The following is a 72,089-nucleotide window of genomic DNA, read 5'->3' on the forward strand; positions in this document are numbered from 1 at the left end:
CCCACCTCTGTCTTTTGATGTACCATCATCCACAGTACTCGGTGATAATGTGGGACGCCTCCGAGTCAGCTTAGTGACCTTATTAAGCAGATTGGTTCAGAGATAGGAGAATCTATCAGAGCGAGTTTACTGCAGCCTGGGGTTTCAAGTCTTTCTCCTGCCCGTCCCCCTCACCAACCCCAGCAGTTTCCCCTGCCTGAGCAGTGTGGGTCAACCTTTATTGATGCGTCCAAGCTGAATCTGGTTGTGAAGTCAGATGTTAGTGCTCCACCTCTTTTTAGGGGTGATGGCTCAGATAAGTACTCTGTCCTGGAGTGGGAGGAGTTAATGGAAGTCTACCTAGAGAAGAGGGGTTACACTGGGTCTGGGAATGAGATGAGGATTCCTAGTCAATGAACTTGTCATAAATCAACATAGGATAGGCCCTCTTCCCCCCCCCCCCCCCCACAAGACTCATATATATATATATATATATATATATATATATAGGAAATGTAAGCAAGGGTTGAGCTTCTTCAGTTTGTGTCACAAAGTGGATAAGTTTCTGTGTCCCTTTCAGAGTGAGTGACACATTTACTTTATATAGTGTACCAAGAGTTGTTCCCTCGCTTACGGCCATACCAGCCTGAATACGCCCGATCTCGTCCGATCTCGGAAGCTAAGCAGGGTTGGGCCTGGTTAGTACTTGGATGGGAGACCGCCTGGGAATACCAGGTGCTGTAAGCTTTTTGTCCCAGTAGAGCGTGCTCTTGTGTCATGGAGCAACTGCCTTTTATTTATCACCCTAATAATATCATGGATTGTTATTGGACTAAATGCAGTTTGTGTGCTGCCCTGCCCTGCCCTGATCAAATCAAATAATGGACAGTGCGTTTCCCTCAAAATATAGGCAGTACATGCAATCTTAGTTTTTAGTCTAGGAGACAGTCAATGTCTGTAGTCCATTAGGGCACTATAAAATCCCTTCAATGTTTTGCCTGATTCCGTTAATTCCCAAGTTCCCTTTTCTCCGTTTAGATTTCCCCGTTGACCGTTTGTCCCTGTTTTGGCAGGTTTTCGCTCTCAAAAGTACACCTTTTTAATAGCAAAACAGCACAATTGGATGTTCTATGTCCACAACAATGTTTAAACCCTATCAGGTGACCATTTGTGAGGTCTGGGAAAAATGTAAGACATTTAGATTTTGGGGTGTAGTTACCCTTAAATGCAAGCGTGCACCAGGAAGAGACCTTTGTTTGGTTAAGCGGTGTTGCTGTAGAACAAATGGCCACTGGAGTGATGCAAATGATCACGGTATAATTCTGCCAGGCAGGCATAGGCTACTTTGTAGTTAACATTTACTTGCGAAGGTTTTGGGGAAAGCCATTCCTTCCCTACCAGAAGAAGGTTATCATTAGCATCATCGCTAACGGCTACACAAAGTGTAGACATACGCGCGCACCGCACACATGCACACAGACAGGGGCATTCCTGTGCCGTTTCAGAAAGTTCATGGAAATACGAATCACTGATGCATTTTGTTCATGTCTTATGATTGACTTGGGCAAATGAATGTGTTTTCTAACAAGTTGAATAGATTTAGTTGATTTCTTACTAAGTTCAATAAATGTTTGAATATTGTTGAATTTCGGTTTAATGTCTGGATTCCGTGATTCGGTCCGCAACGCTTATTTTATAGGGCCCTAGTCAATGAACTTGTCATAAATCAACATAGGATAACGATATTATAACCGCGATTGATAATAGACAGTACTGTGCAGCCGTCTTCATCGACCTGGCCAAGGCTTTCGACTCTGTCAACCACCGCATTCTTATTGGCAGACTAAATAGCCTTGGTTTCTCAAATGACTGCCTCGCCTGGTTCACCAACTACTTCTCAGATAGAGTTCAGTGTGTCAAATCGGAGGGCCTGTTGTCTGGACCTATGGCAGTCTCTATGGGGGTGCCACAGGGTTCAATTCTTGGGCCGACACTTTTCTCCGTGTATATCAATGATGTCGCTCTTGCTGCTGGTGACTCTCAGATCCACCTCTACGCAGACGACACCATTTTGTATACATCTGGCCCTTCATTGGACACTGTGTTAACAAACCTCCAAACGAGCTTCAATGCCATACAACACTCCTTCAGTAGCCTCCAACTGCTCTTAAACACTAGTAAAACTAAATGTATGCTTTTCAATCGAACGCTGCTGGCACCCGCCCTCCCGACTAGAATCACCACTCTCGACGGGTCTGACCTAGAGTATGTGGACAACTACAAATACCTAGGTGTCTGGTTAGACTGTAAACTCTCCTTCCAGACTCACATAAAGAATCTCCAATCCAAAGTTAAATCTAGAATCGGCTTCCTATTTCGCAAACAAAGCCTCCTTCACTCATGCTGCCAAACATGCCCTCGTAAAACTGACTATCCTACCGATCCTTGACTTCGGCGATGTCATTTACAAAATAGCCTCCAACACTCTACTCAGCAAACTGGATGTAGTCTATCACAGTGCCATCCGTTTTGTCTCCAAAGCCCCATACACTACCCACCACTGTGACCTGTACGCTCTTGTTGGCTGGTCCTCACTACATGTTCGTCGTCAAACCCACTGGCTCCAGGCCATCTATAAATCACTGCTAGGCAAATCCCCGCCTTATCTTAGCTCATTGGTCACCATAGCAGCACCCACCCGTAGTCTGCGCTCCAGCAGGTATATCTCACTGGTCATTCCCAAAGCCAACACCTCCTTTGGCCGCCATTCCTTCCAGTTCTCTGCTGCCAATGACTGGAACGAATTGCAAAAATCTCTGAAGCTGGAGACTCTTATCTCCCTCACTAACTTTAAGCATCAGTTGTCAGAGCACCTTACCGATCACTGCACCTGTACACAGCCCATCTGAAATTAGGCCACCCAACTACCTCATCCCTATATTGTTATTTATTTTGCTCTTTTGCACCCCGGTATCTCTATTTGCACATAATCTCTTGCACATCTAGCATTCCAGTGTTAATACTATTGTAATTATTTTGCACTATAGCCTATTTATTGCCTTACCTCCATAACTTGCTACATTTGCACACACTGTATATATATTTTCTGTTGTATTTTTGACTTTATGTTTTTTTACCCCAAATGTAACTCTGTGTTATTTTTATCGCACTGCTTTGCTTTATCTTGGCCAGGTCGCAGTTGTAAATGAGAACTTGTTCTCAACTGGCTTACCTGGTTAAATAAAGGTGAACAATTATTTTTTTTTAAAATAAGTTTGCAAATGTGATGATGCATGGAATGCTTGATATTTTTCATGGAGAAAATTAGCTTCCCCAAACTTGAGAGCAAGACTGGCCTAAACGCGCTAATGTTTTCCTTTGCTAATGTCCGTCCCGCCCCCCTGTCAGCTGTCAGTTTTGTCGATGACCACGTACATAAGACACGCCAATCACCGACACCTGAAGTTCCATGACCATCACAGCCCTAGTTGTATGCTTGAGTTTGTTCAGAGGAGGCTTTGAATAAAATCCGATCTGAGTGTGAAATGCCTTACTGAGGGTAAATGGAAGCTCCTCTTGTGCCCGGCTCAGCCTTATACAGTTTAAGGTACTTTACCGTATCCATTTCAGTAAGGCCAGATTGTCCAAATTCTACCCAAATATTGATGGTACATGTGACAGGTGTAAAAGCTCCTTGGCGGACTTGACCCACATGTTCTGGTCCTGTCCCCGTCTGGCAGATTATTTGTCCACTATTTAAAACCCTTTCTGAAGCATTTGATATAAAGTTGCAGCCTAGTGCAGAAATTGCTATTTTTGGAGTACCAAACAACAATCCTTCTCTGACCAATAGACAGCTAGATGCCATTGCCTTTGCCTCCATGTTAGCCCGCAGAAGGATTTTATTGGATTGGAAATCTATCAATCCTCCCTTAGCCTCTCTTTGGCTCAAAGATCTGAAGCTGTTCCTAAAATGAGAAAAAATGAAGTTACCATTCGAGGGTCAACCAACTCATTTTATTCCTCCTGGGACCCGATGATATCCTATTTTGAACGTACTCTTGGCCCCACCTTGAGATTACTGCTATATAGGCCTATAAAATCACTTAATCACCTGAAATTGTTAGGCTATTACATTTTTGCTTGAAGTAACGTTGTTGTATACTTTTGTTTTGTTTTCTGACATGTAACTCAATTACTTTCCCTTTCTTTTTAAATGTGTTTGGAGGCATTCTGGGGGGAGGGGGAGGTCAAAGGGGGACTAAAAGGGGAGAAATGTACCATGTCTTTACATGTTATCTTTCATTCATTGTGAATACAAAATATATAATTTTAAAGGGAAGGCTTTGAAGCCAGATTTAGCGGATTTTGCTGTTTAGTTTTCCTCAACCTGTGTTTTGTTTCTCTCTCCTCTCCCTGTTAGATGGTGAGGCTGCTTCTCTCCAGAGGAGCCAACATTAATGCCTTTGACAAGAAGGATCGCCGAGCAATCCACTGGGCTGCTTACATGGGTGATGAGTTTACCACATCATTTACATTCTGACTAATGTCCTTTATACCAATGAATGAATGAATGAATGGACTGTGTGTTAGTCTCACAGCTCAGCTGTATGAGCCACGTCTAGTGTGTTATTATGTCAGAATCATGTACTAAGTAGGTTGATTAGATGTTTTCAGTTGTACTAACATGATGTAGGTGTTGCTTATGGTGCTGTGTACCACTGTAAACTAATCTATCTCTCCCTCTCTCTGCCTATCTCTCTGTGTTTGTATCTCTGTTTCTCTCTTAACCCCCTTACTATCTCCCTCCCCTTCTCTCTCTCTCGCTCTCTCTCTCTCTCTCTCTCTCTCTCTCTCTCTCTCTCTATTTATCCCTCCCCCTCTCTCTCTACCATAGGGCACATTGAGGTGGTGAAACTGCTGGCCTCTCATGGATCAGAGGTGTCCTGTAAAGACAAGAAGGCCTACACCCCTCTCCACTCTGCAGCCTCCAGTGGAATGATCAGTGTGGTCAAGTACCTCCTGGACCTTGGAGTGGATGTGAGTCAACACGCATTCAAATGTGTAGTCACTGTTCAATTACAACTCAATGAAAATACAGAGCTCTAGTGGGTTGGCGAATGATTTCCTTTCAAGTAATGAAGAGATGGAGGTTGGAGCCAGTGTTTTGGGCCAGGGGGTTTTCAGAACCAAGTGACCTGATCAGGAATGTATTGTTTTGTCCCCCCCCCCCCCCCCTCTCTCTCTCCACTCTTTTCCCTCCCTTGCTCCCTCCAGATAAATGAGCCCAATGGTTACGGTAACACCCCCCTCCACGTGGCATGCTACAACGGGCAGGACGTGGTGGTGAATGAGCTGATCGAGTGCGGCGCCAACGTGAACCAGGTGAACGAGAAGGGTTTCGCCCCACTCCACTTCACGGCCGCCTTGCGCCATGGGGCGCTCTGCCTGGAGCTGCTGGTGGGCAACGGGGCCCTCGTCAACATCAAGGTGAGGAGACCGGATGACCAACACTGTGTCTGAACTAAATAACACCCTATTCCCTATGTAGTGCACTACTTTTGACCAGGGGCCCATAGAGCAAGGAGCCGTGGTGACACTGGCTGTGTCCCAAATGGCACCCTGTTCCCTTTATAAGTACACTACTTTGGTTCAAAAAGTAGTTCACTATGAAGAGAATAGGGTGCCATTTGGGACTTACACACTGACGCAGCACATGGCTTAGTATTTGGCCCTGGTCTACATTCAAATACCAATGGAATAGGCCTAACAATGCAAACTAAATGCCATCAAGCGCTCCTCCAATACGTGTTTGATTTTGCCTGTGGTCAGCAGCACAGACTGCCGTGTGAACCATCTTTGTCTTTCTATCTGCAGAGTAAAGATGGAAAGACCCCCCTCCACATGACGGCCATCCACGGACGCTTCTCCAGATCTCAAGCCATCATCCAGAATGGTGAGTCGCTGTGAATGCTCTCAACTGAATATATATGAACCAGTAGGCTCTTCAGCATTGTCTTTTGTCTTCAAACCATGATTCACTGGCACAGAGCAATGTTACTTGCAATGTGGTTGAACATGAAGCTTCATGAGGCCTCTAGGGTCAAGTGGTTGACGTGTGTGTGTGTCTGTGTGTGTGTATGTGTGTGTGTGTGTCTGTGTGTGTGTGTGTGTGTGTGTTCTGTAGGTGCTGAGATCGACTGTGAAGATAAGAATGGAAACACACCCCTGCACATCTCTGCTCGCTACGGCCACGAGTTACTCATCAATACACTCATCACGAACGGAGATGACACAGCCAAGTGAGAACACACACACACACAGTTTCCAGCAAAAATGCAACATGCATCTGCAATTCTGTCATTGACCGAATTCCCGCTTGGAGACTATGCTCAACACATTGTGGTGTGTGGGGGGTTGATAGACAGGGCATTGCAGCATGCTGATGTGTTGATCTGCTGTGGGGTTTAATGAGGACTGTGATGTGGTGCTGTTTCCAATCTTAGCTGAATCAACTGTAAGTCACTCTGGATAAGAGTGTCTGCTTAAAGTCTAAAATGTAAAAATGTGTTGTAGGCGAGGCGTCCATGGGATGTTCCCCCTCCACCTGTCTGCTCTCAGTGGGTTCTCTGACTGCTGTCGGAAGCTCCTCTCATCAGGCTTTGATATAGACACCCCTGACGACTTTGGAAGGACCTGTTTACATGCTGCAGCAGCTGTTGGGTGAGTGGACTGGTCCAGGCTTTACACCAAGGAATATTTAGTTCATGAACTGGAAAGCCACCAGAAAGAACAAACACATATTCACACTCTTACATTTCACATTGTTTAGCAGTATAAAAAAATCGTATAGATCATTAGTGCGGTATCATTTCTGTATATTGTGGTTCCATGCCATGGTGGTATTGACTTGCGCTCTGGTCTAAATTGTCTTTATATCTTCTTGAAAGAGAAGAGAAACCTGCAAACTGCTCTTGCTAGTATCACTTTTTATTATTGCTTTTATTAGCATTATAAAAACAGTGATACTAGCAAGAGCAGTGTACGGGTTTCTCTTTTCTTTAAGGTTCTCATTGTTACCATCCACCTGATAGCTCAGATGTGAAAGGGCCTTTCTGAACTTGATATCTTGTTACCATCCACCTGATAGCTCAGATGTACGAGAGCCTTTCTGAACTTGATATCTTGTTACCATCCACCTGATAGCTCAGATGTACGAGAGCCTTTCTGAACTTGATATCTTGTTACCATTCACCTGATAGCTCAGATGTACGAGGGCCTTTCTGAACTTGATATCTTGTTACCAGGAACCTGGACTGTCTGAATCTGCTGCTCAACACAGGGGCAGACTTCAACAGAAAGGACAGCTTCGGAAGGTCTGTCTGTGGCATCAAATAACTTTCATATGTGATCTTTATGATAATGGGGAATATAGTATAGGGGCATATAGGAATTATTATGGGAAATATTGGGCGGCAAGTAGCCTAGCGGTTAAGAGCGTTGGGTCAGTAACCGAAAGGTTGCTGGTTCAAATCCCCTAGCTGACTAGGTGAAAAATGTGTCTATGTGCACTGCAGCAAGGCACTTAACCCTAATTGCTCCTGTAAGTCGCACTGGATAAGAGTGTCTGCTAAATGACGTAAATGTAAAATGTAAATGTTTTACAGCTCCAATAAGCTGTTTCTGTTGTTGATGTTGAATGGTTTCTGTGCGTTCTTCTAGGAGTCCTCTGCATTATGCGGCAGCCAATTGTAACTACCAGTGTCTGTTTGCCTTGGTGGGGTCTGGGGCCAGTGTGAACGATCTGGATAAAAGGGGTTGCACCCCGCTCCACTACGCTGCTGCCTCCGACACAGACGGAAAGTACGTCTCACACCTCTCTTACTGTTGTGTGTGTTGTGGTGCCATGACCTTTCACATTTCACTGTAGTCTGGAGAGTATGTTGTGGTGCCATGACCTTTCACATTTCACTGTAGTCTGGAGAGTATGTTGTGGTGCCATGACCTTTCACATTTCACTGTAGTCTGGAGAGTATGTTGTGGTGCCATGACCTTTCACATTTCACTGTAGTCTGGAGAGTATGTTGTGGTGCCATGACCTTTCACATTTCACTGTAGTCTGGAGAGTATGTTGTGGTGCCATGACCTTTCACATTTCACTGTAGTCTGGAGAGTATGTTGTGGTGCCATGACCTTTCACATTTCACTGTAGTCTGGAGAGTATGTTGTGGTGCCATGACCTTTCACATTTCACTGTAGTCTGGAGAGTATGTTGTGGTGCCATGACCTTTCACATTTCACTGTAGTCTGGAGAGTATGTTGTGGTGCCATGACCTTTCACATTTCACTGTAGTCTGGAGAGTATGTTGTGGTGCCATGACCTTTCACATTTCACTGTAGTCTGGAGAGTATGTTGTGGTGCCATGACCTTTCACATTTCACTGTAGTCTGGAGAGTATGTTGTGGTGCCATGACCTTTCACATTTCACTGTAGTCTGGAGAGTATGTTGTGGTGCCATGACCTTTCACATTTCACTGTAGTCTGGAGAGTATGTTGTGGTGCCATGACCTTTCACATTTCACTGTAGTCTGGAGAGTATGTTGTGGTGCCATGACCTTTCACATTTCACTGTAGTCTGGAGAGTATGTTGTGGTGCCATGACCTTTCACATTTCACTGTAGTCTGGAGAGTATGTTGTGGTGCCATGACCTTTCACATTTCACTGTAGTCTGGAGAGTATGTTGTGGTGCCATGACCTTTCACATTTCACTGTAGTCTGGAGAGTATGTTGTGGTGCCATGACCTTTCACATTTCACTGTAGTCTGGAGAGTATGTTGTGGTGCCATGACCTTTCACATTTCACTGTAGTCTGGAGAGTATGTTGTGGTGCCATGACCTTTCACATTTCACTGTAGTCTGGAGAGTATGTTGTGGTGCCATGACCTTTCACATTTCACTGTAGTCTGGAGAGTATGTTGTGGTGCCATGACCTTTCACATTTCACTGTAGTCTGGAGAGTATGTTGTGGTGCCATGACCTTTCACATTTCACTGTAGTCTGGAGAGTATGTTGTGGTGCCATGACCTTTCACATTTCACTGTAGTCTGGAGAGTATGTTGTGGTGCCATGACCTTTCACATTTCACTGTAGTCTGGAGAGTATGTTGTGGTGCCATGACCTTTCACATTTCACTGTAGTCTGGAGAGTATGTTGTGGTGCCATGACCTTTCACAGTTCACTGTAGTCTGGAGAGTATGTTGTGGTGCCATGACCTTTCACATTTCACTGTAGTCTGGAGAGTATGTTGTGGTGCCATGACCTTTCACATTTCACTGTAGTCTGGAGAGTATGTTGTGGTGCCATGACCTTTCACATTTCACTGTAGTCTGGAGAGTATGTTGTGGTGCCATGACCTTTCACATTTCACTGTAGTCTGGAGAGTATGTTGTGGTGCCATGACCTTTCACATTTCACTGTAGTCTGGAGAGTATGTTGTGGTGCCATGACCTTTCACATTTCACTGTAGTCTGGAGAGTATGTTGTGGTGCCATGACCTTTCACATTTCACTGTAGTCTGGAGAGTATGTTGTGGTGCCATGACCTTTCACATTTCACTGTAGTCTGGAGAGTATGTTGTGGTGCCATGACCTTTCACATTTCACTGTAGTCTGGAGAGTATGTTGTGGTGCCATGACCTTTCACAGTTCACTGTAGTCTGGAGAGTATGTTGTGGTGCCATGACCTTTCACATTTCACTGTAGTCTGGAGAGTATGTTGTGGTGCCATGACCTTTCACATTTCACTGTAGTCTGGAGAGTATGTTGTGGTGCCATGACCTTTCACATTTCACTGTAGTCTGGAGAGTATGTTGTGGTGCCATGACCTTTCACATTTCACTGTAGTCTGGAGAGTATGTTGTGGTGCCATGACCTTTCACATTTCACTGTAGTCTGGAGAGTATGTTGTGGTGCCATGACCTTTCACATTTCACTGTAGTCTAGAGTATGTTGTGGTGCCATGACCTTTCACATTTCACTGTAGTCTGGAGAGTATGTTGTGGTGCCATGACTTTTCACATTTCACTGTAGTCTGGAGAGTATGTTGTGGTGCCATGACCTTTCACATTTCACTGTAGTCTGGAGAGTATGTTGTGGTGCCATGACCTTTCACATTTCACTGTAGTCTAGAGTATGTTGTTGGTCGTGTTTGAATACATACTAGTGTTAAATCTGCAGTGTGAAAGCTTGGCCACGTCTCCTTTGGGAAAGTGTCTCTGCTTGCTTATCTGTCTGTCTTGATGTTGGTATAATGATTAGTGAACTCTTGACCTCTGACCTCTAGGTGTCTGGAATATTTGCTGCGAAACGACGCTAACCCAGGGATCAGGGACAATCAGGGCTACAACGCAGTCCATTACGCGTCTGCGTACGGACACCGCCTCTGTCTGGAGCTGGTGAGTCAGAACCACAGGGGACTAGACGCCCTGCATTCACAGACCATTTTGTCTGCGTCACAAATGGATGTAGGGCCCATAGGGCTCTGGTCAAACGTAATGCACTATATAGGGAATAGGGTGCCATTTGGGACAGACGTTGATATTCAGTAGGTTTTAAGGTGTGGTTGCATGTTTGTCGTGGCCGCATCGTCACTCTTGATGTTCTTTTTCCAGATTGCAAGTGAAACACCTTTAGATGTGGTAAGTACCAGTTGGTTACTTTTCCTCACACTAGCTTGTTTAAGATACGAATGCAACACCCCAGTATGTCTGCAGGGGCTGGTCACTGAGATTTACAACATGAAACATGCTACTAGACTAACCTTCAAAGTAAACATGTTACAAGTCTAAACTGGCCCGTCCTTGTCTTTCCCCAGCTAATGGAAACCTCAGGGACAGACATCCTGAACGACTCTGATGTCAGAGCTCCCATCAGCCCCCTACACTTAGCTGTGAGTAAAGCCTACCTGCTCCTGTAGGGGTCTCGCCACATGACAAATGGCACCCTCTTCCCTATTTAGTGCACTACTTTTGACCAGAACCTTATGGGCCCAGATCAAAAGTACTGCACTACATGGGAAATAGGGTGCTATCTGGGATGCAGGCATTGTGTTGTTTTTCCACGAAAAGTTGATTGTCCAGACACTCACACACCATGTTCCTATCTGTTCCTGATTAGTGTAAAATACATGCATATTTTGACACGGTGATGATGAGGATGATTTCCTTATTTTGCCATTTGAGTTAATCAACCTCCAACAGAGGAGAAGTAGAGTGTTTCTAAATCTCACGCTTGGCAGGGACCTTCGATGTTGATGCTGGGCGGGAGAAAAAATGGGCACCCGATTTGAGAGACACTGGTCTACTTTAGAGGTCTAGGACTGTTTCTGTTCAGGCATACCACTGGTCTACTATAGGACATTGATTATATTAAGAGGGTATTTCTGTTCAGGCATACCACTGGTCTACTATAGGACATTGATTATATTAGGAGTGTATATCTGTTCAGGCATACCACTGGTCTACTATAGGACATTGATTATATTAAGAGTGTATTTCTGTTCAGGCATACCACTGGTCTACTATAGGACATTGATTATATTAGGAGTGTATATCTGTTCAGGCATACCACTGGTCTACTATAGGACATTGATTATATTAGGAGTGTATTTCTGTTCAGGCGTACCACTGGTCTACTATAGGACATTGATTATATTAGGAGTGTATATCTGTTCTGGCATACCACTGGTCTACTATAGGACATTGATTATATTAGGAGTGTATATCTGTTCAGGCATACCACTGGACTTTGCTTCAGACTGTGTGTTTGTTTCCATTCAGGCGTACCACGGCCACCACCATGCTATGGAGGTCCTGGTTCAGTCTCTGCTGGATCTAGACGTGAGGAACAGCCAGGGGCGCACCCCTCTGGACCTGGCTGCCTTTAAAGGCTATGTGGAGTGTGTTGACGTCCTCATCAACCAGGGAGCCTCCATCCTGGTTAAAGACTTCACCCTGAAGAGGACCCCCATCCACGCTGCAGGTACGCATAGGATATCACGTAAGACCTAGAGATTCTGTAATTCAAAAGTTTTCCTTACCAAGATGGACATTTGTTTGGTCATGTTGCTAGGACGCCAATGTCCACTCTAGGGATATTATATAGCATAGTGTGAAAATGCCCACTACACACTGATCTAAGGTCATTTTTTGTCATTATTGCTGAGGATCTGGGGAGGGTAAGCTGATCCTAGATCAGTGCACAGGGGGACTTCTATCCAGAGCCAGGTACACAGCTAGCAGGTGACAGGCTTCGAGGGCCTCAGCCCCAAAATGTTTTATTATCTGCTGTGTTAACATCATGAGGATGTCATCTACCAATACCACTGTTCTAGAAATCTGTCTGTTCATGTGAAGGTAATAGTCGTCCAGCAATCAGCTCATATCCTCTCTGTTTAGCCTCCTCTAGCTACCAACGGTCAATCATCTCACATTCTTATATCCTCTCTGTTTATCCTCCTCTAGCTACCAACGGTCATTCATCTCACATTCTTATATCCTCTCTGTTTATCCTCCTCTAGCTACCAACGGTCATTCGGAGTGTTTGCGTTTGCTGATTGGAAATGCTGACCTCCAGAGTGCAGTGGACGTTCAAGACGGGAATGGACAGTAAGTCAATTGGGTTTTGGATACAATTCCTGAAATAAAGAGATTTTGACACTAGTTCTACGTCCCAAATGGCACCCTATGCCCTACTTGGTGCACTACTTTAAACCAGAACCCTATGGGCTCGGGTCAAAAGTAGTGTACCATATAGGGAATAGGTTGCCATTTGGGACTCAGCCTGGTTATTACCAGTTTGTAATATGACCTTGTTGTCTTGTGTATCAGAACCCCTCTGATGCTGTCGGTGCTGAGCGGACACACAGACTGTGTGTACTCACTACTCAACAAGGGAGCCAGCGTAGAAGCCAAAGACAAGTGGGGCAGAACAGCGCTACACAGAGGGGTGAGGAGGAGAGCTGGCTGTATACGCTCACACACAGAAAGAGACGGGGAGGCTCAAATATACATATTATCTTCAGAAAAGTAGTTGTCCATGGGTAGTGGTGTATTCATCCCTGTAGGGGGACCTGCCTCCAGACATCATTTGTAATAATTGATGATTCATTATTATATCATTGATTATTAGTTATTCAAATCCATTCTTGTCTCCCTGCCCTTCCTCCCAGGCGTTGACGGGTCATGAGGAGTGTGTGGAGGCCCTGCTGCAGCACAGCGCCAGCTTCCTGGTTCGGGACTGTAAGGGGCGGACCCCTGTCCACCTGGCGGCGGAATCCGGACACATCGGGGTGCTGGGGGGACTCCTACACGCCGCCCAGTCAGTGGAGACCCTCCCCGTCATCACAGACAACCAGGGCTACACGCCACTACACTGGGCCTGCTACAACGGTACGTACTGGACTAACGGAACACTAGATATTTTCTGATTTTCTCTCTTCAGCACCGTAAACATGTCCCTGAATTAGGCAGGCCATACAACTAGGGGTGTAACTATTCGATTTGTATCACGATTCGTGGTTGTCGATACGATTCAAGGACGATATTGGTTCATTTAGAACGATACGATCCGAAACGATTCAGTGACTTGAAATCGATTCAGTAACCTTTTAGCCAAAAATTCAACCAGTGTGACTGAAATAAATACCTGGATACTGGACAGTGCAGGTGAAGTTTCCTAGATTCCTGTTTCTTGTAAGGACCGCAATGGTGGCTTGATAATTTCTCGCTCGTCGGCTTCTCCTCTGTCGTCCGCCATGCTATGTTTTGTTGTCTTTGCGCCTTTGCGCTGCTGCTGGCGTGGGGCGATGACGTCACGGATAGGCAGACTGAATCGAGTAATGTTTAAAGCCTTTATCATTAAAAGTGCTAAGAAAAAACATCCATATAAAGTCTGACGTGCTTAAATCCAATGGGTTATTTCCTAGAATCGATACAATCGATTTATTACATTTTAAAACGATGTTAGAGTGATATATGTTGTCCAAAAGGCCAACTCACCGAGCACAGATCGATGTAGTTGGATCATAGGAATATAAATCGATACATCGATGTAGTAGATGGATCGTTACACCCCTACATACAACGGTACGTACTGACTAACTGGACTGTAGCTCTGTTCTCTCCTCCATGAAGTGTACACTCATTCACTCCCTCTTGTGGCTTGAAAAGCATTCGATTGGTGTGGACGGAGCCATGTGGGGGAATGAACAAGACTACAACAGAATTAGGGGTTATGACTCTCAGTGGAGGACCTTACACTGAAACAGGACTTTGTCATAGCATATGTCACCGAGGGCAACTCGTTCAGCCCCCTCCACTGTGCTGTGATCAATGACAACGAGGGGGCTGCAGAGATGCTGATTGACACTCTGGGGCCGGCCATTGTCAACGCCACTGACACCAAGAACCGGTAACTACAGCACATGACAAAGTCCTTTTCTTCTGGAGAATAATGTTGTCTTGGGAATAAAATGACCTCTGGGGTTGGATGAGGGATTGTAGATTACTTTTAATACATCTATTAGTGATTTTATATTTCTATGGTATAAACAGGGTTAATTGAACAAACTTGTTTATAACAGTCCTACATGATATCGGTGAAATAAGTTTCCTCTCTCTCCAGGACCCCCCTGCATGCGGCGGCTTTCACGGACCACGTGGAGTGTCTTCAGCTGCTGCTAGGCCACAACGCCCAGGTCAACTCCCCCGATGCCTCCGGGAAGACCTCCCTCATGATGGCTGCTGAGAACGGACAAACCAACGCTGTCGGTACGCAGCCCCCTCTCCTCCGCTTTGCCTCGCCCAGCCGGCTTAAGTTCAACATGTCTGTTTTACATTTTAATAAGTCGCTTCATTTCCTAATTGAGTTTCTTTATGTTTCTCTGTCTGTGTCAGAGCTGTTGGTGAGCAGTGCCAAAGCAGAGCTCACCCTGCAGGATGCAGTCAAGAACACTGCTCTTCATCTGGCCTGCAGTAAGGTGAGCATCCCCACATGAAGATGACGTTCATCTGAACAGTTGGCTCTCTCTGGTTGAAATTTTGGTCTGACATGTTTGACTCTGGTTTTTAAAGGGGCATGAAACCAGTGCTTTGTTGATATTGGAGAAGATTACAGACAGGAACCTCATCAACTCGACTAACGCAGCCTTACAGACGTACGTATGGTTCAGCTGTATTAATTGGGCCAGAAGAATTAGAAGAAGTGCACTATATAGGGAATAGTCTGGCATTTGGGAGGTATCCTCATTTGCTGCTGGCTAATCTGACGGTACATTCTCCTCAGGCCGTTACACGTTGCAGCCAGAAATGGTCTGACGGTGGTGGTTCAGGAGCTACTAGTGAAGGGTGCTAGCGTGCTAGCAGTCGATGACAATGGTAAGATCCATAACGCTAACACCGTTTTCTTCTGTACTTCTCTTCTCAATGTGTCCACAAATGTTTCTCTCTAGTCCACTGCTTGGTTATTGTCTTAACTTTGTATCTCCTAGCCTGCTGTTATTTCATGTTTTTCACCAAAAGTGTTATAGTAAACGGTGATGCTCCTGAAGTGACCCTCTGCTGTTCTGTTTGAACCCCTCAGGTTACACGCCTGCCTTGGCCTGCGCCCCCAACAAAGACGTGGCGGACTGCCTGGCGCTGATCCTGGCCACCATGATGCCCGTGTCCCCCTGCAACCCGGCGCCCAGCCTGTCCTTCAGTGCCATTAACCACTACACCACCAGCCCCTCCAAGAGTGTGACCTTCGACAGCCTGCCCGTGCTGCGCAGCGAGCACAGCTCCTACTGCAGCTTCAACAACATCGGCCACCGCGACCACGATGGAGGCTTCTACAAGGATGAGGAACTCAACGACTCAGACTCAGAGACATACTGAGGGGGGTGGTGGTCGCTGCCCAGGAGGGGAGCCAAGGGTAGGCGGATGGACAGTGAAGTGGGGCAGAGGCCACAAACAAATCCACACATACACACCGTGTCTTAAATCACCACAGCCAGCTTTGGGAGGGCACGAGCCGAGACAGTCCGCACAGGAGCCTTAAGAGTCCTGCAGATGGAGAGAGAGAAATGGAGGGAGGGAGGGAGAGGGGGAGGCACAACAGGCTGGCTGGCCACACTCATCCTCTCGTACCACCAGGTGTCCTTCCAGCAGATACTGGACTTCAGAGGAACTGCTGCTGCTATACCCCACCTTTACCTTTACCCACAAAGGTCCTAAACGGTAGAAACTGTCCAGCCAACAGACAGACGGACACCTTATGACGGCAATAACCTGTAGTCCAAGGGGATAGTAGCACTTCACTGAGTGAAAAACAGACATGGACCAAAAGATGTGGAAGAAGCCTTTTCAAAACCTGTTTTGACAGTAGAAATGGGATTGAGCGTTTTGGCCTGAGAAAAAACATAAGGAGTGATGTTTCATTTAAGTTTTATGAGAGTGATGGTCATGTTTATCCGCACACTAAGACAGTCAGAACGCACCTAGCCTCTTGTCTGTAATCCATGTGGGAGGAGGGGAAATCATTTATTTTTTATGAACAAACATTTTAATAAAATCATTCATGTCTTAAGCTCCTGACCCTCTGTGGGAACCAAAAAATCGTAGTATTTGCTCTCATGAGTAATTTCAAAGAATTTCCATCCCCAATGGCACCCTATTCCCTTTATAGTACACTACTTTTGACCAGGGCCATAGGGTTCTGGTCAAAAGTAGTGTACTCTATAAAGAATAGGGTGCCATTTAGATTTTGCATTTGTATGTGAGCGACAGGACTTTTTACATTTGCGTTATTAAACCTACCTGTCCTTTGCCCTCTAGAAAATATTTTAGAAAGTAAATTATTAATTCATATATTCTTTCTTGTGATATTTATGTCATCATTTTGTGCCTTCTTTAGTTACTGAGGGGAGGTTAGGAGAGTAGGGGCAGCTGTATGAGCGAAAACAATGATGCACACTAAGTAATACAATTTTACATTTTACATTTTTAGTTATTTAGCAGACGCTCTTATCCAGCGTTTGTGAAAAGCACTGATACTATTCCGAGGCATACGAGGGGGAAAACATGCCTCCCTTGGAGAGGAGAAACACTGTAAACCAATGGTTTTGTCTCTTTTTTAAAATAATTTAAACTGGAAATATGTACAATACATATGCTATGTTCGTCAAATCAGGATCAGGAGGTTCACAGGTTTTTTCGTGTCCTTTTTTTCTTTAAAAGGATGAAACTAGCATGTACATATGAAATAGTGACTGAATCGAAACTCCCATGAATTCTTTCAGTATCTGAAGATTGCTGTATATTTTATGAGTAATAAAATAAAGAAATTAGTTATGTTATTTAATAATGAACTATGGGTTATCTGTTTTATGTGACAACCGCAGTATCAATTTCTAGGTGACAGTGGTGCTAATCCCAAAAGAAAGGCTACATACAACAAGGAACAAGAAGTCTATTGGCAAAGTGATGAATATTGCATGTACCTTGGCCTAACGGTGTGGGTTATGTATTTTATTTTTCATGGCGTCCTCAACATTACAGTTTTAAGGGCAACAATAGCCTACATTTGTTTACAACTCGCAGGATTTCCATACATGAGCTTTCAACAACACAGAGTGTTGCATCAGCACGAGATCGAAAGTGCGTCAAATCTGTACAGGTCATTGTTACGTCATCACTGATAAACGTTGAAACTGATGAAAAACCGCTGGAGCAGTTCAGTCTAAACCTCCCTAGTGCTGGAGGATTGCGTTTGTTTTCGCTCTGGATGCGCGTTCATTTTGGCAAGGAAATGTGCTGATTTTGCAAGGAGATGGAGAATAAAGAGTTCAAGGTAGGCATGTTATTTATTTTTAAATCTTCAATTATATTAATTACTGTGGATTAAATATTGTTTAACAAATGAAATAATGTGCTATTCATGCTGTAATATCAAACTAGAAAGTCTATGGCCGGGGAGTCATGAGAGTTGGCTAAAGGTACAGTAGGGTCAAATGGGGGTCAAAGGTTATGACAGCACCTTCATGAATTCGTCCAAAATGGCACCCTATTCCCTATGTAGGCTAGTGTACTACTTTTGACCAGGAGCCATAGAAGGGTTGGCTGACGTCACGAAAATGATGCTCGCGCATCGATGGCCGGAAGTCGTGTATCTTGTTATGATTCTGAACCTCAGCTAACAACAAGCTGCCATGTGGGGAATCGTAGCTCTGTGGCATGTTTCAGCTTGTTGTATGGTGTTATTGATACCATGTCTTGTTTTGAGGTGTTTTGACTGATATCATGTCTATGCAATGACTCAAATTCGCTACCTAGCTAACCAACAACAACTGTAACAATGTATTTGAGACGAGTTCATTGTTCAAATGTATTTATGTTTGCATTAAACATTTAGAGACTAAATATAGTTTACATGTTGTCAACAGTCTAAGTCAAACCCTGTCTATTTTGCCCCATAGTTGCATGCCAGTTTTGTTGCTTAACAACCAACCCCTCTATAGAGTCCCACAGTGGAGGTGTGATAATACCCATAAAACCTAGCGGTCAAACAGGGACATGGTTCCAATCGTTTTTCCACCATTCATTTTTCCCATAGCCGATTTTAGAAACACATAAAATAAGGGCTGTATTTCGTGTAGGCTTACCCTGGCGTGACGTTTTTGTAACTATGTAAATCTCTCTCGGACAAGTTGACTTTTATCAGTATATTTACATTTTACATTTATATCATTTAGCAGACGCTCTTATCCAGAGCGACTTACAATGGTGCATTCAACAATTGGTGCATTCAACTTATGATAGCCAGTGGGACAACCACTTATTTTTCTTCTTTTTTTTTTTATGGGGGGGAGGGGGGGGTAGAAGGATTACTTTATACTATTCCAGGTATTCCTTAAAGAGGTAGGGTTTCAAGTGTCTCCGGAAGATGGTCAGTGACTCCGCTGTCCTGGCGTCGTGGGGGAGCTTGTTCCACCATTGGGGTGCCAGAGCCTGAAGGTAAGGAGGTGCCGTTCCCCTCACAGCTCCGTAGGCAAGCACCATGGTCTTGTAGTAGATGCGAGCCTCAACTGAGCGGGGTGACATGAGAGAACTTGGGAAGGTCGAATACCAGACCGGCTGCGGCGTTCTGGATAAGTTGTAGGGGTTTAATGGCACAGGCAGGGAGCCCAGCCAACAACGAGTTGCAGTAATCAAGACGGGAGATGACATGTGCCTGGATTAGGAACTGTGCCGCTTTCTGTGTAAGGTAGGGTCGTACTCTGCAAATGTTGTAGAGCATGAACCTGCAGGATCGGGTCACCGTTTTGATGTTAGCAGAGAATGACAGGGTGTTGTCCAGGGTCACGCCAAGGCTCTTTGCACTCTGGGAGGAGGACACAATGGAGTTGTCAACCGTGATGGCGAGATCATGGAACGGGCAGTCCTTCCCAGGGATGAAGAGCAGCTCCGTCTTGCAGAGGTTCAGCTTGAGGTGGTGATCCGACATCCACACTGATATGTCTGCCAGACATGCAGAGATGCGATTCGCCACCTGGTTATCAGAAGGGGGAAAGGAGAAAATTAATTGTGTGTTGTCTGCGTAGCAATGATAGGAGAGACCATGTGAGGATATGACAGAGCCAAGTGACTTGGTGTATAGAGAGAATAGGAGAGGGCCTAGAACTGAGCCCTGGGGGACACCAGTGGTGAGAGCACATGGTGCGGAGACAGATTCTCGCCACGCTACCTGGTAGGAGCGACCTGTCAGGTAGGACGCAATCCAAGAGTGAGCAGCGCCGGAGATGCCCAACTCGGAGAGGGTGGAGAGGAGGATCTGATGGTTTACAGTATCAAAGGCAGCGGATAGGTCTAGAAGGATAAGAGCAGAGGAGAGAGAGTTAGCTTTAGCAGTGCGGAGAGCCTCCATGACACAGAGAAGAGCAGTCTCAGTTGAATGACCAGTCTTGAAACCTGACTGGTTTGGATCAAGAAGGTCATTCTGAGAGTGATAGCAGGAGAGCTGGCTAGAGACGGCACGCTCAAGAGATTTGGAGAGAAAAGAAAGAAGGGATACTTACTTGTCTGTAGTTGTTGACATCGGAGGGATCGAGTGTAGGTTTTTTGAGGAGGGGTGCAACTCTCGCTCTCTTGAAGACAGAAGGGACATGGCCAGCGGTCAAGGATGAGTTGATGAGCGAGGTGAGGTGAGGTGAGGTAAGGGAGAAGGTCTCCGGAAATGGTCTGGAGAAGAGAGGAGGGGATAGGGTCAAGCGGGCAGGTTGTTGGGCGGCCGGCCGTCACAAGTCGCAAGATTTCATCTGGAGAGAGAGGGGAGAAAAAAGTCAAAGCATAGGGTAGGGCAGTGTGAGCAGGACCAGTGGTGTCATTTCACTTAATAAATGAGGATCGGATGTCGTCAACCTTCTTTTCAAAATGGTTGACGAAGTCATCCACAGAGAGGGAGGAGGGTGGGGGAGGAGGATTCAGCAGGGAGGAGAAGGTGGCAAAGAGCTTCCTAGGGTTAGAGGCATAGGCTTGAAATTTAGAGTGGTAGAAAGTGGCTTTAGCAGCGGAAACAGAGGAAGAGAATGTAGAGAGGAGGGAGTGAAAAGATGACAGGTCCGCAGGGAGTCTAGTTTTCCTCCATTTCCGCTCGGCTGCCCGGAGCCCTCTTCTGTGAGCTCGCAATGAGTCGTCAAGCCACGGAGCAGGAGGGGAGGACCGAGCCGGCCGGGAGGATAGGGGACATAGAGAGTCAAAAGATGCAGAAAGGGAGGAGAGGAGGGTTGAGGAGGCAGAATCAGGAGATCGGAGGGAGAAGGATTTAGCAGAGGGAAGAGATGATAGGATGGAAGAGGAGAGAGTAGCGGGAGAGAGAGAGCGAAGGTTGTGATGGCACATTACCATCTGAGTAGGGGCAGAGTGAGTAGTGTTGGAGGAGAGCGAGAGAGAAAAGGATACAAAGTAGTGGTCGGAGACTTGGAGGGGAGTTGCAGTGAGATTAGTAGAAGAACAGCATCTAGTAAAGATGAGGTCAAGCGTATTGCCTGCCTTGTGAGTAGGGGGGGACGGTGAGAGGGTGAGGTCAAAAGAGGAAAGGAGTGGAAAGAAGGAGGCAGAGAGAAATGAGGCAGAGACGTAGGGAGGTTAAAGTCACCCAGAACTGTGAGGGGTGAGCCATCCTCAGGAAAGGAACTTATCAAGGCGTCAAGCTCATTGATGAACTCTCCAAGGGAACCTGGAGGGCGATAAATGACAAGGATGTTAAGCTTGAATGGGCTAGTGATGTGACAGCATGGAATTCAAATGAGGAGATAGACAGATGGGTCAGGGGAAAAAGAGAGAATGTCCACTTTGGAGAGATGAGGATTCCTGTGCCACCGCCGCGCCGACCAGATGCTCTCGGGGTATGCGAGAACACATGGTTAGACGAGGAAAGAGCAGTAGGAGTAGCAGTGTTTTCTGTGGTAATCCATGTTTCCGTCAGCGCCAAGAAGTCGAGGGACTGGAGGGTAGCATAGGCTGAGATTAACTCTGCCTTGTTGGCTGCAGAACGGCAGTTCCAGAGGCTGCCAGACCACTAGGTTTTATGGGTATTATGACTCATACTGTGGGACTCTATAGGGCTCCAGCCAAAAGAAGTGCACTATATTGGAACTAGGGTGCTATTTCGGACACAAGCATAGATATGATGCATTATTATGTGACCATAGAAATAGAATCACTAGAAAGGATAGAGCCTCTGACCTTGGCAATTTGACTGGTAAACTGAACTGCACACCTGATATGATGTTCTGGTGATTCTATTTCTCTGAATATGATGCATTATGATGTGACAATGAGAGTTGGGTTAATGGTGCTCTCAAGGCAACTGGGAACTCGAAAAAAATAACTAGGTCAAATCATGACGTCCGTGATCTTCAGGTCGGAAAGTCGGAGCTCTAGAAAGATGCCAGAGTTTCCGACTTGGAATTCCTTTTTACATTTTGTGGTGGTTATTTTATCCCCTTTTTCTCCCCAATTTTTCGTGATATCCAATTGGTAGTTACGATCTTGTTACGATCTTGTCTCATCGCTGCAACTCCCCAGCGGGCTCGGGAGAGGTGAAGGTTGAGTCAGGCGTCCTCCAAAACATGACCCGCCAAGCCGCGCTGCTTCCGACTTGGAATTCCGAGTTGGATGACTGTTCAAAACGATTTTTCCCAGTCGGAGCTTGTTTTTTTTTCCTATTTCCCAGTTGTCTTGAACGCACTGAAGTCGGAAGTCAGAGATTTCCCAGTTGTTTTGAACACGGCAAAAGGCGACACAGTAGGTGACATCTAAACATGACTTTGTGCTGTCTTTCAGAGGTCAGAGGTCAATGGGAATGACCTCACCCTCATAGACCTGGATGACCCCATCAATGAAGCTGATGTTATGAAGGAAGTCAGGTAAGTGATTTACACTAATGACACATTTGTGACTGGTTACAGGATCACATAGGCCTACAGATACAGATTCAGTAGTAGGTCAAAGGTCACCGCCTATGGAGAGGTAGGCCCAGAGCCATGTATTTAGAGAGTTGGGACATTGAGATATAAACTCAGCAAAAAAAGAAACGTCCTCTCACTGTCAACTGCATTTATTTTCAGCAAACTTAACGTGTAAATAACGCATCTCCCGAGTGGCGCAGTGTTCTAAGGCACTGCATCGCAGTGCTAGCTGTGCCACTAGAGATCCTGGTTCGAATCCAGGCTCTATCGTAGCCGGCCCCGACCGGGAGACCCATGGGGCGGCGCACAATTGGCACAGCGTCGTCCAGGGTAGGGGAGGGAATGGCCGGCAGGGATGTAGCTCAGTTGGTAGAGCATGGCGTTTGCAACGCCAGGGTTGTGGGTTCGATTCCCACGGGGGGGCAGTATGAAAAAAAAATATATATATAAAAAAAGAATTAAAATAAAATAAACAAATAAAAGAATGTATGCACTCACTAACTGTACGTCTTTCTGTAGCTCAACTGGTAGAGCACGGCGCTTTGTAACGCCAAGGTAGTGGGTTCGATCCCCGGGACCACCCATACACAAAAATGTATGCACGCATGACTGTAAGTCGCTTTGGATAAAAGCGTCTGCTAAATGGCATATTATATTATTATTATTATAAGAGCGTCTGCTAAATGACTAAAATGTAAAAATGTAATGTAAATATTTGTATGAACATAACAAGATTCAACAACTGAGACATAAACTGAACAAGTTCCACAGACGTGTGACTAACAGAACAAAGGGGGGGAACAAAATCTAAAGTAACAGTATCTGGTGTGGCCACCAGCTGCATTAAGTACTGCAGTGCATCTCCTCCTCATGGACTGCACCAGATTTGCCAGTTCTTGCTGTGAGATGTTACCCCCTCGTCCACCAAGGCACCTGCAAGTTCCCAGACATTTCTGGGGGGAATGGCTAAATCCTAGCCCTCACCCTCCGATCCAACAGATCCAGGCTCTTCATGGCAGAACACTGACATTCCTGTCTTGCAGGAAATCACGCACAGAACGAGCAGTATGGCTGGTGGCATTGTCATGCTGGAGGGTCATGTCAGGATGAGCCTGCAGGAAGGGTACCACATGAGGGAGGAGGATGTCTTCCCTGTAACGCACAGCGTTGAGATTTCCTGCAATGACAACAAGCGTAGTCCGATGATGCTGTGACACACCGCCCAAGACCATGACGGACCATCCACCTCCAAATCGATCCCGCTCCAGAGTACAGGCCTTGGTGTATCGCTCATTCCTTCGACGATAAACACGAATCCGACCATCACCCCTGGTGAGACAAAACCGCGACTCGTCAGTGAAGAGCACTTTTTTGCCAGTCCTGTCTGGTCCAGCGACGGTGTGTTTGTGCCCATAGGCGACGTTGTTGCCGGTGATGTCTGGTGAGGACTTGCCTTACAACAGGCCTACAAGCCCTCAGTCCAGCCTCTCTCAGCCTATTACGGACAGTCTGAGCACTGATGGAGGGATTGTGCGTTCCTGGTGTAACTCGGGCAGTTGTTGTTGCCATCCTGTACCTGTCCCGCAGGATGTTCCGATCCTGTGCAGATGTTGTTACACGTGGTCTGCCACTGCGAGGATGATCAGCTGTCCGTCCTGTCTCCCTGTAGCTCTGTCTTAGGCGTCTCACAGTACGGACATTGCAATTTATTGCCCTGGCCACATCTGCAGTCCTCATGCCTCCTTGCAGCATGCCTAAGGCACGTTCACGCAGATGAGCAGGGACCCTGGGCATTTTTCTTTTGGTGTTTTTCAGAGTCAGTAGAAAGGCCTCTTTAGGGTCCTACGTTTTCATAACTACCGTCTGTAAGCTGTTAGTGTCTTAATGACCGTTGCACAGGTGCATGTTCATTAATTGTTTATGGTTCATTGAACAACATTTTACATTTTAGTCATTTAGCAGACACTCTTATCCAGAGCGACTTACAGTTAGTGAGTGCATACATTTTCATACTGGCCCCCCGTGGGAAACAAACCCACAACCCTGGCGTTGCAAGCGCCATGCTCTACCAACTGAGCTACAGGGGACTAGCATGGGAAACAGTGTTTAAACCCTTTACAATGAAGATCTGTGAAGATATTTGGATTTTTACGAATTATCTTTGAAAGATCCTGAAAAAGGGACGTTTTCTTTTTTTGCTGAGTTTATGTATACATTACATGACACAGTAGATATCCATATGACAGCTGGCTCCCCATGGGCAATGTTGACATTTTAAACAATGCTATGTAACTGAACATCTATAATTAGAATTTACTTATAATGAAAGGATAAATGAAAGGCTCCAAGGCGCTAACATGGAGTCCTTTTAAAAGTTGGCAGAATTCTCTAAATATTTGGCTCTGGATAGGCCGAGTCATCTCAAGAGTATTGGAGCCATAGAATTTGAGTGATTCTATTCTAATTCTAGAATGATTCATTCTAATTCTGTGATTCTAATTCTATAATTACACATCATCACACTCACATTATAGCAGTGACCTAAGAGAGATTCCTTTTCTCTATCTAGATCCCATAAAGATCACAGAGAGGCTGAGAGACTGACCAAGTTGGACGAGGCTGTTCTAGACACAGATACCCCAACTCAGTCACAGGAGGTTGAAGAAGAGAGTGAGTTGGACGAGGCTGTTGCCATCCCATCTCAGTCGCAGGAGGTTGAAGGAGAGAGTGAGTTGGACGAGGCTGTTGCCATCCCATCTGAGTCGCAGGACGATGAAGGAGATAGTGAGTTGGACGAGGCTGTTGCCATCCCATCTCAGTCGCAGGAGGTTGAAGGAGAGAGTGAGTTGGACGAGGCTGTTGCCATCCCATCTCAGTCGCAGGAGGTTAAAGGAGAGAGTGAGTTGGACGAGGCTGTTGCCATCCCATCTCAGTCGCAGGAGGTTGAAGGAGAGAGTGAGTTGGACGAGGCTGTTGCCATCCCATCTCAGTCGCAGGAGGTTGAAGGAGAGAGTGAGTTGGACAAGGCTGTTGCCATCCCATCTCGGTCGCAGGAGGTTGAAGGAGAGAGTGAGTTGGACGAGGCTGTTGCCATCCCATCTCGGTCGCAGCAGGTTGAAGGAGAGAGTGAGTTGGACGAGGCTGTTGCCATCCCATCTCGGTCGCAGGAGGTTGAAGTAGAGAGTGAGTTGGACGAAGCTGTTGCCATCCCATCTCAGTCGCAGGAGGTTGAAGGAGAGAGTGATTTGGACGAGGCTGTTGCCATCCCATCTCAGTCGCAGGAGGTTGAAGGAGAGAGTGAGTTGGACGAGGCTGTTGCCATCCCATCTCAGTCGCAGGAGGTTGAAGGAGAGAGTGAGTTGGACGAGGCTGTTGCCATCCCATCTCAGTCGCAGGAGGTTGAAGGACAGAGTGATTTGGACGAGGCTGTTGCCATCCCATCTCAGTCACAGGAGGTTGAAGGAGAGAGTGAGTTGGACGAGGCTGTTGCCATCCCATCTCAGTCAAAGGAGGTTGAAGGAGAGAGTGAGTTGGACGAGGCTGTTGCCATCCCATCTCAGTCGCAGGAGGTTGAAGGAGAGAGTGAGTTGGACGAGGCTGTTGCCATCCCATCTCAGTCACAGGAGGTTGAAGGAGAGAGTGAGTTGGACGAGGCTGTTGCCATCCCATCTCAGTCACAGGAGGTTGAAGGAGAGAGTGAGTTGGACGAGGCTGTTGCCATCCCATCTCAGTCGCAGGAGGTTGAAGGACAGAGTGAGTTGGACGAGGCTGTTGCCATCCCATCTCAGTCGCAGGAGGTTGAAGGAGAGAGTGATTTGGACGAGGCTGTTGCCATCCCATCTCAGTCACAGGAGGTTGAAGGAGAGAGTGAGTTGGACGAGGCTGTTGCCATCCCATCTCAGTCACAGGAGGTTGAAGGAGAGAGTGAGTTGGACGAGGCTGTTGCCATCCCATCTCAGTCGCAGGAGGTTGAAGGAGAGAGTGAGTTGGACGAGGCTGTTGCCATCCCATCTCAGTCACAGGAGGTTGAAGGAGAGAGTGAGTTGGACGAGGCTGTTGCCATCCCATCTCAGTCACAGGAGGTTGAAGGAGAGAGTGAGTTGGACGAGGCTGTTGCCATCCCATCTCAGTCGCAGGAGGTTGAAGGACAGAGTGAGTTGGACGAGGCTGTTGCCATCCCATCTCAGTCGCAGGAGGTTGAAGGAGAGAGTGATTTGGACGAGGCTGTTGCCATCCCATCTCAGTCACAGGAGGTTGAAGGAGAGAGTGAGTTGGACGAGGCTGTTGCCATCCCATCTCAGTCACAGGAGGTATGATGTATTTTTCTATTACATGGATGACATTTCATTGAGATATTTTGTGTTTTAATGACGCAAAATTGAATTCCAGCCTAACTCTGCTTTCTGTTGTCGCCATCAGGCTGCAGTGGTGACCTTCACTACCGTGACCCGTAAGGATGAAACTTCCCAGACCAGCCTCACCCTCAGCAGGGGAAAGAGAAGCTACCCAGACCTACACACCTTTGTGCAGGACATGAAGGACGAGTAAGTTGCTATTTGGCTTCCCCATGCATCCCCTAGATATGTTCCCTATCTCAATTGCATACTCCTCGTGTCCTCTCTTCTCAAAACCCATTGGATGAGAAAGCCAGAGGTCCCGCCCTTCTGACCTTCTCATCCAATGGGTTTTGAGAAGGAGGTGAGGAGATTGAGAGTCTCCCATAGTCTCGGGCCAATACAAAGGACTCAACGGACCAAATAACCAATCAGGGATGTCTGGGTGTGGCCTAGTTCCATAGAGGTCCATCCTTAACGTAGTCTAAGATAATAGAGGTAATGTCCATCCATAACGTAATCTAAGATAATAGAGGTAATGTCCATCCATAACGTAATCTAAAATAATAGAGGTAATGTCCATCCATAACTTAATCTAAAATAATAGAGGTAATGTCCATCCATAACGTAATCTAAAATAATAGAGGTAATGTCCATCCATAACGTAATCTAAAATAATAGAGGTCATGTCCATCCATAACGTAGTCTAAGATAATAGAGGTAATGTCATGTAGTTCATTGTGTACTTGCATTTATTTACTTTTCAGCCATTGGAATCTGCTGAGTGAGAATATGCGTGCCGGGGTGAGTTATAGTCACCTCTAAAGTAGTTAATGTTGGTAAAATGGACCAAACATTCATTTGTGGAAATCCTGCAGGACCTTTAATCCTGAACCACTGCTTTAATTGACTAGCTTGAGTAAATGGTTCTACGTTTTATATCAGTGCAGCCCCTTTAACAAACTAACTCTGGATGGTCTTTTAACATTGCAGATGAGCAGACATGAGTTTAGTGCCAAGTGCATGGATATTGTAGCATGGGTGATGGAGTCTACATCCACTGTGGTTGTTCCCGCCCTTGACCTCACCATGCAGATAGAGCTCTCTGATTCGCCAAGCTCTTCTGGATCAGGAAGTAATGAGGCAGGAGAGGTGACCTCTCTTGGCCGCAGCGTCAGATTCAGCTGTAGTGGAGGACCCAGCAGGTGCACCAGCGCCAGAACCGCCTGCAGCACACGCACTCCCACGCCTTTCCCCTCCTCTCACAGGTACCTAGCCCTATCCCCTCCTCTCACAGGTACCTACCCCTATCCCCTCCTCTCACAGGTACCTACCCCTCTCCCCTCCTCTCACAGCTACCTAGCCCTATCCCCTCCTCTCACAGGTACCTAGCCCTATCCATGCCTCTCACAGGTACCTAGCCCTATCCCCTCCTCTCACAGGTACCTAGCCCTATCCATGCCTCTCACAGGTACCTAGCCCTATCCCCTCCTCTCACAGGTACCTAGCCCTATCCCCTCCTCTCACAGGTACCTAGCCCTATCCCCTCCTCTCACAGATACCTAGCTCTATCCCCTCCTCTTTTTGCAGGTCTTTCCTGTTATAGGTACAAATATCCATTCCAGATCCACTTAGTGAGAAATACTACTTAGATACTACACAACCACTCTAAAAAGTTTACTCTAAATGTTAATGTTTGGACTGAGTGTGGTTTGAGATGGTTCACAATGCTTCCTTTGAATAACAATAACAAGGTTGAGTTTGTGTCCCAAATTCTTGGATCATATTTTTTTATTTTGTTACCATGTATTATTCATTTCTATTGTGCATTCTGCAGGTGTTTGACCTCTTTGCTGAGTGAGGACAATGAGCGATATGTCTCCTCACCTGAGGGTGGCGATAGAGAGATGAGACACAGACCACACTCAGCACCACTGAGATCTGTGTTTGGCATCTCTGAGGACTCTGTCTTCGACATGGTCCAGAGCGGCCAGTCGCAGGGTGACATCGTACCGCCGCCCAAACGGAGTAGACAGGAGAAATACAGACCTAGCAAAATGTCAACGGACGGCAAGTTTATGATGGGTATTGTCGAGTTGGTTATAAACCTTCTCAACTCCAGATGGGCTGAGCTAATGCGAAGTGTCAGTCAGGGAACTCTAGTTCTGCTGACTGGAAGTATCTCAGCAAGTCAACAGTTTGCCCAAGAGATGCTAAGCATGGCGACTTCTAAGATGTATTCCCATGCCATAGAGCATATTGCGCTCGGCCACAAGTCTCCCCTTGAGTTAGAGAGGGAGCTTGAGGCCATCTTGGGTCCTCTGGCTGGACAGGTCATAGTCATCATCATAGATAGCATCATCAAGGCTAAAACCAACGGAGGAAATGAGGGGAGAGCGACCAGCCCCTTGACCTATTTTCTAACTGCCATTTCGGCAGAAATACAAAGCCTAGTGGTTCACAGATCGGCTAGCAGACCATCCACCAGACTGTCCAACAACAACCACTGCTGAACATTTCCAAGTCGAAGGTCTTAAGATCAGTTCTGCTCAAAATGGCAGAGCTCTTTGGCCAAGGTCCATGTGAAACATGTCTAGTTCCACTAGTCCAGAGTCAGTCCAACAACTCCATTTGCGACTGGACTGTGAATGCAGGCACCATTCATCCAAGTACATTTCTGTCCGACAACAGAATGATAGAAGTGTCATCCGATGTTGTGGATCTTGTACTTGAGGTTTTTTGGATAACAGGATTTTTGGATAACAGGAACCCGTCAAGGCCACAGAGTGCCTGCTCCCACAACTCAGCTAGTGGAGCAATAGATATGAGAGCTCTTGCTGGGGACTTGGTCAGACAGGTGTCTGTCAAACTCAGCCCGTTTGTCTCTGAGAGTCAACTCTCCACCATGTCCATGACAGATCTGTCATCATCTTTTTCTGACTCCACCTTGAAGCAGTTGTGTTCTCGCTCTGTTGTTGCTCTGGTAACTGCCTGTCAAGCAATCAAAACAGAGCTCGAGAACCAGAGACCTACCAACCTGGCAGCCAGAGACCTACTATCGTCTCTGGTAGAGACCATTGAGGACATGGATATCTCTGACATCCTCCGGGGCCCGTCGGCCATTTTGGAGGTGGCTGCTGTGATAAAGCACCCAGAGATGTCCACCTCAACAATATACAGATCTCTGCTTCTCGACTCATCTCTCGCCTCCTCTAAGATGGTCACTGAGAGCATTATCTTCAACAACCCATGCCCATCAGAGGAGAATGTGAGTATTCAGAAGGAGCTCCCTGCTGATAAAGTTGACATCCTCCATGGTCAACCAGTGGAGGAGTATATTGTCAAAGCTGAGCAATGCATCACTCAGGTCATTCAGGATGCAGCTGTGACATATACTGCTGCGCTGGATAAAACCGACACTTGTGGGAAACTGTCGGAAATCCTATCTGTCCATGTTTCCTCAGAGAATATTGAGGAGGCATCCTCTGATCTCTTTGGTGGAATTATTTCCGACCTGCTTGAGGTATATGAGGTCAATAAGGCCTCCAAGCGTACGAAATCAGGTCGCAAAATGTTCTGGGTGGAAGTGAGTTCAGGTTCCCAGAAGATTTATACCAAAACCCTGGACAAACTAAGGAAGCTGTTCACCTCCCACCATCTCACTGAGGGAAAAAATACTCCTGTGCAAATCGAGCTTTCTGCAACTGGACTACTTGTAACTGAGGCCACTGTGCAGGAATCTCCTGTAACTGAGGCCACTTTGGCAGTGTCTCCTGTACAGAAGACAGACAGTAAGACCCCTTCTAAGTCCTCAGCCTCAGCCTACCAGCTCACCCTCGACACCTGCACTAAAGGGGTAATCAAACAGGTGATCTCGGTGCTGAGGGTGGACACTTCAAAGGAAAACTGCTCCGCTTCCGTTGGGGAGAGCACGTCAAATTCATCCTTCGACTTCAACCAGAAGTTGGACTCGATAATTTCGAAATTGGAGGACCTCACCATTTCGAGGGATGTGACGTCAGCCGAGATTGCCACACTCACGCGATCTCTTAGTGCAGCCAGCAGAACCTCTAACATTTCTATCCAGAGCTTTCACAGTGCTGAGTTCCGAGCTAAGGCCAAACACATTGTGAATGAGACCATTCTCAGAGCTGCTAGCAAAGCCAGCCATTCTTTGCTACAGAGCATGCCTAGCACCACCTTCTCACACCATGCGGTTTCTACAGCCGAAGATATAGTAAATATTATCATGCAAGACCTTGAAAGTGTATCCCAGTACACTGTGGACGACGCAGACTCCTTCCCACTAGGAGAGAAAAAGCTGGAGTTCCAGCTCAAACCCAGAGTTGTCTTTGACAACTTATTGGATGCTGCTCAAACCATGTACCACAGAGTAAAGGATAGACTGAACATCTTTTTCTCTTTTCCACCAGTGTCAGTCACCACAGCCAAATATGTGCTGGACTCCACCCCTGTGGAGACACTCAGACGTTCTAAGTCCGCTGACACTGCTCTTGTTGAGGACAGGAGCCGCCCTCCGTCTGTGAGAAGTGAGAAGCCTTTGTCAAAAGTCTGTTTGGCTAAAAGGTCTAAAACCCTTCTGTCTTCGAGTGGCTCTTCAACAGACCACCATGTAATTGACACATGCAGTGAGGATGTCACTCTGCCCACCAGGAGTATGTCAGTTGTGAGCAACAACAGTTTGAAGAGAGCCTCTCCTCTCCACGGCAGTGGATTGAGTGAAAGTTGCAAACCTCTTGTGGCTCTAAAAGACGTAACAGTGGCAGTCAGCCAAGAAGGCTTTAGCAAAACTGCAAAGAAGACGCTCAGCTTGATCCTAAATGTGATCAAGTGTAGAGTGGCCAACTCTGAGAGTTCATCTGTTGGGCAGATTGCAAGTGAGGAGTGTCTGATAGCCACTAACATGTTAGACTCTGTACTGGAGAGCCTTGACCAGTTGCCTGACATGAGCGCTGCCGATGAGATCACAAGGACAGAATCCCATACCTCTATCGCAATGGACGAGACAGGTTCACGGTCAATGCTTGTGAGCCAACAAGAAATAAACATATCTGACACCAATATCATAGTGAAAACTATAATGGACACATTGAAGACGGACGACCCAGAGATGACTTCAGCAGAAGAACATCTGGATAGGCTCCTGTCAGTTGAAGCCCTTCAAGGTGCATCTGGCAACCTGATCGCAAAGGTCCATGGTCTCATTCAGGAGATAACCATAAACCGTCAGCTTCAATCCATGGTTGGCCACAGAAGCCTCTCTCAACCAGCGCTGCCTAAACCAGCCCTGAGGAAGCTGTCAAAGGACGATGCCTCAGAGCTCATTTACAACTTTGCCCAGACTTCTGTTAGGAGACTCCTGGGGCAGTGTATGGGAAGGCCTTTGCCACCATCAGCTGAAATGGTTTTGGATCAGGTCATCAAGTTGATGACAGACGTGGTGATGGACAGCCTGACTTATGTGTCCAAGTCTACAATGGAGGATGGTAAGTGAAAGTACCTCTTTTCATCTGCATAGGACTTAATTGTAACATGATGCTCAATACATTGCGTTTTATGATGTAAAATTCACTGGTTGTGTCCAAAATGGCACCTTCTTCCATATTTAGTGCACTACTTTTGACCAGACCCTATGGGTCCTGGTCAAAAGTAGTGCACTATAAAGTGAAGAGAATGCCATTTGGGATGCAGTGACTGACTTCAATGGCTGCGTCCTCTTCTCCCAGTTATTGTACACAGGTCGGTCACACTAGCGTGCTCTTCTCACTCAGACACCAGCAATGCCACAAGTGACATCACTCATGGTGTTGTAGCTGACCTTAATGCTACTGAGGAATTCCCTGCCAGGAGCCTTAGCCCGGCTGATGTAAAGGCTGACGGCATGGCCCGCCTTCCCTCTGCCAGAGGGGAAGAGACTAAGAAGAACAGGAAGTGGCGTTTCCTACCGAAAATGCATAAGTTTCCAAAGATCATGATTAAGGTAGGGTGCTCTGTGTTTTGAGATTACATCTGTAAGGCAGGGCTGAATTTTACCCTACAGATTCACTACACCCCTATTGTCTCTCAGCATTAGAACAATACTGTTGTCATTGTCTTTAGGAGGTTGAGTGAGGACGCTGTAATGCAATCCTAATACACATGGGAGAGAGTCAATGGCTATGTCCCAAATGGCACCCTATTCCCTATATAGTGCACTACTTTTTACCAGCGCTCTATGGGCCCTTTTCAAAAGTAGTGCCTTACGTAGCGAATAGGGTGCCTTTTGGGATGCACACTCTGTATTTTACACAGGCTCAGTTGTCCTGATGTGTTTTGTCAACAGCTGTTCAAGACAAAAGGGGAACCGAAGAGCCACCCTAAACAGGATGCACTGCCTACCAAACGTCTCAGAGAGACTCATATTTCACAGGGTAAGTGATAAGCATCGATAATGTCATATTGATGTATCACCCTATGACAAGCTTGTTAAAACAGTGACAACAGATACAGGCAGACCGACGGACAGACAGGCAGACGGACAGGCAGGCAGACAGACAGACAGGCAGGCAGGCAGGCAGACGGACAGGCAGACAGACAGACAGACAGACAGACAGACAGACAGACAGACAGACAGACAGACAGACAGACAGACAGACAGACCGACGGACAGACAGGCAGACGGACAGGCAGGCAGACAGACGGACAGGCAGGCAGGCAGACAGACAGGCAGACGGACAGGCAGGCAGACGGACAGGCAGGCAGACAGACAGACAGGCAGGCAGGCAGGCAGGCAGGCAGGCAGGCAGGCAGGCAGACGGACAGGCAGGCAGACAGACAGACAGGCAGGCAGGCAGACGGACAGGCAGACAGGCAGACAGACAGACAGGCAGGCAGGCAGGCAGACGGACAGGCAGGCAGGCAGACGGACAGGCAGGCAGACAGACAGACAGGCAGGCAGGCAGACGGACAGGCAGACAGGCAGACAGACAGACAGGCAGGCAGGCAGACGGACAGGCAGACAGGCAGACAGACAGACAGGCAGGCAGGCAGGCAGACGGACAGGCAGGCAGGCAGACGGACAGACACAAACACACACATTCATTTTCTGATTATGAAATGTTCTTATGACAGATGCTGAGTGTGAGGTTCCAGAGGTTCCATCCACTTCCCCTCCCAAGAAGGACCTGACAACCACACCGGCCCCTGCTCCCCAGGAGTCCCAGTCCCGTAAACGCCCACTCATAGTCAGGGTGTTACACGCTCTCTCCAGAGCCATCTCCAAACCATTCAGAGGAGCTTCTGGGAAGAAGAATTAGCCAAATGCCTGATTTTATTAATATTATATTTTAATCAGAGCCTTTATTTAATAAAACATTACTGCATTGATTTCTGTCTATAGTAGTCTTCATGTATGTGCAAGATAACGGTAAAGTACTTCAAACCACATAGTCAAAAGTATTCATAGTGAAGTACCGTTTATGATTATTGATTGTGGAAATACACATAATACAGAAAAGTTGTTGTCACATACAAAGACAGACATAAAGGAGAACTCCGTAGACCAGTCACATTCTCAAGCCATAACTAAATCCATGAATGGATCTCCTATAAGATGACAGGAGAACATTTGTAACACTTTCTATGAATCCAGGCTCTGTCGCAGCCGGCCGCGACCGGGAGACTCATGGGCGGCGCACAATTGGCCCAGCATCGTCCAGGTTAGGGGAGGGAATGGCCGGAAGGGATGTAGCTCAGTTGATAGAGCATGGCGTTTGCAACGCCAGGGGAGTGGGTTCGTTTCCCACGGGGGGCCAGTAAAAAAAAATATATACATATATATATTTATTCACTAACTGTAAGTCGCTCTGGATAAGAGCGTCTGCTAAATGACAAAAAAAAAAAAAAAAAAAAAGCCTATATCTATAATGCATACACTCAAGTCATTTACATTTTACATTTTAGTCATTTAGCAGAAGCTCTTATCCAGAGCGACTTACAGTTAGTGAGTGCATAATTTTAAATTTTTTTCATACTGTCATACACTCATAATGACTTAATTGAGTTAAGTGTTAAGTTAAGTGCAGTTATAAACACATAATGAGGGCTTATTATGTATTTCTTGCAATAAAAAAAGAAAAATGCTACTAGTTTATTAAATATTCATGACTGCTATTGCACGGCTCATGTCCACACTTCTGTACAATAGGGGGCAGTAATGCACCATAACGTTGGATGCCAACTGTCTATAAACCCCACTGAAGAAGAAAAAGCTACTCATGTAATGCATGCTGGAAAGCAGACAAAAACTAATGATTTGCAAGAGATCTAAACACGATTTATAAGCTACTGAACAACAAGTCCAAGAAAGCATTGCTAACCGCGTTTGCACTTTGAACAGATTTCTCGACAATAATAATGGAAGATGTGACTGGGGCTCAGCTCATTGCAGAGGCACTAAAAGCTCAGGTGAAGTGTGTGCAATTTATATAAAACAGTGTTATACTGTGTAACCGTGTTGCTAAGAATATATTAGTCGCTGATCATGTCCTTGGCAGTGAGAATGTAGCACTACGAGTTGTGAAAGTGTGCCATAGGTCATTGCACTGGTATAGCTAACTATTAATATTGTTGTAGAAAAACATTTAGATGTTTATGTGGAATAGCATATGTTAACATAGTGAGTTTTTGTCCTGGGTCCGCCTGGGTCCTGCAGTCGGTGAAAAGCAATTGCACTGCCTGCATCTCAGAACTGCGGCTGCCTTGATCTCATGAGGTTATCGTTGCCCGCGTGTGCATGACGTCAGAGAAAGTCGGGATCAAGTCGGACACAAATCTAACCAGCATGCATTGGGCGGTGATCGCTGGTAATCGATTCTGCGCAGACCTGGCTCATCTCAAATGGGCCTCTTGTCTATGATCTGTCGGCATGGTTATACTGGCCTGTGGCCTTCTTGGAGGCCTTGATGATATCGGAGGGGGGCTCCCATTTGAAGCAGGGCTCCAGATTGGCCATCTTTATGGTCATTATTGAGGACAGGGTGCCATCCAATGCTAGGCTGTTTCTTCTCTTGGTTTTGTTCAGTCCCACAACTGAAAACACCCTCTCAGCATCTGCGTTTGCATGGGGCAACACCAGGACAAGCTTGGCGACGGCAGCAAGCCTCTCGAATTCTTTGGCTCCTGTCACCTATGGAAAATGCACCAAAACACAATGGAAAAACATACCTTGATTTTTTATTGATTAATACTGTGAATATACTGTAGGTTGATCCATTAACAAAGTTCAGATAAAAACATGCATAATTTGAAACATGCATGACACATATATGCATGCAACAATTTTAAGCAACAGATGTAGCCAAGCCACACCTGCCAAAAGAAAAGACAAAAAAGGAAAAAAAAATTACATTATGCTTCCGGGTTGCCATTTCAGCCCAGAAGCTTTCCATTTCAGTTTAGTCCTGCAGGGATATCATTGGCATGGTCTGATAATTTAGAAACTCCTCACCCAGAAGGTCATGCTCCTCTGGCCAATGGTATGGGAGGAGATGGGGAAACCTATTTATGAAAGTAGAGTTACAAGTTGTTACGTTTTAGGTATATAGTCATCAACCAGCAGCAGTTCATACACATCTTTGAGGAGAATAAGAATATCTCATGTGCAGTTTAGGAGTGAACACACCTCATCATAAAACACAGGGTATTTTAGCTAAGATGAAAGACAATAATTAGAGAAAAAAAACGAACCTTTCAACAAAGTACAGGACATCTTCGATGTCACTTTCAGCCCTCTGCCGTACATCTACAAATTGTGCGTGCTTGATCAGTGGCTCTTCCAGTGGCAGCTTCTTAAGTGCATAGTCCACAGCACTTGTCAGGAAACACAACACAGCTTCATGGAATGAATCCACCTGCTGTGGTGTGATGTCACCCTCGTCGAGTAATCTGTTAATTTTAGCCCTGGTTGTGAACCCAATACAGCATATCGGTATAATGTACAAGGCTAAATATCACATATCACAGTGTTTGATCATAATAATAGTCAAATACTAACCTGGTAAATGGTTTGCCTTTTCTTCAAAGGCAATTTCACAAGGCTCCTCATGGCACTGCAGAGCTGCTGGAACCATAAACTTGGAACATAGCTTGCGTACGAATTTCACCATCTATAACAGACATTTACAAAAATTGTAGGTGAAACCTGTTTTAGAGGACCCCTGCAGATATCAGCAAGAAACACAGAATGGAAAAAAACTGCAAAATCCAATCCCACCTCATCATGTAACAAAAATATTGATGACTGCTCTCTCTGAAGCAGCAAGTTGAAAGAAGTGAAAGTTGGTACGGTGGCTTGGAAGAACAGCAGGTACACTTCTGTCATGGGGACAGTGAATGTCTGCACAAGTCTCTTGAACCTGGCCTGATTTTCATCTTGAATCAATCAATAAATAACACAAAACAAGAGGTTGTCATTAATACAAGTATGTGACTAACAATCCATGTAGTTGCTGCATAATGAAATTGAAAATTGATGACCATACTAGCAGATTTGTAGTAGCTGGCCAGAGGTTCATACAGCCTCAGGATCCTGGTCACACAACGTTCAAGGCTTAGCCAACGGACCGAGATATGCAGGAGGACCTCCATGTACTCCGCTTCATGGAGCTCACAAAACTCTGTTTTAGACATTAAATCCATATCATATATTTTCTACAGCTCAGCATTTCAGTATTACACTTAATAGTATCAAACATGCATACCTGACAGGTATCCTTTCCGATTTGAGCTACCCTTGAACCAGTAACCGATGTCCACTACCATATCCTCAAAATCAAAACCGGACACCTGCAATGCATAAATCAATCGTAACGCATTCAGTCAATGCACGTAATTAGGATACAAATAAAAAGTTACATGTAAAGATAAATCAGGCCTTAACTCACTTTAAAACATCTTTAAAAAATCCCACTCCTGCAGCTTTGGCGGTGTTATGTGCCACATGACAAGGATAACCATGAATATAGGTGTTGGGATGCTTCTGGAGCACCCTAGAGGCAATGGGATTACGTGGTCCAATGTTCACAGCTGCATTGTAAACTGAGAGACCAATGCAGTTCTCCCAAGGGATGCCATGCTCCTCTATGGTGGAGTTAATTTTGGTGAAGATCTCACTTGCTGGCCCACATCTCCTCCCACTTGTTGTGCACATATTTAAGAACTGGTGGACAACTTTGCTGCCCATGAAGACCCGGACAGTAAGCGGGTTCATCTTTTCCACTCCTATAATGACAAGTTAGAATCATACAGATGTTCATGTTATTAGATGTTTAAAAATACACAAAGCACATGTTTTGCAGATGAGAAAAATCTCAAATAGTTTGTGAAATACCAGTGTCATTCGACCCATCCGTAACAAGGGTATACGGGGCTTTTTTCATCTCCTTCACAAGCTCCTGTGTGAAATATGGTGCGAGTGCTTCATTGGTAATGCAGGATGACTTAGTCCTGGCACACCTGTACTCCTGCGCTGTCTTCGAATCTCCGAAACATTATTTTAGGAGAGGCCCCAGGTGGTCCGCAAAGGCTAGGGGGACGTTGTGAACTACCAACCCAGCTGTCATTTTGACCTCAGCCCTTCTTGTCTGTAAGAAATTAAAAATTATTAATCCTCCCAAAAGACCATAGTTTATTTAAAATAGACGCCTGCGATAATAGGGCACAGGTAAAAAACACATTCAGCAACTAAGATCTCAAATTAAGAAAACTGGACTGTACTACACTGAAATACAAACCACAAATTAGTCAAAACTATCAACCATGACTTTACCGTGATCAACTAGAACACAAAACTCTTGATTGAACCTTGACAGAATCATTACACATATCATACCTTAACCTCTTGTGCAGACATACCCCCAACAGATGGAACGGCCATTGCATATTGGGATATTGTGGCTGTGGACAGGAGAGCTCGTTGCTTATCTTGGTGGCCTTTTGCTTTTTATATGGCGCACTACATCTGTCACACCCTGGTGGCAACATGAGTTTTCAATACGGCAGACTGCACACCAGTAGTGCGTGTTGAGGCTCCCTCTGGTAATAAATGGCCATGAAGAGGTCCACTCATTTTTGAAAATGGATCTATATGTTACTGCTCCAGCCAGAGCACGACTCTTCTGGCCCTGCTGTTGGATTGGGGGGGTCTCTTCTTTCTGTCCCTCTGTGTCTTCTTCCATCTGCCCTGTTGGTTGTTCTATTTGTCCTGTCTGTTGCTCCTCTGCATGTGCGTCAATCTGTCCTGTCTGTTGCTCCTCTGCTTGTTTGTCAGTCTGTCCTGTCTCCTGCTCTCTCTGTCCTTTGTGTTGCTCCTCTGTCTGTTGTCCTGTCGTTTCTATCAATCGTTCTGGCTGTTCTGTCAGTGTGTTTGTCTGTCTTTTCTCACTTGGCTGGTTCTTTAAATAAAATAAAAGGTTTCGCTTTTGTCCTGGCAAAGGTCTCTTACGGGACATCTTTGAAACCTTAAACAATTAAAATGGTCATGTTGGTTTAATAACTCTACTCTCAGTTACAAAAACATACCTACTTCTATTGCACACATTTCCTGTATTTATGTTAAATTCTTTGGAATACATCTTACCTGTTCGAAATCAGCTGAGTTTACATTCACCACACTAAATCATGTTCACACGCACAAACAAATAATTTATTTCAAGATTTAAAGTTTAAGAGAGTGAGTATTCAATTGGACGACATTTCATTGTTACATACCTAGTCTCAGCTCAGCTTCTTATCAGACTTCTTCAGGGCGGCAGGTAGCTTAGTGGGTAAGAGCGTTGTGCCAGTAACCGAAAGGTTGCTGGTTCTAATCCCTGAGCCGACTAGGTGAAAAATCTGTCGATGTGCCCTTGAGCAAGGCACTTAACCCTAATTGCTCCTGTAAGTCGCTCTGGATAAGAGCGTCTGCTAAATGACAAAAAAAAAAAAAAGTAGTGACCTGCTCATCTTATGTTGACTTTCACGGCAATGGTATCTCTTCTTCTGTCGCTAACTTCGGGGTGCAGCACATATGGTTCATTGGCGCTCATCAGCGCCATCTACCGTCGGGGAGTTTGAAAAAAGGAACGAACGAGTCTCTGCCGATTTTTTTTGCTTGAGAAATTGGATGTGTGGCGTGAGTGCGTGTGAAAACAGGCAAAAACGTGTGTCACACGGCGAAAGCGTGAGAGTTGGCAGCTCTGTGTTAACACCCTTGTTGATGCATGCCAATGTGTGTGTCAATGCAAAGAAAATCTAAACTACATTGTAACAATTCATATACAATTCAGAATGAAAATGTATGCACTCACTAACTGTAAGTCGCTCTGGATAAGAGCGTCTGCTAAATGACTAAAAATGTTTTAAAAAATGTAAATATACTGTATCTACATGTATCTCTCTACAGAATGTAGAATATATGTTTGGAATAGTTGGTGTTCCAGTCATTGAAGTAGCTATGGCAGCTCAAGCCTCAGGAATCAAGTATGTGGGAATGCGCAATGAACAAGCCCTAAGCCACCTTTTTATTACTAAACCAGCTCTCCCCAAATCATGTGATATTAACTACCCTTACATAGACTACAGGAGCGTGTAGTGTGTGAGGGTCAGTTTCATAGCTTTTTTGCATTGCTAATTATGTCTGCCTGTCTGTCTGACCCTTTGTGTGTCTGTCTGCCTGTCTTCCTGTCTTTCCCTCTGTCTGTCTGTTCCTCTCCAGTCCAGGTGCATGTCTGGTTGTGTCTGGACCGGGACTCATCCATTCACTTGGTGCAATGGCCAATGCTAACATGAACTGCTGGTATGCTAGAACTCCACAAACAGAAGACCCTACTACTCATGTTCAGTGGCCTTTCAAAAGAAGGGATGCTATCCGCACACTGCAAAAAATGATCTGAGGACTCCAAACTATCTCAGCTTGTCAGTTGATGTCATTGTGTGATACCTCTCTCTCTGTAGGCCTGTGATTGTTATTGGAGGCTCCTCTGATAAAAACCAAGAGACCACTGGGGCGTTTCAAGAGTTTCCACAGGTACCGATTCAACCATGACATTTATGACTATTGAACATTAGGGGATGGTATCCCGGGACACAGATTAAGCCTAGTCATGACCTAAAAAGCAAACTCAATAGAGAATCTCTGTCTGGGAAACTGGCCCTAGCAGTTTAATTGCTGAAAGAGGAAATCATTTGTTATTTGTGGTCCTCTTTCTCTGTCAGGTGGAGGCATGCAGATTGTACAGTAAGTTCTCTGCTAGGTCTAGCAGTCTGGATATGATCTCCTCAGTGGTAGAGAAGGTATACAGTCTACTCTGACTCCCTCTGTGTAGTCCTCTTCATATCATTTGGTATCACCTGCAATTGTCTGTTTTCTGACCTCTAATTTTCCAGCTTAGCAAGGTACCTTAACTGCTTCATAAGAGCACAGCACAGCCTTAATTGATCTGAATGGAAGGGTGTTTGGTCTGTCTAAGGCAGCACGCACTAGCATGTATGGACGTCCAGGTGCTGTATACGTAGACATATCTGGGGACATGGTCAATGCTAAATTGGACAGGAGCAGAGCCAGGTTAGTGGCCATCACTGTCTTTCATCCATTTAAAATGTATACTAATGCGTTACTGTTGAATATGTATACCTCTGAATTCACATCACCGTAGTCATTTTTATTTTATTTTGTTATACCTTTTAACGTCTGAAGTGAACCAGAAATTAAATTACTTAGAAAATATAGCACTATATCAAAATATTCTCATCAGAGAATAGCAATAAGCCTCGATAGACCTTCATGATGTATTTACATATGCAATACAGTTGCTAGGTAACATGTTTAATGTTTGACCTATTATTTATTATTTCCTTTGTCAGAGAGGTGCCCTGTAGTCCACCTCCTCCTGTGAGTATGGCTGACCATATGGCGATCACAGAAGCACTGGCGGTCCTGAAAGGAGCCAAACGGCCTTTACTCATCATTGGCAAATGTAGGCATTGCTTTTTTAATAGCCAGATAATCTGGGGGAAACAGAACTAAAATGTTGCATAATTGCGTCAGATACTTGGTTAAGGTCTGGGGAGATGTTAAGAGAAAGATACTAACGCCACTTGCGAAGTTTCCACCCCCCTAAACGGAAACTCTCTGCAAGTTTCAGGCAAGTTTATGGGCCAAATGTCCCCTCCCCTTCTGAAATTGAAAAGATGCGAGTACCTGCGAAATCGTGATTTGTCCAAATGATTAGTGGTGAAAAATCAGCGTACCGGAACAAAGTTGTCACATCCCAGTCTGTTGACAGACGCTACTTCCAGTTATGTTACGTGCGTCTGTCCAGGAGAGATCAATAGCCAGGTGAGACGCACTGTAACACATATAGCACTGTACCACAGCCGGGGCGGCAAGTAGCTTAGTGGTTAAGAGCGTTGTGCCAGTAACCGAAAGGTCGCTGGTTCTAATCCCCGAGCCGACTAGGTGAAAAATCTGTTGATGTGCCCTTGAGTAAGGCACTTAACCCTAATTGCTCATGTAAGTCGCTCTGGATAAGAGCGTCAGCTAAATGACTAAAATGTAAATGTACCACGGTTCAGTCGAAAATAGGGCCACGTTCAGTAGACAAATGTTGTTGACATGATTTCTCATTCTACCTGTCCGAGAGGCACGTTCGTTCTACATGCTATATTTCTATCTGAACGTTGCACAACGTTTTGCTCAGCTGAATGCATCCCAGTTGTGAAGGCCAGTCTGTTGAAATCCGTGTGGCAGTGCCCTCTGTCTGTGTCCCTCTGCAGGTGCAGCCCATGGAAGAGCAGAGGGGGCTCTGAAGGAGCTGGTGGAGGGGTGTGACCTGCCCTTCCTGCCCACCCCCATGGGTAAAGGGGTGCTGCCTGACGATCACCCCAACTGTGTTGCTGCTGCCCGCTCCAGGTCAGCCTCTCCTTCTCTCAGCTGGCATCATATTCATGTACAGACCATTGACTGTATAAGTAGGACCAATAATTTCCCTGACCATTTGAACGGACCACGAAACTCCTGAAATCCCTATCTATAACTAGTCTCTCCTGGCCAGGTCATGTCAATGTAAACTGGTGTCAATCAAACAACTACACTACTCCTATAACTAGCCTCTTTTCATTACATTTTGTTTTGTCCCTGCTCTCCTCCTCCTCTCTTCCTATCCTCCTCCTCCTCTCTTCCTATCCTCCTCCTCCTCTCTTCCTCCTCCTCCTCCTCTTCCTATCCTCCTGGTTCTATGGTCTTGGTGGGGACTGCAGAGCTCTGCTCCAGTCTGATGTTGTGGTCCTACTTGGTGCCAGACTCAACTGGATCCTGCACTTTGGCCTTCCCCCCAGGTTTGACACCCAAGTAAAGGTCATCCAGCTAGGTCAAAGGTCACCAGTAGGGTTTCTTTTTTTTCCTTCTTTTTTTCGGATTTTCTTCTTATTCCGTTCTGATTTCTGGAATCTTCCAACAGGGATTTCTGGGAATTTTGGGAAAGTAACTGTAATTTTGCAACCCTAGTCACAGGTCATTTCATAGTGAACTACATTTCATTGTAACCAGGTATAAAGGTATTTGACTCAGTCTATTGGATTTAGTCTATCAATTATATAGCTTCTCTATAAGTCTTTGTGGTCTCTCCAAATAATGTCATGGCTGTCTTAGTGCTGTACAGTACATCTATATTTAAGCAATAAGGCCCGAGGGGGTGTGGTATATGGCCAATATACCACGTCTAGGGGCTGTTCTTAAGCACGATGCAACGCGGAGTGCCTCGATACAGCCCTTAGCCGTGGTATATTGGCCCTATACCACAAACCCCAGAGGTGCCTTATTGCTATTATAAACTGGTTACCAACGTAATTCGAACAGTCAAAATACATTTCAAATCAAATCAAATCAAATTTTATTGGCCACATGCGCGGAAATACAACAGGTGCAGACATTACAGTGAAATGCTTACTTACAGCCCTTAACCAACAGTGCATTTATTTTTAACAAAAAAGTAAAAATAAAACAACAACAAAAAAAGTGTTGAGAAAAAAAGAGCAGAAGTAAAATAAAATAACAGTAGGGAGGCTATATATACAGGGGGGTACCGGTGCAGAGTCAATGTGCGGGGGCACCGGCTAGTTGAGGTAGTTGAAGTAATATGTACATGTGGGTAGAGTTAAAGTGACTATGCATAAATAATTAACAGAGTAGCAGCAGCGTAAAAGGATGGGGTGGGGGGGCAGTGCAAATAGTCCGGGTAGCCATGATTAGCTGTTCAGGAGTCTTAAGGCTTGGGGGTAGAAGCTGTTGAGAAGTCTTTTGGACCTAGACTTGGCACTCCGGTACCGCTTGCCGTGCGGTAGCAGAGAGAACAGTCTATGACTAGGGTGGCTGGAGTCTTTGACAATTTTGAGGGCCTTCCTCTGACACCGCCTGGTATAGAGGTCCTGGATGGCAGGAAACTTGGCCCCAGTGATGTACTGGGCCGTACGCACTACCCTCTGTAGTGCCTTGCGGTCGGAGGCCAAGCAGTTGCCATACCAGGCGGTGATGCAACCAGTCAGGATGCTCTCGATGGTGCAGCTGTATAATTTTTTGAGGATCTGAGGACCCATGCCAAATCTTTTCAATCTCCTGAGGGGGAATAGGCTTTGTCGTGCCCTCTTCACGACTGTCTTGGTGTGTTTGGACCATGATAGTTCGTTGGTGATGTGGACACCAAGGAACTTGAAGCTCTCAACCTGTTCCACTACAGCCCCGTCGATGAGAATGGGGGCGTGCTCAGTCCTCTTTTTTTTCCCTGTAGTCCACAATCATCTCCTTTGTCTTGGTCACGTTGAGGGAGAGGTTGTTATCCTGGCACCACACGGCCAGGTCTCTGACCTCCTCCCTCAACGTGACCCATGTTATACGGTCAGATATACCACAGCTTTCAGCCAATCAGCATTCAGGGCTCGAGTCACCCGGTTTATAAAAGGGAACGTGTGTGTGTCAGCCTTAGCATTATGTGGTGCTGCCTGGTTATTTCTGTTGTGTTTAGCTTGAGGTTTGGCCACTCCTCCAGCTGCTGTTACATGTGTCACGCACGGCGCTCTTCCTGTCGTGTCGTTGCTGGTATGTTGTAGTAACGTTCCACATACGTTATTTATGTCAAGGTCAATGTCAAGGTTGATCTGTGTGCTGAGGAGATGGGGAACAACGTGCAACCTGCTGCTGCTCTCCTGGGGGACATCAATACTATTGTCAAGCAGGTAACACAACACAGTCCTGGGGGACTGGAGATCCTGGTTTGAATCCAGGCTCTGTCGTAGCCGGCCGCGACCGGGAGACCCATGGGGCGGCGCACAATTGGACCAGCGTCGCCTAGGGTAGTGGAGGGAATGGCCGGCTCAGTTCGTAGAGCATGGTGTTTGCAACGCCAGGGTTGTGGGTTCGATTCCCACGGGGGGTATGACATTTTTTTATAACGTATGCACTAACTGTAAGTCGCTCTGGATAAGAGCGTCTGCTAAATGAGGGCAATGTGGGGCATTCTTATTTTTCCTCCACTGATGATGATATCCAATCTGTTTATTCTTACTTTTGTGAGTCAGTACCCAAGAACAACACAGTCATTTTTCAGAACACAATGAGAATTACTCAGAATGACAGTTTGTTTTACACCACTGTGCTAGTACAGGATAAAGTTGAGCTGAAGGGGATGTTAGATAGTGGGTCCATGGCTACTACTCTGCGCGCAGATATTGTACCTCGGTTGAGGGAGGCAGGAGTGGTAGAGGGGAACTTTCTAGCTCCTTCAGACATCATCCTGGTGGGTTGTGGTGGGAACAAACTAGCCCAGTGGGCATGTGTGACTTAAAAATTCAACTTTATGGCTTCTGTTATGTAGTCCCAGTGCTTATTGTTGATGGGCAGGTTGATGAACTCATTGTGGGAACTAATGTGTTGAAGTCTCTGATTAGACAGTGAGTTTCTATGTGCTCACGCAGGTGCCCGAGAGCTGTGGCTGCACCAAGGGCTAAGCTATTGTGTGTTGTCTCTTCGTGTACAGGTATGTCATTTATTTTGTCAGAATTATGTTGTATATCATTTTACTTGTATTGTATAGTGTGTTGTTAGGCACTGAATGTGTGCATGCAGCACCTGTTCTCTTTTGCCTGACCTTCAACTAGCAAGGTGCCCGAGAGCTGTGGCTGCACCAAGAGCTAACATATTGTGTGTTGTCTCTTCGTGTGCAGGTCGAATAAAAATTATCCAACCATCAGAATTCCAGTTGTGGCAGTGTCCTAATTACGTGACCTGCCGACTGGTCAGCTCAAGCCGACCGCCGGAGCTGTGCATGTGGATGAGGTGCACGACCTGCGCATGTGAATTTGTTGATGGCTTACTGTAAGTGAATATATACTGTAAACAGTGAAAGTGAATGTAGCATATTCATTAGATACAGGTATTCGTGCTTATTTGTATGTTTTGGATGAATTTGTTTATTGCATTTATTTTTTTTGGTATTTGAATGCACTAAATTACATTGTATTTTAGTGCTCTGTTGAGCCATGGAAGATTCTCAAATCCATAAGACGTGTTATGCTGGGGATTTTAGTGTGGGTAGAGAGAGGGGTGTCCTTCCATTTACACCAATTGTACAGTCAGCTCCTGGGAGTAGAGCGTTTGCTAGTCCTGAGTTTGCAAGCACTGGGAGGGGTAGGCTGTTTGTTCCACCTGACCAGGGTATCCCACCTCTGTCTTTTGAAGTACCATCATCCACAGTACTCGGTGATAATGGGATGCCTCCGAGTCAGCTTAGTGACCTTATTAAGCAGATTGGTTCAGAGATAGGAGAATCAATCAGAGCGAGTTTACTGCAGCCTGGGGTTTCAAGTCTTTCTCCTGCCCGTCCCCCTCACCAACCCCAGCAGTTTCCCCTGCCTGAGCAGTGTGGGTCAACCTTTATTGATGCGTCCAAGCTGAATCTGGTTGTGAAGTCAGATGTTAGTGCTCCACCTCTTTTTAGGGGTGATGGCTCAGATAAGTACTCTGTCCTGGAGTGGGAGGAGTTAATGGAAGTCTACCTAGAGAAGAGGGGTTACACTGGGTCTGGGAATGTTGGGGAGGTGATGTCTAGGCTCATGGGGAGGGCACGGGATGTGACCAAAGTCTGGAAGCGTAACAACCTTGTTGTCACAGATGTTAAGGCGGTGTTCAGTGTTTTCAAGCAACACTTTGGGGATACTGTCTGCTCAGGTATGCCATTAGCTGATTTCTATTCAATCAAACCATATGCTAATGAGGGTCCAATAGATTTCTGGATTAGGCTTAACAAAGCTGCAGAGGCAGCCGACCAGTACCTTGTGAGTGAGGGCAGGACCTTACCCAATCAGTGCTCAGAGTTGGCAGTCATGTTTGTACGCAACTGTCCTGATAAAGAGTTGGCCCAAGTGTTCAAGAGCAAACCCATTCGTGACTGGACAGCCAGTGAGGTACAGGATCGGTTGGATGAACTGTTAAGGGAACGTAAAGCATGTAGAACACAACTTTCACAGCAGGTTGCTGCTGTTTTTGACTGCCCTCAGGAGGGAGTGGGTCCTGTGAAAAGACCTAATGTGTCATCTTTTTCTCAATGTGGCCGTGAACCAGACCAGGCACCATCTGTATCTGAGGGTGGGACATTAAAGAAAGTTTTGACTTTGTTAGAGAAGGCTCTGGTCAGCAATACTCAGTCTGTGAGTGGTGCAGTGGTCTAAGGCACTACATCGCAGTGCTAGCTGTGCCACTAGAGATCCTGGTTCGAATCCAGGCTCTGTCGTAGCCGGCCGCGACCGGGAGACCCATGGGGCGGCGCACAATTGGACCAGCGTCGCCTAGGGTAGTGGAGGGAATGGCCGGCTCAGTTCGTAGAGCATGGTGTTTGCAACGCCAGGGTTGTGGGTTCGATTCCCACTGGGGGTATGAAAAAAATTAATAACGTATGCACTAACTGTAAGTCGCTCTGGATGAGAGCGTCTGCTAAATGAGGGCAATGTGGGGCATTCTTATTTTTCCTCCACTGATGATGATATCCAATCTGTTTATTCTTACTTTTGCGAGTCAGTACCCAAGAACAACACAGTCATTTTTCAGAACACAATCAGAATGACAGTTTGTTTTACACCACTGTGCTAGTACAGGATAAAGTTGAGCTGAAGGGGATGTTAGATAGTGAGTCCATGGCTACTACTCTGCGCGCAGATATTGTACCTCGTTTGAGGGAGGCAGGAGTGGTAGAGGGGAACTTTCTAGCTCCTTCAGACATCATCCTGGTGGGTTGTGGTGGAACAAACTAGCCCAGTGGGCATGTGTGACTTAAAAATTCAACTTTATGGCTTCTGTTATGTAGTCCCAGTGCTTATTGTTGATGGGCAGGTTGATGAACTCATTGTGGGAACTAATGTGTTGAAGTCTCTGATTAGACAGTTCAAATCAAATGACAGCTACTGGCGGGTGGCGGGTACACCAGGTTCCTCTAGCCAGTGTGATGTCAAATCTGGAGAGATGGAGAGGAGACTCCATCCCAGATAAAGTGGGCACCATTAAGTTGAAGAGAGCAGTAACGCTCCAACCCATGAGTGAGCATCTGGTGTGGGGCCGCCTACCTCCAAAGACAAAACTCTCTGTGGGCAGTACTGTTGTTGTCGAGCCCAGCACGTCTCGTTGTGTGAATCGACACATACTAGTGGGGAGAGTAGTTACGCCTCTGTGGGGGGATGGATGGCTCCCTGTGAAGATTGTGAATCCAACAACATCGCCAGTTACCCTGAGACGAAATGCTAAAGTGGCGGATGTGTACCCTTGCATTGCATTGGAGTATTTTAATGATGTCAAGCAGCAAGCAGCTCATCAGAATGTGGCAAAGGCTCAATGTGACAGATCACATGGCAGTCTGACAGCTAAGAGTTCAGTTGGTGGCAGTGTAGATAATGGCAACAGTACACTGAGGAATCTTGGACTTCAAGGCCTGTCTGTTGAGGAGTGTCCAGTTTCACAGTTCTGGAAAGATAAACTTGTCAACTTAATTGGGAAGTATGACACAGTGTTCTCTAGACATAGCCTAGATTGTGGCGAGGCAAAGGAGTTCTGCCTTCGCATACGGCTGACTGATGACCGCCCATTTCGATGACCTTATCGTAGGCTGTCTCCAGCTCATTACCAAAAACTCAGGGAAACACTGGATGATATGGAGGAAAAGGAAATCGTCAGAAAATCCAGCAGCGAGTATGCCTCACCATTGGTGCTGGTATGGAAAAAGAATGGGGACTTGCGCCTATGTACTGACTTCAGGTGATTAAATGCCTGCACAGTAAAGGATGCTCATCCCCTGCCTCATCAGGCTGATGTACTGGCCGCGCTGGGAGGTAATGCCTTCTTCAGCACAATGGATTTGACGTCAGGGTATTACAACGTGCCACTGCATGAAGAGGACAAGACATACACTGCCTTTTCCTCCCCTTTAGGTCTGCACGAGTACAATCGGTTACCTCAGGGCCTCTGCAACAGCCCGGCTACTTTTATGAGAATGATGCTGACCATCTTTGGTGACCAAAACGTTCTAAGTCTCCTTTGTTACTTGGATGATCTGATGGTTTTTGCTAAGACGGAGGAAGAGAGTCTGCAGAGACTTGAGATGGTTTTTCAGCGGTTGCAGGAGCACAACCTTAAACTGTCTCCGTCTAAGTGCAAGTTTCTGAGGAGGTCTGTAAAGTTTTTGGGCCACATCATTTCTCAGGAGGGTGTAGCCACTGACCCTGCTAAAGTTCAAACCATTTTGAATGTGACTGAGAGTGAAGCTGAGAGTGAAGCTGATGGTGTCACACCGTCTCCTATCAAAATAGGTTATTTCCTTGGTATGGTAGTATACTATTAGCACTACATTGAGAATTGTTCCATGGTTGCTAGGCCATTGTTTCAGCTAACTACAGGTCAGAAGAAGCCTAGGAGAGGCAAGGGTAGGAAGTTCATACATACAGGGCGGCAGGTAGCTTAGTGGTTAAGAGCGTTGTGCCAGTAACCGAAAGGTCGCTGGTTCTAATCCCCGAGCCGACTAGGTGAAAAATCTGTCGATGTGCCCTTGAGCAAGGCACTTAACCCTAATTGCTCCTGTAAGGTGCTCTGGATAAGAGCGTCTGCTAAATGACCAATTATTATTAATTATTATGAGGCCTGGTCCCCCTCGCAGGCTCACTGCTGCAGACTGGACTGCCGAATGTCGACTCGCTTTTGAAGCTTTGAAATCAGCACTAGTTGACCAGGCACTGCTGGTTCATCCAGATTTTTCTCAGCCATTTCTACTTTCCGTGGATGCATCTACTAGTGGTTTGGGAGCTGTACTATCACAAGTGCAAGATGGGAAGGACATAGCCAGGCCGATAGCTTTTGCTATTAAATCTCTTAATCATGCACAATCCAAGTATCCTGCTCACCGGCTGGAATTTCTAGCCATGAAATGGGCCATTCATGATAAATTCAGCCATTGGCTGCGAGGGCATAAGTTTACTGTGTGGACCGACAACAATCCACTCAAATATATTCTTACAAAGCCGAGACGATGCATGCGAGCAGAGATGGGTTGCAAAGCTGGCACCCTTTGAGTGGCGCAGTGGTCTAAGGCACTGCATCGCAGTGCTAGCTGTGCCACTAGAGATTCTGGTTCGAATCCAGGCTCTGTCGTAGCCGGCCGCGACCGGGAGACCCATGGGGCGCCGCACAATTGGCCCAGCGTTGTCCAGGGTAGGGGAGGGAATGGCCGGCAGGGATGTTGCTCAGTTGGTAGAGCATGGCGTTTGCAACGCCAGGGTTGTGGGTTCGATTCCCACGGGGGGCCAGTATGAAAAATACAAATGATGTATGCACTCACTAACTGTAAGTCGCTCTGGATAAGAGTGTCTGCTAAATGACTAAAAATGTAAAATAAAAATGATATCCAGTACATACAGTGGGGAGAACAAGTATTTGATACACTGCCGATTTTGCAGGTTTTCCTACTTACAAAGCATGTAGAGGTCTGTAATTTTTATCATACATACACTTCAACTGTGAGAGACGAAATGTAAAACAAAAATCCAGAAAATCACATTGTATGATTTTTAAGTAATTAATTTGCATTTTATTGCATGACATAAGTATTTGATACATCAGAAAAGCAGAACTTATTATTTGGTACAGAAACCTTTGTTTGCAATTACAGAGATCATACGTTTCCTGTAGGTCTTGACCAGGTTTGCACACACTGCAGCAGGGATTTTGGCCCGCTCCTCCATACAGACCTTCTCCAGATCCTTCAGGTTTCGGGGCTGAGATCCCCAAAGCCTACAAGAATTCTGATAGTGAAACTCCACTCAGCTGGGATGGTGCTGTGCCTGATGTTGTTAACTTGGTTGAAGATGCTTTGTCAGTCTGATCTGTGACAATCTACCAGGATTCTGATCAGTCGTCTGACACTACTAGTGTTGAGTCGGAAATTGAAAGTGTGCTGGCTCCGGATATGCTGATCTGTAGTACTCCCCAACCTGAGGTTAGACCTTTGAGCACGGTTGGTGCTGTCCGTGACATTCCTGCTAGGTTTTTGGGTGAGGGTGTTCGGACTAGACTAGGTAGATTTATTAATCGAGTGAATAGGCTAATCCAAACTATGTCTACACAGGAAATGAAACAATTCTTGGTTTCTCAGTGACGGTAGGATATTGCCTACCTTTTCTTTGTTGTGTGTATGTGGTAATCTAAGTGGGTCTTAGAGTGATTTGTGGGTTTGTCTAATATTTTTGACAATTCATGTAACTTTGTGTGTAGTTCATCAGCATAAAATGTATTTGGCATTTTTTGTATAGGGTTGAATAAGGGATTAGCTACCTCTTATTTTTCCTAATCCTTCACGGGATAGCTTTCCAGCTGATCGACCATTTGTGGGTCTAGAATTAAGGGACTACACTGGGTTACTCTGTCGCCCTGTGGGTGTGGAATGTTTTTTTTCTTTCTTTGCTTTGTTACCTTCGAGGTAATGTGTTTTGTTTTGTGTTTATAATATAGTGTAAAACAGTAGGGGTGAATGTAGTAGTGTGATGTTGTTCCCCTAGATTATGCACCAAGTTGCACACAAGGACAATTCAACTAGGCCAGGTCAAGAGGGGATGTTAATAAGTTAATAATAATAATAATAATAATATTAATTCAATGTGGTTTTTATTTAATTACAGCTGCATAGCTAATGTAAGTTTTTGGTGTACAAACATTTTTATATATCTATATTGTAAATACACCTAATTGTAAAAGACAATATAAAGATTTATGTTAACAACTTTCACCAAGCTCGCTAATTTGGGTACCTATTGTAACTCGGGAGTATTTGGGTCAGTGTTTGAGTGAGTTTCTATGTGCTCACGCAGGTGCCCGAGAGCTGTGGCTGCACCAAGGGCTAACCTATTGTGTGTTGTCTCTTCGTGTACAGGTATGTCATTTATTTTGTCAGAATTATGTTGAATATCATTTTACTTGTATTGTATAGTGTGTTGTTAGGCACTGAATGTGTGCATGCAGCACCTGTTCTCTTTTGCCTGACCTTCAACTAGCAAGGTGCCCGAGAGCTGTGGCTGCACCAAGGGCTAACATCATTTTTTTGTCTCTTCGTGTGCAGGTCGAATAAAAATTATCCAACCATCAGAATTCCAGTTGTGGCAGTGTCCTAATTAAAAGTACACAACGCAGAACGAACCACGCTACATATGCATAATGATGTAGTAAACAACATCGCTCTGCGTGGGAACTTTTGGTGGGGGGGAAGTAGCCTTTATAAGTCTCCATGGTGGGTAAAGACCATCACTTCGTTGTCTTGTTGGGAATAGTAATAATTTGTGACAGTACGCATTGTATTAGTCTAACGGTTGTTTTTAATTTAGTTTCTCACATTAAACAGACATTTGAGAAGGATTTGAGAAGCGAATTGCTTGCAGTTGTACCTATGACGCACAGACACACTAAAGCTGTAAAGTGTAGTTAGAAAAGTCAATTTACATTATTTGCAGATGTGTTCCCTTTTATTTACAAATCGAAAAATGTAACATTTGAAATGAATGTGGCAGAACAGTTAAGCATAGAGTTCCTGTGGGAGTCTTCTCCTTCAGTCTTTTTGCCTCCTATGCCTCGTTTCCCATTAGATGGGATTTTCCCAATGCCAAGTTCACCTGAGACAGCCGCTATCCAGTGTCATGTGTTGCTGAATTACAGATCTCGCTATCCCAATGTCGCTGCTGTCCATGGTGCTGAAATATCCAATCTCGGCTATTTGCATACATAGGACCAACCACACTTGACACCACACACACAAGTTAATGCTAATATCACACACACTTTTGAACATTGCACAACCTGCAACAAGACACTGAAACAGCACTTAATTTCAAGTTTGTTTGTTTCTGAATAAAGATGCGAAGAATGAAATCAATGTGTGGAAGGAGATTGGACAATGTATAGGCATTCCCTATAGCTGTATTTGACTGGAGCATGATCAGATTGCTTTGTTTCAGCCAGAATGGAAATTTGGTCTGAGAAACTATGCCCATTATAGCATGACTATTTCAGACAGAATTCACTTAATATTGTCTGTAAAAATATAAATAAGGCAATGTTTATATGACCCCCTTTCAAACATTCACATATTTATCATTTTCTTGCAGATATACAGTACATTCAGAAAGTATTCATACCCCTTAACTTATTCCACATGTTGTTTTCTTACAGCCTGAATTAAAAATGGATTCAATTATAATATTTTCTCTCACGCAGCTACATACAATACCCCATAATGACAAAGTGAAAACACGTTTTTGAAATTTTTGCAAATGTATTGGAAATGAAATACAGAAATATCTCATTTATATAAGTATTCACACCCCTGAGTCGATTAAAGCTGTGTCTTTCTGGGTAAGTCTCCAAGAGCTTTGCACAACTGGATTGTAAAATATATGCAATATACATTATATAGACAGCCATTTTTTTTTTTTGCCATAAGTTTTCAAGCCGAATTAAGTCAAAACTGTAACTAAGCCACTCAGGAACATTCAATGTCATCTTGGTAAGCAACTCCAGTGAATATTTGGCCTTGTGTTTTAGGTTATTGTCCTGCTGAAGAGGGAATTTGTCTCCCAGTGTCTGTTGGAAAGCAGACTGAACCAGGTTTACTTCTAGGATTCTGACTGTACTTAGCTCTATTCTGTTTCTTTTTATCCTAAAAAAGTCTCTAGTCCTTGCCAATGACATGCATACCCATAACATGATGCAGCCACCACCATGCTTGGAAATATGAAGAGTGGTACTCAGTGATGTGTTGTGTTGGATTTGCCCCAAACATTACACTTTGTATTCAGGACATAAAGTTAATTTCTTTGCCACATTATTTGCAGTTTTACTTTAGTGCCTTATTGCAAACACAATGCATGTAAGGTTTCCTTCTTTTACATTTACATTTTAGTCATTTAGCAGACGCTCTTATCCAGAGCGACTTACAGTTAGTGAGTGCATACTCTGTCAATTAGGTTAGTATTGTGGAGTAACTACAATGTTGATGATTCATCCTCAGTTTTCTCCTATCAAAGCCATTAAACTTTCTAACTGTTTTAAAGCCACCATTGGCCTCATGGTGAAATCCCTGATAGTTTTCCTTCCTCTCCGGCAGCTGAGTTAGGAAGGACGCCTGTATTTTTGTAGTGACTGGGTGTATTAATACACCATCCAAAGCGTAATTAATACCTTCACCATGCTCAAAGGAATATTCAATGTCTGCTTTAATTGTACCCATCTACCAAAAGGTGCCCTACTTTGCGAGGCATTGGAAAACCTCCCTGGTCTTTGTGGTTGAATCTATGTTTCAAATTCACTGCTGGACTGAGGGACCTTATAGATAATTGTATGTGTGGGGTACAGAGATTATGTAGTCGTTTGAAAATCACTATTATTGCACACATAGTGAGTCCATCTAACTGATTATGTGACTTGTTAAGCACATTTTTACTCCTGAGATTATTTAGGCTTGCCATAACAAAGGGGTTGAAAACTAATTGATTAGATTACTAGATACTAGACTCTGTCAATATGTTTTTGGAAATGGCTCTGCATTTCTTGCATACACATCATATTTATGTAAGGATTATGACGACCTTCTAAAAGGACAAAGCTGTTTATGTGTGTTCCCTTGTCTCCACTGTCACCACATCCCTCGATGTGTGCAAACAGAGCATCTATATCAGGGATGGGCAACTCCAGTCCTCGGGACCTGATTGGTGTTACACTTGTTCCCCAGCCCCAGCTAACACATTTGACTCTAATAATCAAGTACTCATGGGCTTCAGTTTAGAATGCCATAAGTTTAATCAGCTGTGTTTGCTAGGGATGGGGAAAAAGTGTGACACCACTCCGACCCCCAAGGACTGGAATTGTCCATCCCTGATCTATATGGTAGGACCAGTACCAGATTAATATGGAGGCGAAAGAAACGCACACCTATTTAGGCGAGGTGCTGGCTATCGGAGTAGAACACTTGAAAAAGAAAAGGAGAGCCGCACACTCTAGGAGCTCAGATGCAATAATTTAATAACTTAATAACCAACGTCAGGATACCCTGATGAAGACAGCTTGTCTGTCGAAACTTTGGTTATTAGGTTATTAAATTATTGCATCTGAGCTCCTAGAGTGTGCGGAAAAAGTGTGACACCACTCCGGCCCCCAAGGACAGGAATTGTCCATCCCTGATCTATATGGTAGGAACTGTACCAGACCTGAATGAATGTGTCTGTTTTGAATATTCACGGAGACAGAATGATGTGGTTGATAGCAGAGACGTCATGCCCAAAGGGGGCACAGGGTCACCTGCCCCCTCAGATTTGTGATGTTTAAATTTGTCTTGTTATTTTTTCTCTGTCATACTACTAACCATGAAGTTGGCTTTAGCTAGCCCAGATAGGATCCCATTCTCCCAACCTAATAACTACACTGAACAAAAATATTAACGCAATATGTAAAGTGTTGGTCCCATGTTTCATGAGCTGAAATAAAAGCGTGAAATATTTTGTTCGCACAAAAAGCTTATTTTTCTCAAATTGTGTGCACAAATTTGTTTACATCCCTGTAAGCGAGCATTTCTCCTTTGCCAAGATAATCCATCCACCTGACAAATATGGCATATCAAGAAGCTGATTAAACAGCATGATAATTACACAGGTGCACCTTGTGCTGAGGATAATAAAATGCCACTCTAAAATGTGCAGTTTTGTCACACAACACAATGCACAGATGTTTCAAGTTTTGAGGCAGCGTGCAATTGGCTTACGGACTGCAGGAATATCCACCAGAGCTGTTAACAGATACGTTTATGTTAATTTCTCAACCATAAGCCAAGGCGGCTTTAGAGAATTTGGCAGTACTTCTAACTGGCCTCACGACTTCAGACCACTTGTAAAGCAGCGTATGGGCGAGCTGTTGGCTGATGTCAACGTTGTGAATGCTCCATGGTGGCAGTGGGGTTATGGTATGGGCAGGCATAAGCTACAGACAATGAACACAATTGCATTTATCGATGACAATTTGAATGCACAGATATACCGTGGGATAGTGTACGTGCACAAAGTGAGTTTGTAACATGTATATCATTCTTACTTGTTGTTCTTTATATTTACTACCATTGCCTATTGTAAGTTGCCTCTCTGTGTTTTACTGTGTTGTGTAATACTCCGCAGGTAGCATTATGCCATTAATACAGCCCTTCCTTTGTTAATAGCGTTGTTGCTCTACTTGTGCTCTCAGTTATTGTGCATATTCATTACCCCTGTTATCTGTCCATTACAGGACCACTATCATTCCACTACCTTTCCATGTCCATTTCATCCGTGTGTGTCAATAAAGTATCCTTGAATGTAACTCTGAGGTTGCCTTATTCCCCTCTTACCGGGGGAGGTGAAAGCGCAACCTGGTCTCAGAACATTTCGTATTATTCTGTATGTACAAAGCTGTGATCAAGGCAAAGGGTGGCTACTTTGAAGAATCTCAAATCTGAAATATATTTTGATATGTGTAACACGTTTTGGGTTACTACATGATGCCATATGTGTTATTTAATAGTTTTGATGTCTTCACTATTATTCTACAATGTAGAAAATACACAAGACACAGAGGAGGAGAAACTATCCAACACCCTGGGAGAGAGAACGAGTGACCTCAGTCGAACTCACAGCCAGAAAGATGGGTTAGATACAGGAGAGGAGGAGGTTACCCCGGATGCCATCACCCCTGCTCCTGTGAACAAGGAATGAGAGGGGAAGCCTTCTAATCAGGCCAACGGGCAGGCGGAGCGAGAGGTCATAGTGATAGTGATTCACACCCAGAGAGAGACAGACAACCCATACAACCTCTTGGCTGAGATTAACCACACAGAGGTAGAGGCAGAGGGCCTTCAGGGCAAGCCAGTCAGCCTGCCTGCTCTGATCCTCAAGTCAATTGTATTTAAATTCATATTCATTAAAGATTTTTAGTCAAGACTTGAAAAGTGCCATTTATTTCAAATGATAATTATTCAGTGTCTGCAACCCTCAAGAACCAGGGTGAGTCTGGGTCCCCCTTTAACTGGGCAAACACAACTTGCATATTGTCATAGACTAGGCCGAAACGTTAATCTTTTAACCTTGCTTAAATAAAACAATGCATTTTTAATAGTGAGCAAGAGTTTTCTATGATGATTAAAGTTTTTTTGTCGCGCCCTCCACTTTTTTGTCAAATAATACATCTAAAAAAAATGTAATAAGTTAATTATTAAAAGCATTAAAATTGGGATTGGGATGTTTCCCACCTATTTATACAACCTACTCCACAAAGTTTAGAGAAATGTTCTGAAATTAATTAAGAATTAAACAGAAGAAAATCAGAATTGAAGGCAACTATAATGCAAAGAATTTAATGGTATATGGTTCAATCCTGTTTCTGGTCTAATGAATAGTTAATATTGTTCCTCCTCTTCCTTGTGGCAAGCGCAGCAGCACACTGCCCTCCAAAGCCTGCAAAAAAAACGCTGGACTGCCCCTTTCCTCGCCCTGGATGGAACATCCAGGGTCACGTCCTTGGTGACGTGTGGGGTGACGTCCAGGGTGACCACAGCAACATCCTCTGGAAAGGGACAAAAGCGGGACAGAATGTAAATAAATGCAAACCGTAGGTTCTAAACACTGGCCAGTTGAATGGGATCTTTTATTTCAGCTCATGAAACATGGGACCAACACTTTACATGTTATCATGATGAACGGCACCTGTCAGAGTGCTTTCTATAAGTCTTACTCACCTGCTTGGATGTCAGATGGCAGAGTGGCGTAGACGGCCACCATGAGAGGCTTTTCTTCAGGTGTGACGTCCACAACCTCCAAGAGTGAAGAAGCAGGGTATGCATCTGTGTTAGGGGTGAGGTCCACAAGCTCCAGGTGGGAAGAAGCAGGATCTGCCTCTGTGTTTGGGGTGATGTCCACAACCTCTAGGTGGGAAGAAGCCGGGTCTGCATCTGTGTTAGGGGTGATGTCCACAAACTCCAGGTGGGAAGAAGCAGGATCTGCCTCTGTGTTAGGGTTGATGTCCACAACCTTCAGGTGGGAAGAAGCCGGGTCTGCCTCTGTGTTTGGGGTGATGTCCATAAGCTCCAGGTGGGAAGAAGCCGGGTCTGTCTCTGTGTTAGGGGTGGTTTCCACAACCTCCTGATAGGAAGAAGCCGGGTCTAACTCTGTGTTAGGGGTGATGACCACAAACTTCAGGTGGGTAGAAGCCGTCTCAGCCTCTGTGTTAGGGGTGATGTCCACAAGCTCCTTGTGGGAAGAAGCCAGGTGTGCCTCTTTGTTAGGGGTGATGTCCACAACCTCCAGGTGGGAAGAAGCAAGGTGTGCCTCTTTGTTAGGGGTGATGTCCACAACCTCCAGGTGAGAAGAAGCCGGGTCTGCCTCTGTGTTAGGGGTGATGTCCACAACCTCCAGGTGGGAAGATGCTGGGTCTGCCTTTGAGTTATGGGTGATGTCAACAACCATACGGTGGGAAGAAGCAGGGTCTGACTCTGTGTTAGGGGTGATGTCCACAAACTTCAGGTGGGTAGAAACCGTCTCAGCCTCTGTGTTAGGGGTGACGTTCACAACCTCCAGGTGGGAAGAAGCCAGGTGTGCCTCTTTGTTAGGGTTGATGACCGCAATCTCTAGGTGGGAAGAACCCGGGTCTGCCTCTGTGTTTGGGGTGATGTCCACAAGCTCCTGATGGGAAGAAGCCAGGTGTGCCTCTGTGTTAGGGGTGATGTCCTCAACTTCCAGGTGGTAAGATACCGGGTCTGCCTCTGTGCTACGGGTTTTGTCAGCAGCCTCCAGGTGGGAAGAAGCCAGGTGTGCCTCTGTGTTAGGGGTGATGTCCAAAACCACTATGTGGGAAGAAGCCGGGTCTTCCTCTCTGCTACAGGTGATGTCAACAACATCTAGGTGGGGAGAAGCTGGGTCAAACTCTGTGTTAGGTGTGAATCCCTCAACCTCCAGGTGGGCAGAAGCCGGGTCTTTCTCTGTGTTAGGGGTGATGTCCACAACCTCCGGGTGGGAAGAAGCTGGGTCTGCCTCTCTGTTATGGGGGATTTCCACAACCTCCAGATGGGAAGAAGCCTGGTCTGCATCTGTGTTAGGGGTGACAATTAAAATCCTGATTGGCTCTACTACTACAAGGCACCAGGATGTCATGACAAAAGGCATCTGTCAGAGTGCTTTCAATGAGTGCTACTCACCTGCTTGGATATCAGCTGGTAGTGTGGCGGAGAAGGCCACCACTAGGACAGGGGGAACTCGCAGGGTGTCTGCAGTAGGCTGGAAGTAGCTTTTCACCTCGTCCGCCACAAAGGCACAGACAGAGCTCATAAAAAAAGGGGTCTTGAGGTCATCCAGGGAGAAGGACTGGCTGATTCTCCCGAGGATCGACCTCACAGAGTCAAAAGCAGCAGCCCGGGAGAAAGGGGTGTGAGGAGAAGAGGCCTTCAACGTGTTGGAGAGCTTCTCCCCTACGGCCACCACCATACTCACAGCCATCCCACTTAGGAGGATGGGGTGATCTGAATGGCCTTCCTCTGGCTGAAGCCACAGGGCCAGGAGGATCCTGGGCACCAGCTCCACCACCACCTGGGATGGGCTGAGCAGGTTGCTACAGGGCTTATTGGACAGCTTGTCCAGAATGCTCCTCACAGCTCTCTCCACGATGATGTGGACCTTGGGGTCGCTGAAATCAACAAAAAGCAGCAGAGAAAGCTAAACGATGTGCAATGTTCACACAGAGAACACTGCCCTAGTTATTTTCTGCATAGCTCCAGATGTGTAGATGAATGGAGCAAGCTGTATGCAGGGCAGTACATGGAACTCACATGTCAGCACCAGCTGGAGAGGTGGTGTGCATAGAGCGGCGGAGCTTGCAGACAGCCTTGTGCTCCATGTCAATCATTTTTAGGCAGGTGTTTACTTCCCAGGTCTGCCGTAGGAAACAGGAAGTCCCATTAGTGTAATTTCACAACAGATATATTCTGCTGTACTGACTAGTTGTTGAAAGGCTAGAAAGGAGCTCACTGACTGATAGTCTAAGTCTCTAACTCTCATTCTCTTACCAGCCGAGCGAGTTCGTTCCCCTCCTCCAGGGTTTCCTTCCACACCCTTCAAATAAAACACAAAGCATTTCAACTTTCCTGGCTTCCTATTTATCTGTTGTTTATTTTACCCACACCTCCTGGAGTGCTGCTGGTGACAGAGAATGGCAGTGAAGGTGAGAGCTGACGTGGTACTCACCTCTCCCTAAGGGATTTTTTGCCCTGAGACACCAGCCAGTCGCTCATGTGCTCCATGGTGACATGGGGCGAGACCTGGCCTCGACTCTGGAGCAGCAGATAGTGGACCATGAACTTCTTCTGCAAGATGAGGTAAGGTGTGAGACCGTGCCACTAAAGACCATATAATGTGCTTTCAGAAGGGCCTCTCGCAACATTTCACAACTGCTCATGTCTCACAATTTGCAAGTGATATTAAAAACTCTTATGACCATCTTCTCTAAACTGTCTTGAAATAAAACTCTTGTTTTGGGATTAAATCTATCTATTTTTTTCTGTGGTTACTTTTTTTGTGGGATGAATCTTACCTGTTTATTGTAATATGCTTCCTCCCAGCAGGCCTGCAGAGTCTGAAAATAAAGGCTGCTTCTACAGAATTCCTTTGAAGATAATTAAAACAATTATGCTTTATTAGGTACATTATGCACAGGCATTTACAGTATGCCAAAAGGAATATCTCCTAAGATTACCTTAGTGGGACCATAAGTGAACTCAGGAATGCTCCCAACCCTATCCATGGTCAGAGGGGGACGAAATGCAGCGCTATAAATATACGGGATGCTCTAGAGATAACAGGAATGACTTAAAGTCGCGAATGATCAATGCCTGTGGAGTCGTCCAATATGCTGCGCTGAGAATTGAGTTGTAGGCGATATTTGGATATGTTTGGCGCAATTTACATGTTTACATTCTATTGCCATGGAGAAATTGAGTTTCTAGAACCTGTTTTCTTCTATGTCTTTATTTCGTGAAATATTAAGATCTTTATTTTGTCATAATGTGTATATGAGGACGTTGGAGCCCGTTCCGATTCATGACGCGGTTATCCAGGTGCAAGTTGCATAGACCTACTAATCAAACCTTGGCTTACAAGTTAAATTAAATTAGTATATATGCCTATACAAATCTATTGACCACGTCCATTTAAATCAATGATTGTCAATTGAAAATCTGGTTGTTGTGTTATCCTGTTGTGCGTGTCAGGTGTCCTCTTAAGCACGTTATTCCAATATTTCCTAGAATTGACGCAGGTTACACTTTTGCAAAACTACTCGGTTAAAAATAAGAGCATGAATGACAATAAAGGTATGACTTGAATTATATGTGTAGTAGTGTGATGTTGTTCCCCTAGATTATGCACCAAATTGCACACAAGGACAGTTCAAGTAGGCCAGGTCAAGAGGGGATGTTAAAAAGTTAATAATAATAGTAATTCAATGTGGTTTCTTTATTTAATTACAGCTCCATAGCTAATGTTATTTTTTGGTGTACAAACATTTTTATGTATCTATATTGTTAATACACCTAATTGTAAAAGTTGTGTATATTTTGGTTTGGTCCATCGCGGGTTATCTGTATTTATGTACCCTCTTATTGTTCTCTTTTGCCTGACCTTCAACTAGCAAGGTATGTTGTCCTTTGCGCCGTAATTTGTCGATATAAAACTGTGGTAAAGTTACACAAAGTGCTGTTACGCAACTACAGGTTTTGTTACAATGTGGACAATATAAAGATTCATGTTAACAACTTTCACCGAGCTCGCTAATTAGGGTACCTATTGTAACTCGGGAGTATTTGGGGCAGTGTTTGAGTGAGTTTCTATGTGCTCACGCAGGTGCCCGAGAGCTGTGGCTGCACCAAGGGCTAAACTATTGTGTGTTGTCTCTTCGTGTACAGGTATGTCATTTATTTTGTCAGAATTATGTTGTATATCATTTTACTTGTATTGTATAGTGTGTTGTTAGGCACTGAATGTGTGCATGCAGCACCTGTTCTCTTTTGCCTGACCTTCAACTAGCAAGGTGCCCGAGAGCTGTGGCTGCACCAAGAGCTAACATATTGTGTGTTGTCTCTTTGTGTGCAGGTCGAATAAAAATTATCCAACCATCAGAATTCCAGTTGTGGCAGTGTCCTAATTACGTGACCTGCCGACTGGTCAGCTCAAGCCGACCGCCGGAGCTGTGCATGTGGATGAGGTGCACGACCTGCGCATGTGAATTTGTTGATGGCTTACTGTAAGTGAATATATACTGTAAACAGTGAAAGTGAATGTAGCATATTCATTAGATACAGGTATTCGTGCTTATTTGTATGTTTTGGATGAATTTGTTTATTGCATTTTTTGGGGGGGGTATTTGAATGCACTAAATGCACCCGTGTTATGCTGGGGATTTTAGTGTGGGTAGAGGGAGGGGTGTCCTTCCATTTACACCAATTGTACAGTCAGCTCCTGGGAGTAGAGCGTTTGCTAGTCCTGAGTTTGCAAGCACTGGGAGGGGTAGGCTGTTTGTTCCACCTGACCAGGGTATCCCACCTCTGTCTTTTGATGTACCATCATCCACAGTACTCGGTGATAATGGGACGCCTCCGAGTCAGCTTAGTGACCTTATTAAGCAGATTGGTTCAGAGATAGGAGAATCTATCAGAGCGAGTTTACTGCAGCCTGGGGTTTCAAGTCTTTCTCCTGCCCGTCCCCCTCACCAACCCCAGCAGTTTCCCCTGCCTGAGCAGTGTGGGTCAACCTTTATTGATGCGTCCAAGCTGAATCTGGTTGTGAAGTCAGATGTTAGTGCTCCACCTCTTTTTAGGGGTGATGGCTCAGATAAGTACTCTGTCCTGGAGTGGGAGGAGTTAATGGAAGTCTACCTAGAGAAGAGGGGTTACACTGGGTCTGGGAATGAGATGAGGATTCCTAGTCAATGAACTTGTCATAAATCAACATAGGATAGGCCCTCTTCCCCCCCCCCCACAAGACTCATATATATATATATATATATATATATATATATATATATATATATATAGGAAATGTAAGCAAGGGTTGAGCTTCTTCAGTTTGTGTCACAAAGTGGATAACTTTCTGTGTCCCTTTCAGAGTGAGTGACAAATTTACTTTATATAGTGTACCAAGAGTTGTTCCCTCGCTTACGGCCATACCAGCCTGAATACGCCCGATCTCGTCCGATCTCGGAAGCTAAGCAGGGTTGGGCCTGGTTAGTACTTGGATGGGAGACCGCCTGGGAATACCAGGTGCTGTAAGCTTTTTGTCCCAGTAGAGCGTGCTCTTGTGTCATGGAGCAACTGCCTTTTATTTATCACCCTAATAATATCATGGATTGTTATTGGACTAAATGCAGTTTGTGTGCTGCCCTGCCCTGCCCTGATCAAATCAAATAATGGACAGTGCGTTTCCCTCAAAATATAGGCAGTACATGCAATCTTAGTTTTTAGTCTAGGAGACAGTCAATGTCTGTAGTCCATTAGGGCACTATAAAATCCCTTCAATGTTTTGCCTGATTCCGTTAATTCCCAAGTTCCCTTTTCTCCGTTTAGATTTCCCCGTTGACCGTTTGTCCCTGTTTTGGCAGGTTTTCGCTCTCAAAAGTACACCTTTTTAATAGCAAAACAGCACAATTGGATGTTCTATGTCCACAACAATGTTTAAACCCTATCAGGTGACCATTTGTGAGGTCTGGGAAAAATGTAAGACATTTAGATTTTGGGGTGTAGTTACCCTTAAATGCATGCGTGCACCAGGAAGAGACCTTTGTTTGGTTAAGCGGTGTTGCTGTAGAACAAATGGCCACTGGAGTGATGCAAATGATCACGGTATAATTCTGCCAGGCAGGCATAGGCTACTTTGTAGTTAACATTTACTTGCGAAGGTTTTGGGGAAAGCCATTCCTTCCCTACCAGAAGAAGGTTATCATTAGCATCATCGCTAACGGCTACACAAAGTGTAGACATACGCGCGCACCGCACACATGCACACAGACAGGGGCATTCCTGTGCCGTTTCAGAAAGTTCATGGAAATACGAATCACTGATGCATTTTGTTCATGTCTTATGATTGACTTGGGCAAATGAATGTGTTTTCTAACAAGTTGAATAGATTTAGTTGATTTCTTACTAAGGTCAATAAATGTTTGAATATTGTTGAATTTCGGTTTAATGTCTGGATTCCGTGATTCGGTCCGCAACGCTTATTTTATAGGGCCCTAGTCAATGAACTTGTCATAAATCAACATAGGATAACGATATTATAACCGCGATTGATAATAGACAGTACTGTGCAGCCGTCTTCATCGACCTGGCCAAGGCTTTCGACTCTGTCAACCACCGCATTCTTATTGGCAGACTAAATAGCCTTGGTTTCTCAAATGACTGCCTCGCCTGGTTCACCAACTACTTCTCAGATAGAGTTCAGTGTGTCAAATCGGAGGGCCTGTTGTCTGGACCTATGGCAGTCTCTATGGGGGTGCCACAGGGTTCAATTCTTGGGCCGACACTTTTCTCCGTGTATATCAATGATGTCGCTCTTGCTGCTGGTGACTCTCAGATCCACCTCTACGCAGACGACACCATTTTGTATACATCTGGCCCTTCATTGGACACTGTGTTAACAAACCTCCAAACGAGCTTCAATGCCATACAACACTCCTTCAGTAGCCTCCAACTGCTCTTAAACACTAGTAAAACTAAATGTATGCTTTTCAATCGAACGCTGCTGGCACCCGCCCTCCCGACTAGAATCACCACTCTCGACGGGTCTGACCTAGAGTATGTGGACAACTACAAATACCTAGGTGTCTGGTTAGACTGTAAACTCTCCTTCCAGACTCACATAAAGAATCTCCAATCCAAAGTTAAATCTAGAATCGGCTTCCTATTTCGCAAACAAAGCCTCCTTCACTCATGCTGCCAAACATGCCCTCGTAAAACTGCCTATCCTACCGATCCTTGACTTCGGCGATGTCATTTACAAAATAGCCTCCAACACTCTACTCAGCAAACTGGATGTAGTCTATCACAGTGCCATCCGTTTTGTCTCCAAAGCCCCATACACTACCCACCACTGTGACCTGTACGCTCTTGTTGGCTGGTCCTCACTACATGTTCGTCGTCAAACCCACTGGCTCCAGGCCATCTATAAATCACTGCTAGGCAAATCCCCGCCTTATCTTAGCTCATTGGTCACCATAGCAGCACCCACCCGTAGTCTGCGCTCCAGCAGGTATATCTCACTGGTCATTCCCAAAGCCAACACCTCCTTTGGCCGCCATTCCTTCCAGTTCTCTGCTGCCAATGACTGGAACGAATTGCAAAAATCTCTGAAGCTGGAGACTCTTATCTCCCTCACTAACTTTAAGCATCAGTTGTCAGAGCACCTTACCGATCACTGCACCTGTACACAGCCCATCTGAAATTAGGCCACCCAACTACCTCATCCCTATATTGTTATTTATTTTGCTCTTTTGCACCCCGGTATCTCTATTTGCACATAATCTCTTGCACATCTAGCATTCCAGTGTTAATACTATTGTAATTATTTTGCACTATAGCCTATTTATTGCCTTACCTCCATAACTTGCTACATTTGCACACACTGTATATATATTTTCTGTTGTATTTTTGACTTTATGTTTTTTTACCCCAAATGTAACTCTGTGTTGTTTTTATCGCACTGCTTTGCTTTTATCGCACTGCTTTGCTTTATCTTGGCCAGGTCGCAGTTGTAAATGAGAACTTGTTCTCAACTGGCTTACCTGGTTAAATAAAGGTGAATTTTTTTTTTTTTTTTAAATAAGTTTGCAAATGTGATGATGCATGGAATGCTTGATATTTTTCATGGAGAAAATTAGCTTCGCCAAACTTGAGAGCAAGACTGGCCTAAACGCGCTAATGTTTTCCTTTGCTAATGTCCGTCCCGCCCCCCTGTCAGCTGTCAGTTTTGTCGATGACCACGTACATAAGACACGCCAATCACCGACACCTGAAGTTCCATGACCATCACAGCCCTAGTTGTATGCTTGAGTTTGTTCAGAGGAGGCTTTGAATAAAATCCGATCTGAGTGTGAAATGCCTTACTGAGGGTAAATGGAAGCTCCTCTTGTGCCCGGCTCAGCCTTATACAGTTTAAGGTACTTTACCGTATCCATTTCAGTAAGGCCAGATTGTCCAAATTCTACCCAAATATTGATGGTACATGTGACAGGTGTAAAAGCTCCTTGGTGGACTTGACCCACATGTTCTGGTCCTGTCCCCGTCTGGCAGATTATTTGTCCACTATTTAAAACCCTTTCTGAAGCATTTGATATAAAGTTGCAGCCTAGTGCAGAAATTGCTATTTTTGGAGTACCAAACAACAATCCTTCTCTGACCAATAGACAGCTAGATGCCATTGCCTTTGCCTCCCTGTTAGCCCGCAGAAGGATTTTATTGGATTGGAAATCTATCAATCCTCCCTTAGCCTCTCTTTGGCTCGAAGATCTGAAGCTGTTCCTAAAATGAGAAAAAATGAAGTTACCATTCGAGGGTCAACCAACTCATTTTATTCCTCCTGGGACCCGATGATATCCTATTTTGAACAGCTCCAAACACTTCCTCCAGATTAGTACTCTTGGCCCCACCTTGAGATTACTGCTATATAGGCCTATAAAATTACTTAATCACCTGAAATTGTTAGGCTATTACATTTTTGCTTGAAGTAACGTTGTTGTATACTTTTGTTTTGTTTTCTGACATGTAAGTCAATTACTTTCCCTTTCTTTTTAAATGTGTTTGGAGGCATTCTGGGGGGAGGGGGAGGTCAAAGGGGGACTAAAAGGGGAGAAATGTACCATGTCTTTACATGTTATCTTTCATTCATTGTGAATACAAAATATATAATTTTAAAGGGAAGGCTTTGAAGCCAGATTTAGCGGATTTTGCTGTTTAGTTTTCCTCAACCTGTGTTTTGTTTCTCTCTCCTCTCCCTGTTAGATGGTGAGGCTGCTTCTCTCCAGAGGAGCCAACATTAATGCCTTTGACAAGAAGGATCGCCGAGCAATCCACTGGGCTGCTTACATGGGTGATGAGTTTACCACATCATTTACATTCTGACTAATGTCCTTTATACCAATGAATGAATGAATGAATGGACTGTGTGTTAGTCTCACAGCTCAGCTGTATGAGCCACGTCTAGTGTGTTATTATGTCAGAATCATGTACTAAGTAGGTTGATTAGATGTTTTCAGTTGTACTAACATGATGTAGGTGTTGCTTATGGTGCTGTGTACCACTGTAAACTAATCTATCTCTCCCTCTCGCTCTCTCTACCTACCATAGGGCACATTGAGGTGGTGAAACTGCTGGCCTCTCATGGATCAGAGGTGTCCTGTAAAGACAAGAAGGCCTACACCCCTCTCCACTCTGCAGCCTCCAGTGGAATGATCAGTGTGGTCAAGTACCTCCTGGACCTTGGAGTGGATGTGAGTCAACACGCATTCAAATGTGTAGTCACTGTTCAATTACAACTCAATGAAAATACAGAGCTCTAGTGGGTTGGCGAATGATTTCCTTTCAAGTAATGAAGAGATGGAGGTTGGAGCCAGTGTTTTGGGCCAGGGGGTTTTCAGAACCAAGTGACCTGATCAGGAATGTATTGTTTTGTTCCCCCCCCCCCCCCCCCCTCTCTCTCCACTCTTTTCCCTCCCTTGCTCCCTCCAGATAAATTAGCCCAATGGGTACGGTAACACCCCCCTCCACGTGGCATGCTACAACGGGCAGGACGTGGTGGTGAATGAGCTGATCGAGTGCGGCGCCAACGTGAACCAGGTGAACGAGAAGGGTTTCGCCCCACTCCACTTCACGGCCGCCTTGCGCCATGGGGCGCTCTGCTTGGAGCTGCTGGTGGGCAACGGGGCCCTCGTCAACATCAAGGTGAGGAGACCGGATGACCAACACTGTGTCTGAACTAAATAACACCCTATTCCCTATGTAGTGCACTACTTTTGACCAGGGGCCCATAGAGCAAGGAGCCGTGGTGACACTGGCTGTGTCCCAAATGGCACCCTGTTCCCTTTATAAGTACACTACTTTGGTTCAAAAAGTAGTTCACTATGAAGAGAATAGGGTGCCATTTGGGACGCACACACTGACGCAGCACATGGCTTAGTATTTGGCCCTGGTCTACATTCAAATACCAATGGAATAGGCCTAACAATGCAAACTAAATGCAATCAAGCGCTCCTCCAATACGTGTTTGATTTTGCCTGTGGTCAGCAGCACAGACTGCCGTGTGAACCATCTTTGTCTTTCTATCTGCAGAGTAAAGATGGAAAGACCCCCCTCCACATGACGGCCATCCACGGACGCTTCTCCAGATCTCAAGCCATCATCCAGAATGGTGAGTCGCTGTGAATGCTCTCAACTGAATATATATGAACCAGTAGGCTCTTCAGCATTGTCTTTAGTCTTCAAACCATGATTCACTGGCACAGAGCAATGTTACTTGCAATGTGGTTGAACATAATGCTTCATGATGCCTCTTGGGTCAAGTGGTTGACGTGTGTGTGTGTGTGTGTGTCTGTGTGTGTGTGTCTGTGTGTGTGTGTCTGTGTGTGTGTGTGTTCTGTAGGTGCTGAGATCGACTGTGAAGAAAAGAATGGAAACACACCCCTGCACATCTCTGCTCGCTACGGCCACGAGTTACTCATCAATACACTCATCACGAACGGAGCTGACACAGCCAAGTGAGAACACACACACACACAGTTTCCAGCAATAATGCAACATGCATCTGCAATTCTGTCATTGACCGAATTGCCGCTTGGAGACTATGCTCAACACATTGTGGTGTGTGGGGGGTTGATCTAAAATGTAAAAATGTGTTGCAGGCGAGGCGTCCATGGGATGTTCCCCCTCCACCTGGCTGCTCTCAGTGGGTTCTCTGACTGCTGTCGGAAGCTCCTCTCATCAGGCTTTGATATAGACACCCCTGACGACTTTGGAAGGACCTGTTTACATGCTGCAGCAGCTGGAGGGTGAGTGGACTGGTCCAGGCTTTACACCAAGGAATATTTAGTTCATGAACTGGAAAGCCACCAGAAAGAACAAACACATATTCACACTCTTACATTTCACATGGTTTAGCAGTATTGTTTAGAGTTATTAAAAAAATCGTATAGATCATTAGTGCGGTATCATTTCTGTATAATGTGGTTCTTTGCCATGGTGGTATTGACTTGCGCTCTGGTCTAAATTGTCTTTATATCTTCTTGAAAGAGAAGAGAAACCTGCAAACTGCTCTTGCTAGTATCACTTTTTATTATTGCTTTTAGTAGCATTATAAAAACAGTGATACTAGCAAGAGCAGTGTACGGGTTTCTCTTTTCTTTCAGGTTCTCATTGTTACCATCCACCTAATAGCTCAGATGAACGAGAGCCTTTCTGAACTTGATATCTTTTTACCATCCACCTGATAGCTCAGATGTACGAGAGCCTTTCTGAACTTGATATCTTGTTACCATCCACCTGATAGCTCAGATGTACGAGAGCCTTTCTGAACTTGATATCTTTTTACCATCCACCTGATAGCTCAGATGAACGAGAGCCTTTCTGAACTTGATATCTTGTTACCGTCCACCTGATAGCTCAGATGAACGAGAGCCTTTCTGAACTTGATATCTTGTTACCATCCACCTGATAGCTCAGATGAACGAGAGCCTTTCTGAACTTGATATCTTGTTACCATCCACCTGATAGCTCAGATGTACGAGAGCCTTTCTGAACTTGATATCTTGTTACCATCCACCTGATAGCTCAGATGTACGAGAGCCTTTCTGAACTTGATATCTTGTTACCATCCACCTGATAGCTCAGATGTACGATAGCCTTTCTGAACTTGATATCTTGTTACCATCCACCTGATAGCTCAGATGTACGAGAGCCTTTCTGAACTTGATATCTTGTTACCGTCCACCTGATAGCTCTGATGTACGAGAGCCTTTCTGAACTTGATATCTTGTTACCAGGAACCTGGACTGTCTGAATCTGCTGCTCAACACAGGGGCAGACTTCAACAGAAAGGACAGCTTCGGAAGGTCTGTCTGTGGCATCAAATAACTTTCATATGTGATCTTTATGATAATTTGGAATATAGTATAGGGGCATATAGGAATTATTATGGGAAAGATTGGGCGGCAGGTAGCCTAGCGGTTAAGAGCGTTGGGTCAGTAACCAAAAGGTTGCTGGTTCGAATCCCCTAGCCGACTAGGTGAAAAATCTATGTGCCCTGCAGCAAGGCACTTAACCCTAATTGCTCCTGTAAGTCGCACTGGATAAGAGTGTCTGCTAAATGACATAAATGTAAAATGTAAATGTTATACAGCTCCAATAAGCTGTTTCTGTTGTTGATGTTGAATGGTTTCTGTGCGTTCTTCTAGGAGTCCTCTGCATTATGCGGCAGCCAATTGTAACTACCAGTGTCTGTTTGCCTTGGTGGGGTCTGGGGCCAGTGTGAACGATCTGGATAAAAGGGGTTGCACCCCGCTCCACTACGCTGCTGCCTCCGACACAGACGGAAAGTACGTCTCACACCTCTCTTACTGTTGTGTGTGTTGTGGTGCCATGACCTTTCACATTTCACTGTAGTCTGGAGAGTATGTTGTGGTGCCATGACCTTTCACATTTCACTGTAGTCTGGAGAGTATGTTGTGGTGCCATGACCTTTCACATTTCACTGTAGTCTGGAGAGTATGTTGTGGTGCCATGACCTTTCACTGTAGTCTGGAGAGTATGTTGTGGTGCCATGACCTTTCACATTTCACTGTAGTCTGGAGAGTATGTTGTGGTGCCATGACCTTTCACATTTCATTGTAGTCTGGAGAGTATGTTGTGGTGCCATGACCTTTCACATTTCACTGTAGTCTGGAGAGTATGTTGTGGTGCCATGACCTTTCACATTTCACTGTAGTCTGGAGAGTATGTTGTGGTGCCATGACCTTTCACATTTCACTGTAGTCTGGAGAGTATGTTGTGGTGCCATGACCTTTCACATTTCACTGTAGTCTAGAGTATGTTGTTGGCCGTGTTTGAATACATACTAGTGTTAAATCTGCAGTGTGAAAGCTTGGCCACGTCTCCTTTGGGAAAGTGTCTCTGCTTGCTTATCTGTCTGTCTTGATGTTGGTATAATGATTAGTGAACTCTTGACCTCTGACCTCTAGGTGTCTGGAATATTTGCTGCGAAACGACGCTAACCCAGGGATCAGGGACAATCAGGGCTACAACGCAGTCCATTACGCGTCTGCGTACGGACACCGCCTCTGTCTGGAGATGGTGAGTCAGAACCACAGGGGACTAGACGCCCTGCATTCACAGACCATTTTGTCTGCGTCCCAAATGAATGTAGGGCCCATAGGGCTCTGGTCAAAAGTAATGCACTATATAGGGAATAGGGTGCCATTTGGGACAGACGTTGATATTCAGTAGGTTTTAAGGTGTGGTTGCATGTTTGTCGTGGCCGCATCGTCACTCTTGATGTTCTTTTTCCAGATTGCAAGTGAAACACCTTTAGATGTGGTAAGTACCAGTTGGTTACTTTTCCTCACACT

The 72,089-nt window shown here is 45.2% G+C and overlaps 3 protein-coding genes and 1 long non-coding RNA gene across 4 annotated transcripts in view; all 4 read left to right on the forward strand.

Moving 5' to 3' along the window:
* Positions 1–12,606: 12,606 nt before the first annotated feature.
* Positions 12,607–13,466, forward strand: LOC311120073 (uncharacterized protein; the record flags this gene model as incomplete). Its single annotated transcript, XM_084194691.1, has 3 exons — positions 12,607–12,645; positions 12,868–12,985; positions 13,209–13,466. Exons 2-3 carry the CDS (start codon positions 12,878–12,880, stop codon positions 13,464–13,466), a joined length of 366 nt encoding a protein of 121 aa, XP_084050817.1. The 5' UTR covers positions 12,607–12,645; positions 12,868–12,877.
* Positions 13,467–15,182: 1,716 nt separating this feature from the next.
* LOC311120072 lies at positions 15,183–15,704 on the forward strand. The gene is made up of 3 exons (XR_014612119.1): positions 15,183–15,194; positions 15,323–15,414; positions 15,620–15,704. It is a non-coding gene; the product is annotated as an uncharacterized lncRNA (long non-coding RNA).
* Positions 15,705–32,240: 16,536 nt separating this feature from the next.
* Positions 32,241–45,127, forward strand: LOC311120076 (2-hydroxyacyl-CoA lyase 1-like; the record flags this gene model as incomplete). Its single annotated transcript, XM_084194693.1, has 10 exons — positions 32,241–32,255; positions 33,230–33,249; positions 40,572–40,652; positions 40,811–40,883; positions 40,985–41,149; positions 41,326–41,424; positions 41,724–41,832; positions 42,632–42,767; positions 43,115–43,220; positions 45,002–45,127. 10 exons carry the CDS (start codon positions 32,241–32,243, stop codon positions 45,125–45,127), a joined length of 930 nt encoding a protein of 309 aa, XP_084050819.1.
* A 22,349-nt stretch (positions 45,128–67,476) lies between these two features.
* The window catches only part of LOC311120075 (serine/threonine-protein phosphatase 6 regulatory ankyrin repeat subunit A-like), a gene marked incomplete at its 5' end in the record, with an annotated part of 9,833 nt that continues 5,220 nt past the window's right edge, over positions 67,477–72,089 (forward strand). The window contains 10 exons of the mRNA XM_084194692.1: positions 67,477–67,564; positions 67,822–67,973; positions 68,212–68,415; positions 68,803–68,881; positions 69,113–69,227; positions 69,372–69,518; positions 70,509–70,577; positions 70,920–71,060; positions 71,703–71,814; positions 72,031–72,057. Coding sequence (XP_084050818.1) covers positions 67,477–67,564; positions 67,822–67,973; positions 68,212–68,415; positions 68,803–68,881; positions 69,113–69,227; positions 69,372–69,518; positions 70,509–70,577; positions 70,920–71,060; positions 71,703–71,814; positions 72,031–72,057 — 1,134 coding nt within the window. The remainder of the gene's footprint in view (positions 67,565–67,821; positions 67,974–68,211; positions 68,416–68,802; positions 68,882–69,112; positions 69,228–69,371; positions 69,519–70,508; positions 70,578–70,919; positions 71,061–71,702; positions 71,815–72,030; positions 72,058–72,089) is intronic.

Source organism: Coregonus lavaretus (assembly GCF_964263955.1).
Source record: "Coregonus lavaretus genome assembly, contig: HAP1_SCAFFOLD_1375, whole genome shotgun sequence".
Taxonomy (NCBI): Eukaryota; Metazoa; Chordata; class Actinopteri; order Salmoniformes; family Salmonidae; genus Coregonus; species Coregonus lavaretus.